Source organism: Impatiens glandulifera, chromosome 3 (genome assembly GCF_907164915.1).
Source record: "Impatiens glandulifera chromosome 3, dImpGla2.1, whole genome shotgun sequence".
Lineage (NCBI taxonomy): Eukaryota > Viridiplantae > Streptophyta > Magnoliopsida > Ericales > Balsaminaceae > Impatiens > Impatiens glandulifera.
In genome coordinates, this window is record NC_061864.1 from 65394607 (window position 1) to 65466695 (window position 72089).

The 72089-nt window shown below is 33.7% G+C and overlaps 5 protein-coding genes across 9 annotated transcripts; 2 read left to right on the forward strand and 3 right to left on the reverse strand.

Moving 5' to 3' along the window:
• Positions 1 to 1628: 1628 nt before the first annotated feature.
• Positions 1629 to 13519, reverse strand: LOC124932626 (O-fucosyltransferase 16-like). 2 transcript variants are annotated; one of them, XR_007098769.1, is made up of 11 exons: positions 13058 to 13519; positions 12936 to 12983; positions 12715 to 12811; positions 12557 to 12633; positions 12387 to 12475; positions 12101 to 12284; positions 4454 to 4635; positions 3463 to 3565; positions 2968 to 3299; positions 1907 to 2498; positions 1630 to 1801 (listed from the first exon to the last, which is right to left on the reverse strand). XR_007098769.1 is itself a non-coding variant. In XM_047473285.1 (10 exons), the coding sequence occupies exons 1-10, from the start codon at positions 13241 to 13243 to the stop codon at positions 2024 to 2026; spliced, it is 1773 nt and encodes a 590-aa protein (XP_047329241.1). In that variant the 5' UTR covers positions 13244 to 13519; the 3' UTR covers positions 1629 to 2023. The 2 variants fall into 2 exon arrangements, 1 of the variants encoding a protein (XP_047329241.1); XM_047473285.1 differs by having other exon boundaries at positions 1629 to 2498.
• Positions 13520 to 23153: 9634 nt separating this feature from the next.
• LOC124929251 (pentatricopeptide repeat-containing protein At5g42310, chloroplastic) lies at positions 23154 to 27089 on the forward strand. Of its 2 annotated transcripts, none has more exons than XM_047469559.1 (5): positions 23154 to 24975; positions 25734 to 25886; positions 25968 to 26039; positions 26464 to 26656; positions 26867 to 27089. In XM_047469559.1, the coding sequence occupies exons 1-4, from the start codon at positions 23209 to 23211 to the stop codon at positions 26569 to 26571; spliced, it is 2100 nt and encodes a 699-aa protein (XP_047325515.1). In that variant the 5' UTR covers positions 23154 to 23208; the 3' UTR covers positions 26572 to 26656; positions 26867 to 27089. The 2 variants fall into 2 exon arrangements, with proteins under 2 accessions (XP_047325515.1, XP_047325516.1); XM_047469560.1 differs by having other exon boundaries at positions 26872 to 27089.
• A 357-nt stretch (positions 27090 to 27446) lies between these two features.
• Positions 27447 to 33283, reverse strand: LOC124928724 (carboxypeptidase A6-like). The gene is made up of 11 exons (XM_047468972.1): positions 32944 to 33283; positions 32747 to 32804; positions 32553 to 32663; positions 32289 to 32426; positions 30864 to 30933; positions 30725 to 30780; positions 30410 to 30535; positions 28296 to 28435; positions 28142 to 28214; positions 27984 to 28058; positions 27447 to 27902 (listed from the first exon to the last, which is right to left on the reverse strand). Exons 1-11 carry the CDS (start codon positions 33069 to 33071, stop codon positions 27591 to 27593), a joined length of 1287 nt encoding a protein of 428 aa, XP_047324928.1. The 5' UTR covers positions 33072 to 33283; the 3' UTR covers positions 27447 to 27590.
• Positions 33284 to 54729: 21446 nt separating this feature from the next.
• On the reverse strand, positions 54730 to 56908 carry LOC124931960 (G2/mitotic-specific cyclin-2-like). Of its 2 annotated transcripts, none has more exons than XM_047472551.1 (7): positions 56696 to 56908; positions 56501 to 56584; positions 56271 to 56394; positions 56127 to 56175; positions 55935 to 56042; positions 55709 to 55843; positions 54730 to 55638 (listed from the first exon to the last, which is right to left on the reverse strand). In XM_047472551.1, the coding sequence occupies exons 2-7, from the start codon at positions 56559 to 56561 to the stop codon at positions 54880 to 54882; spliced, it is 1236 nt and encodes a 411-aa protein (XP_047328507.1). In that variant the 5' UTR covers positions 56562 to 56584; positions 56696 to 56908; the 3' UTR covers positions 54730 to 54879. The 2 variants fall into 2 exon arrangements, with proteins under 2 accessions (XP_047328507.1, XP_047328506.1); XM_047472550.1 differs by having other exon boundaries at positions 56501 to 56592.
• An 8715-nt stretch (positions 56909 to 65623) lies between these two features.
• LOC124931693 lies at positions 65624 to 71391 on the forward strand. Of its 2 annotated transcripts, none has more exons than XM_047472220.1 (4): positions 65624 to 65746; positions 69035 to 69695; positions 70634 to 70717; positions 71080 to 71391. In XM_047472220.1, exons 2-4 carry the CDS (start codon positions 69095 to 69097, stop codon positions 71127 to 71129), a joined length of 735 nt encoding a protein of 244 aa, XP_047328176.1. In that variant the 5' UTR covers positions 65624 to 65746; positions 69035 to 69094; the 3' UTR covers positions 71130 to 71391. The 2 variants fall into 2 exon arrangements, with proteins under 2 accessions (XP_047328176.1, XP_047328177.1); XM_047472221.1 differs by having other exon boundaries at positions 65630 to 65742.
• The last annotated feature ends 698 nt before the right edge of the window (positions 71392 to 72089 follow it).

The window sequence follows — 72089 nt, forward strand, 5'->3', positions numbered from 1 at the left end:
TATTTTTAATACCTTTTAATAAAGCAAATATATAGATATTTATTATATAAAGAAATAAGAGAAGAAATTATATACGCTATGATTGAAATTTAAAAGATTATTTTTCTCTTTGGAATTAGTAAATCATCAAGTAATAATAAGATGTGCATATTTCTTTTCCATTAGAGTCCAATTTGTTGATTCGGGGCCGAAAATTTGTAGGGTCACCCTAAAATTGATGTAAGTGAGAAGTTTCGTGTTAGATTTTTAAAAAATAAAAAATATATTTATTTTGAGAATAAATGTGAAAAAAGTTAACTAAAAATATTATTATTTTATCAAATAATTGTTTAGAACTAATAAACAAAAATATTAATATATAATGATAAAATAAACAATAATAAAATGAATTTTAGTATTTTAATCCGAGATAGTTTTGAAGTTCTAAAAGTAATAAAAAAAAAGTCATACAAAACTAATCTATAAGATAAGAAACCCTAATAATTTGTTGAAATTGGCTCTAAAACAATTCCGAGATGAGATTAAGGATTTCTTTGTATTCAGATTCTTCAAATAACCGATTTATTTAAAAACTAAAGATTGATGAGGTGGTAGATATTTTTTTTTATATATAAAGACTTAAAGTTATTAATATATAATGATAAAATAATTTTTATTTTATTTTTAAATATAGTGTATTTTAATATTTTAATTAATAAATTGAGTAATTTAATCGATGGATAGAGATGAGTTAAATAATTTAACATTTTGGTTTAATCATAATAAAAAAAGAAAAAAATTTAATTAATTTAAATGTGAATTATAAAATATTTTCTACTCTAAAAAAAAGTCGGTGATAGATAACACGATGGATTTTTGTGAGAAATAATAATAACAAAAAGTCTTCTTATTTCAAAATAAAAAAAAAATTACACCTAACATTGAAATAATTAATATTGACATGAATAAATAATGTTGCACAACATTCTCTAGATAGACTCAAACGGTCATTTCATGTATATTAAAAAATTGACAAATATAAGAAATTTCCTCTAGTACTAATAATAATAATGGGGGTAATAATGTGACAAAATTGACACAATGTTTTTGCCAGTATATAAGAAGTTTCTTTCCTAAATAAAATAAAAGGATATATAATTTGGCTACGTGTTGAATTGAACCTTCCTAATGATTACAATGAAAATAACAAATCAATTAAATGACAAATTGACAAATTTTGGTAATACAAAATTTGAAAAGAATGAATGAAATTGACAAACATAACTGATTTGTTCCAAGATTAATTGATTCATTCTTATTCATTGTCCCTTTAATAATTCTTTCAAGTTTTTTTTAATTAAAAAAAATACTTACAAGGAATAACACCAAAGATAAAGTCTATATAATTTATCTTGTTAATCATTAAACCATTACTATTATTATTTGTAAAAGATTTAAAAAACATCAACTTTAATAGGTAATAGTTTTGTCTAAACTTAAGATTGTAGATCTTTTTAAGGCCTCTTGATATGAGCTCTTTTTATGATTTTTTTTATAAATACTCTCAATCACATCATCAAACAATCAAAATAACTCCCTAAACATCAAAATACCAATTATCTCTTAAATTATTTGTTCAAAATAAATATATATAATAAGACTCCAAATAAGGTTTTTGAATTATTAATACATCTTTACATCATCCTCTCTAAGAAATTTACATATCTATCTATCTCATCACTAAAAGCTAATGTATGTGCTAGCAAGATGTCTTATTAAACCCAAAAACTGCCCCTATCCCCATCCATCATCCTGACTTTATCTGCAAAATTAATTCAAGGCAAATGGCATGATTGTCATTGGACAAATAGCATCAATTCCAAATGAACTGAAGAGCCATTGAAGTGAATTAAGAAAATGACCCCACCTTCAATCATGTTGTGTTTTCATTAGGGATCGAACTTAATATCTCGACCTTGGTTCGAGACTCTTACCACTCGAGCTACCCAAATCTTGAACGAATGAGGGACTTATTCTTTTTCACTTAATCAGAGAGCATTGTTTCCAACTCAGGTTCATCAGATGCAGAACCATCATAGTCCAAATTTGTGTTGTTGATTAATAATCTATCTGTATCTTGTAAAAAGTCGCCCTGGTGCTGCTCATCATCGTCATCATCATGATCTGACAACTCTGGCTCTTCAGTATCGTTCTGATCATCTACAACTGTTTTGACTTCTTCATCTTCTTTTCTTGTTACTGAATTTATTTTTCCTACTTTTCTCGAACCAGATTCTATTTCTTCATTGCTTTCAGAAACTTCGCATATACATGTAGCTGGGTTCTCGTGAAATTCACCCCTACCTGGCCTCACCTCACGCGGCTCCCCCATGAACCCTCTTTGGCGTTTACGAACACCAGATGTAAATTCTTCCCATGTCATGTTGCCTCTATTTAAGAACAATCGATATAGTTTCTTTGCATTTGGACGAATTGTAGGCTTGTGCCCATAATATCTCCTGAAATCATTTTTATTTAGACCAAAAATAAGACATATATGATCATCTAGTGAATGAGTGTTCAATTCATCACCCACAAAATATTGATAGGCTAAACAAATCCCAACCCAACATTGACTTCATAACCAGAAAACTAATATAATGCACAAAACTATCCTAGGTTTGGTTTTAGTAAAGCAAAACCCTTGTAACTTGACTCATATTTTATTTTCTTAGATTCCCTTTTCTGTTATTGTGTGACCTGGCAGAGTTTGTTAGAGCTAGGCTATTTAGGAGGACCAACTGCTACTCATTCTTCACAAAAGGAAGAGAATGGATATGTATCCTTCTCTTATAAGGTCATACCTACAAATTCTCTTTAAGTCCTCCCTCTCTCTCGGTTGTTCGTCTTCCTCGGTCTTACCAGAAAACTAATCACCCTCAGAAGAAGAACATAAAACGAAAGAAATGAGAAAATAATATATAATACCTTCGCCCGGCAAGGATTTTTGCCATGTTACCATTATTATTGGTAACAAATACGTCACTTTCATCACAGACTATAAAATCTAGTGCAGCCAAGCGAGAAGAGAATCCTGAGAATTTGTCAAGTTCTTCCTTGCTAGCTATGGTATCTTTTGAATGAAAGTTGGGAAAGAGAGCTTTTAGGGGGGCCAAAGTCTCCTCCCCTCCGTAAACTTCACCTGATGCTACATAAATATGAACATCTTTCCCATATCCTAGTGCACTCAACATCACACCTACTTCTTCAGGAGTAAGCGGGCATCTTCCTTGCTTCCTCCCTTTATCTGGGTTGCTCATCTGTAAATAAATTGGGAAGAATATCCAAATATGTGTTATGCATACCCATGAAGAAAAGAAAATACTGCAGTTATATGTATTTGTCCAATGCAAACATCTGTGACAACCCCGTTTGGAAACACTTGTAATTTTTGTTACAAAAACATGTTATCTTGCATCTTACATGTAAAGTCTTCCATCTCTTTCTTATTGCTCCAAGTTCCTGTCTTTCCTTGTCTCCTCCGCCGTAATAACATCCTGAGAATGCAAGCATATCAGGTTCAAACCTGTGATAACAAACATTTACTTGCATCAGAAAACTTTATATAGTTCATATAACATGTACATCTTTTTAAACAGGACAATAAGTTCAAACATGTCAAGTTTTAGGCAAAAATATGATAAAATATGACAAAAAAACACAATTGGGTTGTTTTCTTATCATGCTTTTTCACGTTGATCTTGTTGTGATCATCCAAAAATTAGACTGATCGTGAAAAAAAAATCCATACCAAATGACAGTAAAATTACACTACAATTTAAATCGTGATCTAAAAAACAATTGGTCTACCAAATGAAGCAACAAAAATGACACTATAATCTGAATTATGATCTAAAAATTAATTTGACTATCATCCTGGTAAAATCTTATATGATCTAAAAATTAATCTGATCTAGGAAAAATCTTATACCAAAAAAAAAAAACCACTTCCAATTTTAACATTGACATTTTTTCAATATATCAATTTCAACAGGCACACAAATTACAAACAATCACTTTCATTATATAATCTTCTCATAGTTAAAGTAGAAGTATTTAAGAAACATGTTCCCTGCACATACAGCTCCAATATCTTGGTTTTAAGTGCCCCTTAAAAATGGCTAACCTAGACCTTTTCTTGAGAAAATAAGGAAAATTGACAACAAATACCCCTGATTAAACCATTGAGTCACCACAGCCCAAGCTCAAAAGGTATCCATGAAGGTAGGCTTGTCTGAATATACATACACAACACCCCAAGATGACAATGTATTTCCTCTTCTATCTTTTTTTCCTAATATCGGGTGGAAAATTCATAGAATAGATGATTACAATGATCCTAGGGAGAAAAACAAGGAGCAATCAGTCACATAAACAAGAACCAGTAGACCCGAGGTTAAAGACAGAGAAATACCTTAGATGGAGAGCAATAAAATGTTTACTTCTCATCTTCATTTGATGGACCAAATATTTACCCATTTCAAGTATAGGATCAGTGAATTTAAGTGCATGATAGTTAACTCTGCATCTAAGCTTCTGTAGATCTGTGTCTAATCTATTAGCAAGTCTGTAGTCAAACTTGTTGAGCTGAACAGCCTGCCAATTATCAAATATATCATGTCTGGTAAGGAGGATGGTAAAGACATTCAAATGCATGTAGTAAAAACAGATAATGAAGTTACTCATGTAAAACAAGCATCGGGAAATTTGACAGTAATAAAGTGATGGGCTATGTAAAAACAATATTTGAAGCCAAAAAAAACTTAATGTCTTCCCTCTCTCCTCTTAAAGCACGTGATAAGGATGTATAACGTTGTAGCCAACAAACTTTTTCTTAACTCCCATGAGTACCAAATTTCCTTCCATTCTTTATGATATTTTGGCTGCCAAACTCACTTGTCGCGAGCCTACCTAGGTGATTCCCTTGTTCTGTTGGCTCACTCTCTCTAAAACATCTTTTTTTTTTTTTAGGGAAGATATTTTTTCCTAGAGTTCCTTGTATTCGGGAATTTGAAAGGTTAAACCTTGTGGTGATAAAGCCAAGGCATGAATGTATTCTTGCAACCTTAGCAATTGTTTCGGACCTGATATAAAGAATTCGGTTGGGATAGGCACAAGATCCCTAATTATCCCTATGGAGTCAAAGAATGAGAGTAAATGTACTTCTTTGTATACAACTAAGAACAATCTAGTGTACCACAATGACAGATTATGGGTGTTTTCGGTGGATTCCTTGAGACATGAATTAATGACTGAGGCACATACAGCTCCTTACTCTATTCATCCAGGAAGTACTAAAATGTTTAAGGACTGCAAATGCTATATTGGTGGTTAGGAATGAAGAAGGACATTATGAAATTTGTTAGTGAGTGCCTAACTTGGAAATGAGAGGATATCACAATGGACATTATCAAAGGCCCTCTGGACTTCTATGCCCACTACCCATACCTATTTGGAAATGAGAGGATATCACAATGGACTCTGTAAAGGGATTATCAGATTTGGAAAGAAAGAAAAACTGAATCCAGATACATTTGACCCTTTAAAATTTTGAAAGAAATAGAAGATGTTTCAGTTGGTATCAGAGCAATTGTCCAAATCCTTAGTACTTTCATGCTTCTGCAATTGCACCTGCAATAGCTCACCTTAAAGTCTGTAAGTTGTTTTAATAATGTCCAACATTAAACTGTTTTCATTATGACTATAACAGTCCTGCAAATACATTAATAATGAGATAATTATTAATACATTAATGAGATACATTTAGCAACTCAACTTATGTATCTTTATAAAATATTAAGCTAATATAGAATATATATTTTTATTCTAATGACACTAGAATCATGAGAAGAGGAACCATAGTCAATGCTAATACATGATGAGTTAGCCTGAGATAACTTCTCAACGGGGCAAGTAGAAACATTGCGGTCAAATAAAATACATAATGAGTCAGCAGTCTAGTGCTTAAATAGTGAAAATTACATATCAATAAAATAAAGATCAAATCAATTATAATTGATTTGTTACTGATAACATTTTATTCTTGGAATTTTTCATTCTTGAAATTGTTCCTTCCAAGATAATTCTACAAGCCTGAATGCTACTATCCGTCACAACATCTAATTAAGTAATTCCTCTACAATGCGAGAAACAATTGATAGGGCATTGATGACTGAGAAGAACAATCAGGAAATTGTAAAGAAGGCTTAGTCCAAAAGGGCTAGCTATCAAAAGAGAGATTCTCAATGGTCAATGATGAAAATGCTCTTTCAACAGACATATCATCAGAATGCTCCCCACAACAGTATATCCAGAACGCCCTCAACAACAACAACAAAGAAGGATGCAGCCTGCAAGATCAGCATCGTGTCACGGGCTAAAAATTAGATCTGTGTGGCACTAAGCTAGATCGAACAAATTCTAACTTAGTAATTCTTTTAAAAACAAGAAAAACTCAAATGTAAGAACATTTAGAGAGAGAAACAAAACTTTAGAGGGAGAAACAAAACTTGAGAATAAGATTGTATTAAATTGAATTAATACTAGGTGATTTGAATGTCTTTGAGTTATTTATAAGACTAATTACAACAACTATATTAATGATACTTCCCAACTACCATATTAATTATATAATGGATAGGTTGAGTGTGGTTTTGGTAATAGATGAAGTGTAAACAAAACATCTTGTTTGAATGTGGTTTTGGTTAAGTCTTGTTTGGTTGTTCCTCCACTCTTCTCTCTTTTGGAATTGGCCATGACTTTGATGGACATCTACTTCTCTTGATTAGACCCTCACACAAATAGGTCGTGACATAAACCCTAAACTCATCCGAGGTGATGAGGAGAATGGTGGGGGAAGAGACCGCCCACATGACAAAGAGAAAGGTGGGGGAGACCTCCCACCTAGAAAGGGCATACACACAACTTAGAGAGGCAAACCGACGATTCGGGTAAACCAAGAGTTTATCATATTTGTGGTGCTCACAATCACATAAATTTATGTGTCCGTTCAAGGGAGAAAAGTTGCAGCAGTTAAAAGAACCGAGTCTTCCGAGGAAGAGAAAGGGACTCGAGTGGGATCCTTGAGACTGTTCAATGCTGTAAAGACTAATGTTGCGGAGCCGGTTGAGAGAACAATAAAGGGCTCGATGTTCGTGGAAGCTTTGATCGAGGGAGGCGCATTAAGGCACTGGATACAGAGGCTACTCACAACTTCATGCGTGAATGAGTGATCAAAGCGTTGGGCATTCGCATCAACCCATTAAGGGGGACGGTCAAGTCATTTGATATAGCCAAATCGGTGGCCGGGGAGGCTAAGAAAGTGCACACCAGGATCGGAGAATGGTATGGGACAGTCTTGTTTACATTAGTCCCAATGGAAGACTACGATATAGTGTTGGGACTACAATGGTTCGATCAAGTACGCGCTTGTTTAATGCTTCATTCTGACTCCTTAATCATTTTGTATCACAGAAAGACTAGGGTGATACCAACAAGGAGAGAATCAGAGAGAATAGACATGTTCTCGGCAATGAGATTAAGCCGAGGTCGCAAACGTGGTAAAGGGACATTTGCCACTTTTGCTAGGAAGGATGATGAGGACTGTTCCAAGGGGAAAAAAGAAGTACCCAAGAAAGTCCAAAGAGGGTGCAAGGTCTTTGAGGGGCATTGAACAATCTCAAGGATCCTATTCGAGTACCTTCCTCTTCATCGGAAGACTCGGTTCTTTAACTGCTGCAACTTTTTTCCCCTTAACGGACACATAAACTTTATGTGATTGTGAGCACCACAAATATGACAAACTCTTGATTTACTCAAGTCGTCAGCTTACCTCCCTAAATTATTGTGTATGTCGTTTCCTGTGTGGGAGGTCTCCCCACCTTTCTCCTTGTCATGTGGGCGGTCTCTCCCACCATTCTCCTCATCACCTCGGATGAGCTTCGGCCTGTCCACCAAACCTTGAGCTCTATGTCACAGCCCATTTGTGTGAGGGTCAAATCAAGAGAAGTAGAGCCCATCAAAGTCATGACCCATTCTAAAAAAAGAGAAGAGCGGAGGAACAACCAAACAAGACTTAACCAAAACCACACTCAAGCAAGATATTTGTCCACACTCTATCTATTACCAAAATCACATTCAACCTATCCATCATTATATAATTAATATGGTAATTGAGAAGTATCATTAATATAGTTGTTGTAATATAGGTATTCCTTTGTAAATCACCAAGTATTCATTCAATTTAATCCAATCTTAATCTCAAACCTTGTTTCTCTCTCTAAGTGTTCTTATATTTGAGTTCTTCTTATTTTTAAAAGGGTTACTAAGTTAGAATCTTTTCGATCTAGCTTAGTGCCACACGGATCTAATTTTAGCCTGTGACAATTATCAGCAAACTCCGATAACATACCAGTCCCCACGTGTACTCTTTTGTGAGAATGCTATGTGAGAAATTGCTTGCAAGGTTCCAATGTCGGTTATATATGCAAGAAAGTAACACATTTTCAGGCCCGGAAATCGCGGCATTCAGGTCCTCCAGAAAATGGTCCAGCTCCTTTGTAGCATTTTTAGTGATCATGAGTGCAAAATATTTCTCCTTTTTAAACTTCTTTACATGTTCTGCTACACCGGCATCCCCTTGACGAATTTCCAAGAACTCTCGAGCCAATTTATTTTTGGTGCTTAAGGTGAAATACTTACCATAAAAGACTTTCTTAAATCATTCTTAGGTCACTGAGTTAAGGTTTAGAGTGGTCTTGTCTCATTGTCATCAGATGCGTGCATCATCTTTGAACATAAAAACGCACACCTAACCTTATCTGAGTTGTTACATTGAATGAAATCAAATATGGTCTACATTGATTTCATTCACTCCTCAACAACTATTGGGTCGGTACTTCCTCTGAATTATGATGGTTTGAAGTTCATAAATTGTTTATACACTGGTGGTTGGTCTTCTCCATTATGATTATTATTGTAGTTCACTCCCGCATCTGCTCATTTTATATGCGTTTCAGATCTCACAATGCTTCTACTAGCCCCGTTAAGAAGTTATCTCGGGCCGACTCATCAAAGGATGTAGCAGCATTGACTCTAGTTTCTCTTCTAATAATTCTAGTGTAATTAGAATAAAAGTATACATTTTATATCAACTTAATAATTTATAAAGATACATAACTGTATATCATTAATGTATGAATAATTATCTCATAATTATTCTCTCATTAAAAATATACATTTTATATCAACTTAATAATTTATAAAGATACATAAGCTGTATATCATTAATGTATGAATAATTATCTCATAATTATTCTCTCATTAATGTATTTGCAGTACAATAGTAATAATGAAAACAATTTAATGTTAAACATTATTAAAACAACTTATAGATTTGAAGATGATTTATTGGAGTTGCAATTGCAAAAGTATGAGTGCGAAAGTGTTAAGAATTTGGACCAGAAACATTCCTAATCCTAATTTTTAGACTATGATAAAGATGAGTGAAGCAAAACAATGTTTAAACATATATATATATATATAAATTATTTACATATGCGAAAGCTAAAGAGTGTTTTTTATCATTACTAGACAAGTTCTATACACATAATTCACTTGTTAGCCAAATGATGCTACAAAATTCGGTTGTTCACTACAAAATACGATCGTTCAGTCTTAGTTGATACAAATTACGGTTGTTCAGTCTTGGTCTCACAAAATACTCGGTCGTTCAGTATTGGTCCCTCCTTTCACACTCATCCCTGCACCTTGCCCCACTCTAATTCTCCTTCACATGTCATATAAAAACTATAGTTGTGTAAATACACCTAAGGATGACAATTTGAAACCGCCCCGCAAAAACCGAACTAAACTGCCCCGTTTGGGACGATTTTTCCCTGAAACCAAATGGGGATGGGGCGGGGATGGCATTTGTGTCCCCGAATGGGGATGGGGCGGGTTTTTAGATTAGTTTATCATAGTGATGGTAAAGTTACATTTTGAGCACATATTTTGACCATAAACTTTCAGAGCTGATCCTGAAGTGAGGAATCTCTGTTTTGAGTCGTATTTGGTTAAGTGATTTAGGAGTGTATCCCTAAAGTCTCAACCTACTTTTAAACCATATTACAGTTATTTTTAAAGCTAATCTTAGAATGTCAAGTCTCATAAAATTTAAATTAAGTATTTTGGAATTAGACTACCAAAACTCATCTTGGTTAGCCCTCCTCCTGTATTAATCCGTCAATTCATTCATCAGTATTCATTATGATCCCATAACTCTGAACATTAGAGTTTCGTAAAAATATATCATATTTTGGAAAACATGGTTTTCAACACTGTTCATCAATAAAAAATGAATATGCAATAAAATCATACTTTAAAAAAGTATGCATTATGTATAGTAAATATATAAATTATATAGCACGGTGGATTTTTAAAGATTATTTTAGAAAAAGTTTGCCTTAGATCATGAAATTACTAAGAATTGATCTTTGCTATGAAGGATAAGGATGATTGTTCTTCAATAGCTTCTAAGGGATGTATGACTTTTGTTTCTTAGTGAAGAGGGAAAATTGATATCATCTAATGGAATAAATCAATTGTGAAAAATATTTGAAAAATATATAGTTTCAGTCATGGTGGTTGGAGAGCCTGTTGGATGTCTAATGTAGAGGACATGTGGCATTCTTAAAACTTATTACTAATTAAGATAGCTGACTAAAGCATGAGTTTGGCAAAGTATGGGCAAAGCATAAGCTGGGCTAAGTATGGGCAAGGCATAGCATAGCATGAACTGGACTAAGTATGGACAAGGCATAGTATGAGCTGTACAAAGCAATAGAATGAGCAAGTAATAGCATGAATTGGGCTAATTATGGACTGGATAAAGCATGAGCTGTCTAAAACATGGTCAAATGGCTGCTAATTAAAGGGTCATGTTAATATAATATATAATATTCTAATTTTAAGAATGGACCCCTCCACATGCATGTTTCTCTCTTTATCCCTTAGCCTTTTAATACATATATATATATGTGCATACGATCCTCGATCTTATTTGAAATTCTCGATCCTAGGTTCGAATTTTTTTGGTCCTGGGTCTTTGCCAGGACCGAAGATGTTCGGTCAGAAAAATGATTTTGGGGCATTACATATGGGATATGGATTAAGAAGAAATAAACTTTGTTGGGAAAATAAATGGATGAAAAGAACAGGGAAAATGTAAAATTAGCAACCATTTGTCTTTCTGGCGACTTTGTGGTACACATATTACCTAGGAGTAACTAAATCCAGCCAAAAAATGTCTTTTTCCAATATAGTAAAGTAGGCTTAGAATACCAGATTTACACATCTCACCTTTCAACTAACAGAGAGTACCTAGGCACCAGGACAGAAAACTCTACGAAGAACTCCTCTATTTCATACAATAATCATTAGTTTCAACTTTGTTTTCTTGATGCAAGTGAAGAAGCATCTTTCATGCATTATTGGTAAGTCTCATAACTGATCTTTCTCATCCCGCTTCAGTTTCTATTATTAATCCAATTAATCAGATACTTGGTTGTTTAGTTATGAACTTCCATTTTTCAAGTTAATCATGATATGAAAAATCAACATTTGTTATGTTTTCAAGAAATAATCATCAACGAGACAAAAAAAAGATCTATACCAAACAAAGCAAAACATTATAATTTGAATCATCATCTAGAAATTAATTTTGTAAACAAAATGTAGCAACAAAAATCACACTATAAACTTGATCATGATAAAAAAATAATATGTTTGTTATCTTGAAAATATCTTATACAAAACAAGAAAAAAACACTTCTAATTTTATCTTTAACAATTTATCAAAGGATCGTGATTGTGACACAAATCTCACCCCTCTTCTTAGCAAGAGGGAAGAATGAAAAAGATCCCATGCATAGATACATAAGGTGACTTTTGTTAGTGCCTAGTATTAGAGAAAGAAATAATCAAGATTATGTAAAAATATTTGAATCCAGTTCTTCAATCCAACTTGTACATATCCAGTAAGAAGGGAACTGTGAAGACTTACATGCTTTTTCAAAAGATTAGGTAGTACTCGTGTTTGATAGCACCTAACACTGCACTTCCTTGGCACCCGCATTGTATATGGAGTCCAAATCTTTCCATCCCTTCTAGGAAGCTGTTTAATTATTTTCACATCTTTTGACAAACTTGAAATGAACCATTCAATACTAAAGATATCAGAGAAGATGCTACACATAGAAAAAGTAAGATGTCAACCAGATGATGCTATTGTGTCTTCTTCTCTCTAGAATATTTAAGAATATTATCACGAATTTACTTCCATTCCTAACCTCGCATCCTTCCAGAAGGATTTCTGATCCAACTTTGGTATAACAAGAGTAGCATTCAATATCCGCGCAGCAACAACACCATCTGTAATCTGCAATTCATGCATTTGATTCAATAAAACTGGCATGCATGTGCTTTTCAATTGTTTATTTCTTTTGGTTCAATAATTTACCCCTGTTCTTTGTTGATTTAGACCTCCACTAGTTGCAATCAACAAGTATCGATTTGGTTGAGTTATGACAGCAGCATCTGTTATTTAACAACAATGCCCAGATTACAAATGGGTTAAAGGAAACAATCAACATTGAGATGGGCTCGAATAATAAGCACCCGGAAACATTGTGCTTGCATTGCTGCAACCATAGTATAAGTTCGAAAGCTTTGAACTCCATAGATGGCGATCTAATTGGCCTTGGCCTCTTCTTTTCTGCATCACAATTCACAATCATCAATAGATATTATTAGGCAATATCTGATCTACACCAGACCTCAATTCAGATTATCCAATCCAAGAGTAAAATGATTTAAAACAGTTAATAGAAAAAACCCACCGGAACACCAGACGTTTGATTGCCATAATTTTCAATGCCCGGTTTCAACTGAAAAGAAAAGAACCAACAAGTATATAAATCATTTTGCCGAAGCATGAAGAGAGGCGGAGAGGTTTACATACCGATTCGCGCTGGAGAGGATGGTGTAGGTGTTCGTTTTCAGAGGGATAAGGGGTGGTAATTGAAATGAAAGCGATTAGAAGAAGAATAACGCCGGAGATGGCTGAGATCGCCTGAGCTAAGAATCGAAGACGGTGGCGATAATGATGATGATTGTGGCGTCGCCGTGGAAAAGCTGCGACGCCCATGAAAATGGTGTGATAGAAGAAGCGCCTGGACTCTCTTCTTCCTGCCCCTCTGTATTATGTTTCTTCTTCTTCCTTGGTAATGGTATTCGTCCTTGTACAAAACTATTATGTATGGGGAGGAGAAAGATGGGCCTTTTTTAGGGAGAGAAAAGGAGGGAACGAGATCTGCATACGAAACAAACAATTTTATGCATTTCTACTCTTTGATTGAGCTCTATACGATGACGACGACAACGATACTGGAAACTGTCTATAAACTCTCTCTCTCTCGTTCAACACTTTTCTTATGATTATGGATTAGGGTTTCATAAACTTAATTCAATAAATGCTCACAAATTTGTCCTATATTGTGAAGGGTTTGGTCGAACCTCAACATCTCTAGAGCTCGTTTGATATATTTTTTTTCAAAGAAATCACCTCTTGAGGACGTTGAATATTGTTCGTTCGAACCAGTGTAAAATTCTTGTGTCGTTATTTCGTTATTTTTTATTTTTACGATATTGTTCTACATTCTACTACGATTGTTATTATTCCTCTTTCATTTAGGGTGGATAGTTTTTCACCACAAACTAGTATTAAAGCCAAGTTGGGCTAATACAGTCGTGGTTTATTTTTTTGGTGAGTTTTTTTATTCGGTCAATTATTTTGAAGATTTGAGATGGAATCAACTTCTAAGATTGATATCGAGAAGTTCGATGGAACGAAAGACTTTGGATTGTGGAATATGAAGATGAGAGCACACTTAGGCAACATGAGAGTTGCTAAAACACTCGAGGAGGAATCGCAATTACCGGTCTCGATAGACGCATAAAAAAAGATGGAGGTGTTGGAAAGAGCATATAACACCTTGATTCTTAGTCTCATTGATAAGGTGTTGTGAGAGGTTTCTAGTGTCACGACATCACATAGATGTGGTTTCAGTTGGAGTCTTTATATATGACTAAGACATTGTCATCTCGGATCTACATCAAACAGTGACTCTTCAAGTTTAGAATGACTGAGGGGAAGGAGTTATAGACGCATCTCGACGATTATGTCAAAATTCTTTTTGATTTGGAAAACATCGGGGAGAAATACAAGGATCATCATAAGGCATTGATGATTTTGAATTATTTACCGAAGTCATATGAGACGTTCGTAGACATACTCGAGCATGGGAGGGAGGAGTTTATCCTCGATGATGTGATGAGTGTGTTGAGATCGATTTACCAAAAGAAAAAGAATGAAAAGAGCAATATAAGTGGAGATGGACTCTTAGTTCGAGAGAGAACCGAGATGAGAGACAATAAAAAAAAGAGACGTTCGAAGTCTCACGGAAAGAAATCTACTAAGTGCTACAATTGTGACAAGGAGGGTCACTTTAAGTGAGATTGTCCAAATTTGAGTAACGACGGGAAAAATAGCGGAGAAGCGGCAGTTGTTCAAGAGGTCGAGAATGTGTACGAAAATGCGAACGTTCTCGTTGTCTCCACTAATTAGTCCGACAAGCGTTGGATTATGGATTCCAGGTGTTGGTTCCATATGACACCTAAGGAAAGTTGGTTCGAGACCTATGAGAAGACTTTGATGGGCAATGGTTTGTTAGGTAACAACAAGTTTTGCAGGATGATGGGATGAGAATAATGTATTTGAAGACGCATGATGGAATCGAGAGGGTATTGACGGACGTACGACACGTTCCAGACCTTCGGAGGAATTTAATCTCTCTCGACTCACTAGAACAATTTGGTTTTACATTAAATGGTGAGAATAACGTATTGAGGGTCATAAAGGGGTCGTTAGTGGTAATGAGAGGCGTGTGAGAAAATAGTCTTTACATCTTTCAAGGAGCGCCTTGGTTGGTGATATGGCGGAGCCTCGAGATGTATTGCCCACGATGTTGGTTTCTTTGCCTAGAATATTATTTTTGGGTGTTTGTCCCACATAGGAAGTGAGCAAGAAATATGTTTTGACCTGGCCCTATAAATAAAGGTCTTGGGTGTTAGTTTTCTCTTGAACTATTTTGAGTATCTATAATCCGTGTTAACGATTATAGTGGAATATTTTTCAGTAGCTCTGCCCGTGGATTAGTCAGCACTTTTACTGGATACCACGTTAAATCGGGTGTCGCTTTCATTCTGTCTTTTACTACTATTATTATCATTGTTCTCGCATCTGTTATAACAAATTGGTATCAGAGTAGGGTTGTTCAGATCTGCTCAGGCAAGAACGATGGTTGAAGGTAAAAGTTTGAAAACGACAAGTTTACTGGGAAGAATAGTTTCAGTCTATGGCAGATCAAGGTCCGGGCATTGTTGAAACAACACGGCCTATGGGCTCCCTTGATGAAGCCTGCACCTGTCCCACCACCTGCTGATATGGAGTCTTTGGAAGAAAAGGCACATTCAACATTGCTCTTGGCTCTGGCAGACGATATCATTACTGAGGTGGCTGAGGAGGAAACCGCTGCTGGTTTGTGGTCTAAGCTTGAGACTTTATACATGAAGAAGAGCTTAACCAACAAATTGTTTTTGAAGCAACGTTTGTTCAGTCTGCATATGCAGGAAGGTACACCTCTTAGAGACCATCTAAATCAATTAAATGTAATATTATTAGATCTTCGTAATATTGATATTAAGATAGATGATGAGGATGCTGCCTTGATTCTGTTAGTTTCTTTAACAATATCATATGAAAACTTTAGGGAGTCTTTCATTAGTGGTAAAGATTCATTGGCTCTAGAAGAAGTTAGATCTGCCCTTCACAGTAGAGAATTGCGACATAGCTGTAGTGGCACTATTTCGGATAGTCAGGTTGTTGGGCTAGTTGCAAACAACCATCAGGGATATGGTAAACCGGGGAAAAAGAAGTTCCCCAAGAAACTAGTCAGTATGGGTTCGAAACCAACAGATGTGTGCAATTACTGTAAGGAAAAGGGAAATTGGAAGAATGAATGTCCAAAGAAGAGACAAAGTCAACATGAGAAGGCACCAGGTACTGTTGCAATTGCTGAAGATGGTACAAACTCCGAAGAGGATATTGCCTTAGTTGTTGATGGTCACACACATTACACTGATGTGTGGGTTCTGGATTTTGGAGCATCTTACCATATTTGTCCTAGGAGGGAATGGTTTTCAACCTATGAGCAGGTGGATGGTGGAAATATTTCTATGACCAATAGTTATACCTGCAAGGTGGTTGGGATGGGCTCGATCAATATTAGGACTCATGATGGAAAATTCCGTACACTGAACGAAGTTAGACATGTTCCACACATGACGAAGAATCTGATATCTCTAAGTCTTTTGGACAAAAAGGGGTTTAGTTTCAAAGGTGAAAGTGGAGCCTTACATGTTTACAAGGGTTCAGGTGTGAATGTGTGATTCTGAAAGGTGTGAAACAGGGCACTTTGTATTTTCTACAAGGTACTACGATATCTGATTTTGCTGTTGTTGCTTCCTCCGAGATTGACCAAGGAGACATGAAGAAGTTGTGGCACATGAGGCTTGGGCATATGAATGAGAGGGGGATGCAAATTCTGGCTAAAGATGATCTTTTGTGTGGGCATAAGATAAAGGATCTTGGGTTTTGTGAACATTGTGTTTTTGAGAAACTACATCGCAGCAAAAGGCACACTTGATTACATCCACTCTGATTGTTGGGGGCTGTCACGTGTAGAGTCTTTGGGGGTCACAGGTATTTTTTGTCGTTGATTGATGATTATTCAAGGATGACCTGAATATTCATAATGAAGCATAAGAGTGATGCTTTCAAGAACTTCAAGCAGTGGAAGGCATTAGTGGAGAATCAAACTGGGAAGAAGGTCAAGAGGTTACGAACTGATAATGGTTTAGAATTATGTTGGTCTGAGTTTAATGAGTTTTGCAAGACTGAGGGGATTGCCAGACATCATACAGTTAGGAATACACCTCAGCAGAATGGTGTAGCAGAACGTATGAATCAGACACTACCGGAGAGAGCTCGGTGTATGCTCTCAAATGCTAGGTTAACAAGAATGTTTTGGGCTGAAGTAGTTAACACAGCATGCTATCTGATTAATCGTGGACCTCACACAGGTATAAATCTGAAAACTCCTTATGAGCTGTGGTCTGGGAAGCTTGCTGATTACTCGATTTTGAGAACTTTTGGTTGCACGGTCTACTATCATGTCAATGAGGGGAAGTTGGAGCCAAGAGAAAAGAAGGAAGTATTTATAGGCTATGGGAATGGTGTGAAAGGATATAGGATCTGGTCCCCTTCTGAGAGGAGGGTTATTCTGAGTAGGAATGTTGTCTTTGATGAAAATTTCATGCTTAACCCAACTGTGAAGTTCACCATTCCGGTAGATTGTGGTATCGAGAACAGGTGGAACAGGAAAAGACTGAGGCTAGTTGTGAAGTAGAGGAGAGTGTTTCTCAACCACTTTCAGCGGCAGATTTTTCAGTTGCTCCATCATCATCTATAGAACATCAAAATCTAGATTTTAATCGCCCTAGAAGAGCTAATTTTGGTATACCTCCTATAATGTATGGCTATGAAGACATGGTTGCCTATGCTTTACAGGTTGTAGAGGAAGTGGATCCTCATGAGCCATCCACCTACAAGGAAGCTATTACGGGTATTGAGTCTGTCCAATGGCTTGCTGCCATAGGAGATGAGATGGCGTCACTTCAAAAGAATCAGACTTGGGAATTAGCTAGAAGACCACCAGGGAGAAAGGTTGTCACTTGTAAATGGTTGTTCAAGAAGAAGGAAGGGTTGTCACCAGCTGAGGGGGTCAAGTATAAAGCCAGGTTAGTTGCTATAGGGTTCAGTCAAAAAGAGGGAGTGGACTATAATGAGATATTCTCACCAGTAGTCAGACATACTTCCATCAGGGTGCTACTTGCTATAGTTGCACATCAGGACCTGGAACTCGAATAGCTAGACGTGAAGACAACTTTCTTACATGGAGAGTTGGAAGAAGAGATATACATGACTCAGCCAGATGGTTTTCAAGAACCTGGAAAAGAAGAATATGTTTGCAAGTTGAAGAAGTCCTTATATGGACTGAAACAGTCTCCGAGGCAGTGGTATAAGCGGTTTGATAGCTACATGTTTAAGATTGGCTATTCAAGGAGTCCGTATGACAATTGTGTCTACTACAATAAGCTCAAAGATGGTTCCTTCATCTATTCGGTATTGTATGTAGATGATATGTTGCTAGCTGCTGAGAAGAAGTCTGACATTCAAAATTTGAAGGGACTACTCAGTATAGAATTCGAAATGAAGGATTTAGGTGCTGCTAAGAAAATTCTGGGAATGGAGATCTATAGAGATATAAGTCATAAGAAGCTATTCTTGTCACAGAAGGGATATATTCAGAAAGTTCTATCGAGGTTTGGAATGGCTACTACTAAGCCCATTGATACTCCTAGTGCTTCAAATGCACATTTGTCTGTAGTATTTGCACCTAAATCATCTCAGGAGAAGGAATACATGTCACATGTTCCTTATGCTAGTGTAGTGGGAAGCTTGATGTATGCTATGGTCTGCACTAGACCGGATCTTGCACATGCTGTTAGTGTTGTCAGTAGGTTCATGAGAGACCCTAGTAAGGAACACTAGCAAGCAGTGAAGATGATTTTCCGCTACCTCAGGGGTACATTTGATATTGGTCTCAGTTATGGTGGTGATAGTTAGTGTCTAGTATCTGGTTACTCAGATTCTAACTATACTGGAGATGTAGACAGTAGAAGATCGATGACCGGTTATGTATTCACGCTTGGTGGTTCTGTTGTGAGTTGGAAGGCTACTCTGCAGCCGATAGTAACTTTGTCTACTATAGAGGCAGAATATATGGCTTTGACAGAAGCTGCTAAGGAGGGAATCTGGTTGAAAAGATTAGTTAGTGACTTGGGTCTACACCACGATTAGGCTTCAGTGTACTGCGACAGTTTGAGTGCAATATTCTTAACCAAGGATCAAGTTCACCATGAAAGAACAAAACACATTGATGTGAAGTACCATTTTCTGAGAAGTGAGAAGAGGATCAAGGTAAACAAAGTGGGGACTGCAGACAATCCAGCTGATATGTTTACCAAGCCGATTCCGCAGAGCAAGTTTCAACACTGTTTGAACTTGCTCAATGTTAGAAGTTGTTGATTGCCCTTGAAGGGGCAAGGCCTGAGGCAGAGCAGGTCACATCTGGGCATATAGTGTAATGCATCTGTTTTGTTTATCTGGGCATTCAGTATAATGCATCTAGCACATCTGGTATTTAAAGTACATCTGGTGCATCTGGCTATCTGGGAAAATATTCAAGTCAAGGTGGAGATTTGTTGGTTTCTTTGCCTAGAATATTCTTTTTGGGTGTTTGTCCCACATAGGAAGTGAGCAAGAAATATGTCTTGACCTGGTCCTATAAATAAAGGGCTTGGGTGTTAGTTTTCTCTTGAACTATTTTGAGTATCTGTAATCCGTGTTAACGATTATAGTGGAATATTTTTCAGTGATTCTGCCCGTGGATTAGTCAGCACTTTTGCTGGATACCACGTTAAATCAGGTGTCGCTTTCATTCTGTCTCTTACTACTATTATTATCATTGTTCTCGCATCCGTTATAACACACGAGTATATGGCATAAGAGATTGAGGCACGTGAGTGAGAGGGGTTTGAAGTAGTTGAGTAAGAGAGACTATTTTTGGCAATGAGAAACTTGATGATTTGGAGTTTTGCGAGAACTATATATACGGTAAAGCTATGAGGGTGAAGTTTGGGCGGTCGGTTGAGGTGACTCGAGAGACGATTAGTTATGTTTACTCAGACTTGTGGGGGTTGGCGAGGACTGCAACTCTAGGTGGAGGTTAGTACTTTATCACCTTCATTGATGATTATTCGAACAAAATTTGGGTATACATCTTGAAGCACAAGGACGAAACATTTGCTAAGTTAAAGGAGTGGAAGAAGATGGTAGAGACTCAGACCGGGAAGAAGGTTAAAAAGCTCCGGATAATAATGGTTTGGAGTACCTAGGCAAGGAGTTCAATCAGTTTATTAAGGAATAAGGGATGGTTCGTCACAAAACTGTCCAACATACACCGCAACAGAATGGTTTGACGGAGCGAATGAATAAGACGTTACTTGAGTGTGTTCGGTGTATGTTATTTGAGATCGGTCTACCGAAGCAGTTTTGGGGTGAGGCGGTTAACACTGTGCCTTATCTTATCAATCGTTGTACATCGACGACATTGAAATGCAAGACACCGAAAGAAATTTGGAATGACGCTCCTCCAAAACTTGACAACCTTAAGATATTTGGGTGCGTGGCTTACATGCACCAACAGGATGAAAAACTTGATTTGAAAACGATAAAAAGTGTATGTATGTTCGTTGGATACCATGGGGGGAGTAAGGGGTTGTAAACTATTTTACAAGGACGGAAAGACGACAAGTACATCATTAATAGTGACGTGGTCTTTAGGAGACGACCAAGTGTCATAGACTCAGGTGGTCTTAGTCGCTTTATGACGAACTCGGGAAAAGAACATTAGGAGGCGACGAAGTGGGTTCTCTATTACATTGGTGATGTCAGTCTTTGTATTAAACGGGCGGGTGTAGATGATGATAAGTTGAGATAATATGTTGATGTTGATTTTGCAAGTGGTTTGAACAAGAGAAGGTCCCTAACGAGATATGTGTTTACCCTATTTGGATGTTCGATAAGCTGGAAGGTAGAATTACAATATGTAGTTGGCCTTTCAACAACAGAGGCTGAGTATATTATTGTGATGAAGGGTGTCAAGGAGGCACTTGGGTTGAAGGGTCTCGTGGGTGAATTTGGGGTGAAGCACGATAAAGTGGAGCTGTTTTGCGATAACCAAAGCACCATACACTTTTCCAAGAACTCGATGTTTTACGAGCGCACAAAACACATTAACATTCGATTTCACTATATTCGAGATGTCATAGCAAGTAGAGCGGTAGTTGTGGAGAAGGTTCACATAGATGAAAATTCTGCAGATATGGCCACGATGATGGGAATCAAGTTTCAGAAATATTGTGACTTGATTCACGTCATAAAGGTTAAAACGTAATCGGAGAAGTAGGAGGATCGGTTCTAGGATGTTCTTGGTGATGATGCTCATTCGTTTGACGATAGACATAGAGACAATGTGGAGAATTTATAGAATTGAGCATAAGGTTTTGAAACTCAATTTAGTGTGCTTCAATGTTAGATACAAAATTGGAAGGAAAATATGTGTAATTATTTGTTGGATTAAAAAAAACATGAAATCACATAATGGTGAAGATGTCAATCAAATCGTATTATTATAGAAATGTCAACTAAATTACCACGAGATTATATTATGGTAGAGATGTCAGAGATACCACATGATCTTTACCATAATTATGAATTCTGAAAGTATATATATATATAGTAGGACGTAGGACATTGTTGGTCCGTACCTAGGTAAAATTCTTGTATTGTTATTTCATTATTTCTTATTTTTAAACTATTGTTCTGCATTCCACTACGGTTGTTATTACTCTACTTTCATTCTTAGGATGATAGTTTTTTACCACGTCTTTTTAGACCAAGACGGCGATTGGAAACAATATTTCCTTCGCAGTCATCTTTGACCTTCTCTAGTCTCAACATGAACCCCTTGGAGATATCTTAATTAATTGTATATAGAAAGAATTGCATTGTCCAAATTTTGTAAATTACAGTTAAATCTCGATAAATTAATACATTTGAAATCAAAAAAAAATTATTAATTAATTAAAATATTAATTAATTGATAAATTAATCAATAAATTAATAATTTATTAATTTATCGAGATATTCATAAATTTTAGTAAATTAAATAAATTCCTGAATGTAATTAAATTATAGATGAATAAACTTAAATAAATTAAATACATTCATGAATATTACTAAACCTAATTCATTCATGAATTTAAACTAAGTTATGAATATAAATAATAATTAAATAAACACATTCATGTATCTAAGTTATGAATATAAATAATAATTAAATAAACACATTCATGTATGTGTACATAGTTGTAGTATTGTATACTGTATATACTCTAATACAACTGCAATTTCAGAAGATGTAGACTAGTTGTATGAAGATGTCCAACATTTAAGTCTTCTCATTAAAGAATTGAATTATCGTGATGTAATGGATACTGAAAAGGTTATTAATTATCCTGGTGAAAATGAAACCGCTGTAGAATTTTTGATTGATGAACAAATCATTAGCAATGTTATGGAAAATGAAAAAGAAGATGAAGCAGAAGATGACAGTACAAAGTTGGAGGCAGTCTCACGAAAAATGTCCTTCAAGCAATAATTACATTGCGTAATTTTCTCTTGCAACATGAACATAGTACACCATAGTTCCATAATGCTTTAAGAAGAATTCAAGAAAAAGTATAAGAAGATATCAATTTCAAAAGGAAGCAAATTACATTAGAGTCTTATTATAAAAGTATATCTTAAAATAAATATCTATAATTTTAATGTAATCTAAAATTATTAATTTATATATTATATGAGACTTATATGCATTAATAAAAATATATTATCTTATAAATTTAACAAATTATTAATTTATTTTAATAGTCCCGATTTTGGACTATAAATATTTATTAATTAATCAATGTTATTAATTTATCAAAGTTTTACTATAGTATACTATACTGATAAATTAATTCCAGCCATTTACTATTACAAAATAACACCAAATCAAATAAACAAATGTATATATTTTTAATTTAATAATTTCAAATTTTATAAATCACTCACCCCGTTTTATAATATTTTTAAATCATAAAAAAAATAGGCCAACTTAATTCAATTGTTTTTTTTCCCTTAAAATGATAAAAATTCAAAAAAAAGAAAAAAGAAAAAAAAAGGAAAACCAGAGACAATCCATAAAATGCGCAGATTCTCTCCTTCATTCTCAATCCGAACCAACCAGTGGTTGCAAAAGGAACATGAACACACTCCTCCTTCCACCGCCATTTTCAACTCGCTTTCCTTCTTCTTCTTCTCTTCGATTCTCAGCTGTAACAACAACAACAACAACAACAATTCTTCATCACAACAATATCTTCCAAACCCGTCTTCTCGTTTCATCGTTTACTTCCCTCACCAACACCACACACCTAAACTTGAACGAATACGACGACGATGGCGACCCACAAAACGATATCGCTTCCCTTCCTAACCGCCGCTACGACTTCGCTCCTCTCCTTCAATTCCTCACAACCACCACCCCTGTCCTTGAAGAACCCAACTCGCCCACGACACTAGACCCCACTGAACTCCGCCTTGCCGAGACCTATCGAGTGGTTTCAGCTCCCCTCTGGCACTCACTTCTCAAATCTCTATCTTCCACCTCTTCCTCCATTTCAACGGCTTACAATCTTGTTATCTGGTTACAGAAGCATAACTTGTGTTTCTCATACGAATTGCTCTATTCGATTCTCATTCACGCTCTGGGACGTTCCGAGATGCTTTACGAAGCGTTTTTACTCTCGCAGCGGCAAAAGTTGACGCCTTTAACGTATAATGCCCTAATTGGAGCTTGCGCACGAAACAACGACCTTGAAAAAGCTCTGAATCTTATGTCTCGGATGCGAAGTGAAGGTTATCAATCGGATTTTGTTAATTACAGCTTGATTATTCAGTCCCTTACTCGTAGTAATAAGATTGATTCGGCAATGTTACAGAAGCTTCATGAGGAGATTGAGGAGGATAAGATAGAGCTTGATGGTCAGTTGTTGAATGATATAACAGTTGGGTTTGCTAAAGCTGGTGATGTTACTCGAGCTATGTATTTCCTCGCTATGATACAGGGAAACGGTTTGAGCGCAAAAACTACCACTGTTGTCGCCATCATATCGTCTTTGGGAAATTCGGGCAGGACAGAGGAGGCAGAGGCCATCTTTGAGGAGCTAAAGGAAGGTGGGCTTCAGCCAAGAACTAGGGCTTATAATGCACTTCTTAAAGGGTATGTGAAGACGGGTTCGCTAAGAGATGCAGAGTATATCGTGTCGGAGATGGAAGGAAACGGTGTGTCTCCTGATGAGCAGACGTACAGTCTTCTAATTGATGCTTATGGAAATGCAGGTAGATGGGAGAGTGCCAGAATTGTGCTTAAGGAAATGGAAGCTAACAAGGTGCTTCCTAATTCGTATGTGTTTAGTCGGATACTAGCTGGTTATCGCGATAGAGGGGAATGGCAGAAATCATTTCAAGTATTGAAAGAAATGAAGAGTTGTGGTGTTCAGCCTGATAGGCATTTTTATAACGTAATGATTGATGCTTTTGGAAAGTACAATTGTCTTGATCAAGCTATTGCAACTTTTGATCGGATGGTATCAGAAGGTATAAAGCCCGATACTGTTACTTGGAACAGTCTCATAGACTGTCATCGTAAGTTCGGGCACCATAGCAAAGCAGAGGAACTGTTCGAGAAGATGCAAGAGAGCGGATGCTCCCCTTGCACGACGACATATAACATAATGATCAACTCTTGTGGGGAGCAGGAGAGATGGGAAGATGTAAAGAAGCTGATGGGAAAGATGCAGGCTCAGGGTTTACTTCCCAATGCTGTTACATATACTACGATAGTCGACATTTATGGAAAGTCTGGGAGATTTAACGATGCAATTGAATGCCTGGAAGACATGAAGTCCAAAGGGTTAAAACCTTCCTCCACAATGTATAATGCTTTGATTAATGCGTATGCACAAAGGGTATGTTATGCCTAACACTATTTTCTCTTTTCCAACCAGAAGTTGATCCTGGTCTTTTAGATAAACTATTCAACTTTAGCTCGTATTAAACCAAGGAAAAATTTGGGTTGGGAAGACATATTCTGAAACCAAATAGTTGCAGGCTCCATATTTAAGCTAGTCTCGAGGTTGGTTAGATAAAAATAGTCTCCATAAGGTAATAGGTAGTTGATATCTGCCACTACATTATTCCAGAAACCGAACATCCCACTACTTAAGTTAGAGTTTATCCCATGGAGGAGGTTAACACAACATCCCACTGCCTATCTTGGGTGGTTAGTAATTTAGAGTTTGTTCCAGCCTTCTACATGGAAGATTTCTAATGCTATGTTTGGTTCGGGCATAATTGTAAACTAAATTGGAATTGGGTGTACAATTCCAATCTTTTGTTTGTTTGATGACATAAAAGTGTTAAAATAAAGAATTGGAATTATAATTGCAATTGTAATTCCAATTATGTTATATTCTAATTCCGTCTTTCAAGCCAATACTTAACATGAACTGTCTGATCTTGATCCTATATTATTCTGCCCATCCCATTATTAGACAAGATTACTTGGCTCTTTTCTGATGTTTTTATTTTTATAATTTATAAATGAGTCCCATTTACTGTTTCCGTTCCTTGAATTGGAAAACAAAGTCATCAGGCTAATCCTTTTTAGACATAAGTTCGAAGAAGATCTCAATTTATAATGATTTTCTTTTTCATTGTGTAATAGGGTTTGTCCGAGCTAGCAGTAAATGCATTCAGGGTTATGAGAGCTGATGGTCTTACACCTAGCACATTAGCTCTCAATTCATTAATAAATGCATTTGGCGAAGATAGAAGGGATACTGAAGCATTTGCTGTATTGGAGTTCATGGAAGAAAATGTGAGTGACATATTGCAATTTCTTCATTTACAACTGTTATCTTGTGTTTTTATACCATTTTTAACTCTTATCTGAATGCAGAACTTAAAACCAGATGTAGTTACTTATACTACCCTCATGAAAGCTTTGATTCGGGTGGAGAAGTTTGATAAGGTTTGTTGATTTCTAGCTAAATTGTTGTTCTCAAGTCATTTGTTTCTAATTGGTGAAGTCATTACAAAAAAAAAACGTAAACAAAATAGGACCTAAGTTCTGTTATATTAGTAAAACATAGAGTTGCCAATTTATTCGAGTTGGGTTAAACTCAAAGTTGGTCTTATGTTTAATTTTTTATATGCAATAATTACATGATTATCAAAACTTTGTTTAGGTCCTAAAGTTTTGAGAAACAACTAAAAGTGTTTTCAAATGGGAAGATTCAATTTTCCTTTAGTATTATTTATAAAGTTGAGGTGAATTCAACTTTTAATAATAAAAACAATTTTTATATTTCAATAGTCATGAACACATAATTATTAAAAGAATTAACTATGACTTGACAAAAAAAGAGCACTTAATGTTTCTTTATCCATCCCAGGTTCCTGCTGTATTCGAAGAGATGATTTCATCGGGTTGCACCCCAGACAGGAAAGCTAGGGCTATGTTAAGGTCGGCTCTTAGATACATGAAGCAAGCATTGAAATAATACTTTGACAAGAGAAATTCTTGCGGTTGCAGCATATAATTGATAAACTTATCCTCTGCTGATGGCTGTTATTATCCCACTGGAGGTATGTAATGTTGAATCTATTGCTACCTGTTTTAGAATTGGCAAGAACCTATTTGAAAACCTGATTTTTGGTCATAAATACAACCACGATATCATTTTAAAATCGTTAAAAGTGATATAAAATGACCAACCTATATTTAGTATTTAAGTAAGTTTATTGGTAGCGATTGGATGTGGTGATAACTAACTAATTGAAACAAGCTGAATTCAGGATAGGGTTGAGCATCCATTGCCATGAGGTTTCTGGGAAATGTGGAGAAGAAAGGCGATCGTTGAATTATCTGCTTCCCACAAAAATTCATCGTGTGTATTAATAGAAAATTCCAATGTATAATTCTTTGCCGAAAAAAAGAAAGCAAAAAGGGAACATTTTATGTATGCAATATAATACTGGTTATTGCAATAAAAGTATTCACTTCTTGTGTAGCTGGAAATTCTTCAATATTGGTGTTACTGTAATTTGTAAAATCTATACATACGCTTTGACGATCCAAAACCGGGGTTGATTTGGTCGGTTCATCACTGGATAAATGATATTTTTCGAAAAATCAGGACTTTAAGGTTCTTAATGATTTAGGGTTCCTCATTCAAGGGATATCCAGAGTAACTCAACAAAATATAATTATCTTGAAGAACCAATATCAACAACTTTTAACAAATCTTAAATAATTTTCCCATGAAATTCTTGACCACCAAGAATCTATCATAATTCATTTGAAGCAAGGTAACAATTAAATATGATGCAAACAAGGTAACAATATTTTATCACATTGTGATTTATGACAAAATTATAGTTTTGAAATAGAAAATCATATTCATAAATAAAAAATATAATGTAATCATTCTGAAGTTAACTTACAAGTAAAAATTTCTGCATATAAAATCTCTAATCTTCTCCTTTGAAATGAGAGAGAGATCTGAGTAAATAGAAATGGCTAAATTGGGATGTTGGGAACCATTTGTCTATTGTTGTTCTTTGAGATCCTAGAACAGAACATAAACATCAAGAGCACACATGACAACAAGAAGAGCCTGAAATATGTTCTTATTTCCTGCATACCAAGCTCCAAAACCTCGGTTTTCTTTCCATTCCTACTACTCCTTCTCCCCCCTACCAAATAACCATTTAGATAATCGTCCATTGACAACAACTCGTCCGACCCCTCAAAAGACCTATTATTCATTATCTGGTTTACGCTCAAGTTGAACATTGTCATGAATGCACCGGACCAATCATTCAGAACTCTCTGCAAAATTACACAATTCATGAAGTGATTGATGATGATGGGATAAGGGGCATTAAACAAGGTCCAACTCTTAAAACTTACATTAAAGGTTGGAAGATCCACAGGATTGAACATTTTGAAGCAATCCTTTGATGATGCTGTCATATCTCCATAGATCTGCCAATCGTAAAAAAACATATGGGACTTGTTAATTTTTTGTACGAGGAAATAATGTATTTATTATATATTACATGACAGACCTCGAAGGTGAAAGCCATTGGGACCTTTGCAATATCGTACATGTAATCTGTAGCAGTTCCATGAGCAAGATACCTATTTATGTATGTCATGGATTTGTGAATAAGAGTTCAAAAACTTATAAATTGTAAGTAAAACGATAGAGAGGTAACTGACCCAACTGAACCACCCCCCGATCCAACAATGCAACGGTTATTACAGTGTCGGTTATTCAAATAATCAAGCAACAATCTCATTCTACGAGAAGGCAATCCATCAGGAGTTGTATTTTTGTGATCATAGGGCATAAATAATGCCTAGATGACAAGCAACAAATATGGTTAGTCATAGTATTTGAAGAAATGCCTTGATTGAAAAGATAAATAAATACAAGACATTGAATAGATTTCAAAGACTATTAAACTATTTAAGATAATAATAACAAATTACAAAAATTCAGCTCTCAAATACTATAATTAATTATAACCTTTAAGATTCAGAAAAAGATAAAAAGTTAAAAAATGCATATATGAATCAGGACCATAAATAACTAATAAGAAAGAACTATTTATGGTTTCTCATATAAGAAATGACAAAGGCCAAAATGTCATATTTGATATTTGAATGGGATTTTATATTCCAAGTTATCCCTCCACTTAATTTGAAACGGCTATCCTGTTTAGGTCATCAAGTAGTATAGAAAGGGGTTAAGAACAGTTCTTTGATTATATAGATAAACGGAGTAGACAACTTTTTGTGAGGAAAGTAAAATTAAGAAGTAAATCTTAGAGTAGATTGCAAACATTAACACTGATAGCATGTGTGATATTCCTTTATCGGAGCAAGCGATAATTCATTTAACCCTAGTAATATGCAGATGCTTCGAACATACATATAAGTGTTTGTTAGGAGTTAACAAGTTTAATAAAGTGTCTGCACTGAGATACCGCATTAAATCTATTTCAGTGTTAGTGATGAGGCTAGATGTTATATCCTCAAACTTGAGGTGCTTGAGATATCCCACTTCTTGCAGTCTCAGATGATGGTTGGGTATATTGACTAGGAGAATATACATGAGACCTCTTGTCGAAATAATTACTAAACAGTATAGGACTAGAAATCTCACCAAGTAAAAAGTTTCAAAAATCGGAAAGGCTAGTTTAGCTCAGTGATCCGAGCATTCACGACCAATTTAAAAAAAAAATTGTAATTGATCCTCAAAGCATTAAGCAAATATTTGGATATGATGAGAATTATAGGTCCAACGTGAGTTGTCACTTTTAAGTACATGCTCTAAGCCAAATGGTATGCATATTGAAAATGAAACGAGCACAGACAGGTTAAAAATTAGACAGACTTACTTTCTCGTGAATTAGAGATCATGATGTGTTATTAGATGTCATTCATGATCATTCTATGGTTAAGAGTTAACTATAGCCGTCCAACATAACCAGGAAAATAATGGGTCACACGAAAAGTTAACTATCTTAATATTGTAAAACAAGATTTCATCCATTGATAATGATTGAAACAAAGGCTGTACAAATGATATATATTCCAGATTTCAATTCAGAGAGACCTAGTCAATCCTAAAAGATGGGACCGAAGTTGTTTAGAACCAAATTAAGAGCTTTTAAGGTTTTGGCATATGAGCTCTATAAATAGAGCTCACAAGACAAACCCTAGGAAAGCAATAAACACATCCCAAATGGAGGCAAAACGCTGCACAAATTTCAGCAGATGAGATCATCGTTGCCACAACTACATCTCAACCCCTATTCGCAACAACAGCAGTTGCAAATCGCAACCGTTGTATCCTCTCTCATCGCAGTGATCAAAGGTTGTTCCTTGTCGCCGTCAACGCAGAACAGAACGCTAGGCTTAAACACTATGTCTTTTGCGCGATCGTGATCCTCGTAATGCACGTCTCAGTCAGAAATGAAGAATTCAGTATTCTAGTTTTCGTGTTAGCTTTGACGGTTCTTCAAGATCTCAGATTGCCAATGTGATGCAAGTATGTTGCCAAAACTGCATCTCTTAGCTTAAAGTGTTTAAGTTGGTTGAAACGAGTTTCACGTGGATTACCATTAGAGGCAACACACTTGGGTGGTGTTTGTCTAAATCGAGGGAGGAGAACTGTGAGGCGTAGACATCTGAGGCGACGACAAAGTTAAGAGATACTTCACTGAAAGACTTGGTGACTCAGATGCGATTAATGGCATGTTCTAGGTTAAAAAATTTATATTCCACACATTGTAGATGCATATAACCTAAATTCCAACACATAATACCTCCATCCCTGAATGCACATTGACCCATATGTGTGGTTCAAATGACATGCTTAGTTTTTGCATTATTTGGGACTCAGGCTCACTAAATGGAGCAACGCCTGGATTTTCTTCGTATGGATCATAATCCTGTCAAGAGAAGAAGAAATAAATTACTAAAATGCTTCCATGAACCTAAAGGAGTATAACATAATAAATACCAGACAAACCTAAAGAAGAAGAAGAAGAAGAATATAACATAAATACAAGACAAACAACCAATAACATATGATTCAAATTGATAACCAAAACAGTAATGCTAGTAGAATGCTACCATACCTTCTCTTTTTTGCCCCAGTCCACAGCCCAATTTCGATTTAAATCAACCCCTCTTCCTGGCACAAAAAACATGGGCATTAGAATTATAGTGAAATAGAGAAGTGATTTGAGGTTAAAAGTTATATAGAGCCTCCCAAACCATTTCTTCTGTCACAAAGATCTCCTGCTTCAACAATTTTGCGACCATTAAAATTTTCCATTGGCACCACCTGAAAGATTAAAATGAGTTTTACACAATAGGAATTATTGAAATAATAATGTTAGGGAAGAGAAGCCTTTTTCCCTATATGAATTATAATGGTACAAAACAAATCCAACTAGCAAAGTAACTCAAAACTTTTTCACACACACAAAAATCATGATTTGTTTCAGTTAAATTTATCAGCTTATCGAGATGGAAAACTCATGTCGACAAGATCCATGATGTAGACTCTTGGTACTTTCACCGATGAGAATTAGACCGGCCGTCATGAGGTGTTCAAAAAAGTGGTGAGGAGCAATGATAAAAATCAACAAAATTCAAGCTTGAAAGAGAAACGCAGAAACTCCATAGGAGTGAATTTCAATGGACGAAAGGGAGCAGGGCCAACTCACGCTAGTGTCAAGAGAGCTCAAATTCACACTGATCTCAGCTCCTTTGACTTTCAGCAATGATTTGGCTGCCCTTTAGAATATATTGATATTTTATTGATGTTACAATGTTTTGTCTTTCCATTCTGATTGTTTCTATTAAATTATGACAAATGTTGTCATGACTTGGTTTGTAGTGGTTTGGTTTTCCCACAGTAAGAACAATATTCGTGTTTATCGTGGATTAATGAACAAGTCACTTTTTAAAAATATTTATATTATGAGCTAGCGCTTATGAGATAGTAACTGATTTTGTTTGTATTGTCAAGGGATTAACTCAAGGCATCATAGAAAATTCAATGTGCATTCATGGTTAGCTGGCCCAAAACTGAAAAAGTCAAATAAGGCCAACTATTCCATGTAATTAGGACCCAGTTTTCCCTTTGAACCAGGTTTGCGGGGTTGTTGGGTTGGCGTCATGAAGGGTATGTTTGGTGGAATGATTTTTGTATAGCTATTGAATTGAAACTATCATTAGGTACTTTGTTTTTCAGTTCGATTGGTTTGGGGTGCTTTAAGTTTAGTAGCTGTTATAGTATTGGTAAAATTTCTGTACCCTTTCTTCATCACCTCTTTAAATGTTGGTATGACAAGTTATAAACAATTTGGTTAATATTTTTTTCATCTGCATTATAATCCTGATATAACTAGATCAAAATACTTTAAATCACACTGTATGATTTATGCTATTTTAAGGAAACAAAATGTATCGGTATCACTAGAATTTGGGATTATAATCCAGCTACGATTTTATTTTGTCAAATGAACTGATCCCATTCTAAATGGAAGCAAAAAAAAAAATCTTTCAATTTATGTTTGGGAAATTATTTTAATGGATCATAATTGTGCCAAAATTGGTGAGAATTAGCACTTTTCAAATAGGCTAAATATAAATGATACATAGAGAAAAAGCAGAATATAGGAGGGGGAGTACCTTTACAACAATTCTGTCAAGGGTTTTGTTCAAAGAAGCAGGATCTATACTGGGTAGAAATTGCTCTTCACTTAAGATGGATAAGAGTCGAAATGCAACCTCTGAGGTAATAAGCTCCCTTCCATGCTGACCAAAACTCTGGAAGACAAGTAATCATCTGTCAAAAACACCAGAAATTACCAAACTGAGATGTTTTTTTTATTTATACTCCTCCTATCTCTCAACATCATATGAAACAACAACTCACAGAGAATAGAAACTTACAAGAAGAATCCTCAACTTTGACCTGTCATCAATCTCCGTTCTGTTCCGGCAATAAGTAACAACATTCATCTCTGCATGATATTCCCTACTTGTGCTACCAAAAGAGTCCAACTGTTCAAGTTTAACAGTATGTCATTCTATACAGTGAAAATCAATCATTTTTTCAATTTAATCCAGAAACTGCAAATACGTACATTGAGCTTGTCTGGATGACGTCTTACCAACGCTTTTATTTGCGCCATCAAGGCGTCACTTCAGAATTCGTAGAAAATCGAAAATTAATTAATCAAATGACAGAATTTGAATAACATTTATATAGCCTACGCATCAACATCATCATGATCATCGTGAATACACCTATTAATAATAAATAAATAAATGAATCGTTTACCTGGAATGGTAGAGATCGCGATTGATCGGAGTCAAAGGAGGTATCCTTAGATCAGTATCAGCGTTAACAAGAACGACGAGAGAAATGAGGAGGAAGAAGAAGGAGATCAAAGGAGGCGGAGTTCCCATTCGATCCTGCGGAAATTGAGAAGAATAACTGAAAAAAGTCGAATGATTCCGAGTTCAATCTCATTTTCGTTTCATTCTTTTAGCTGGCCAGATGTGATTAAGATCAAAATCTCTAGGGCACGGCCACGGAGAAGTAGTTGACGGCCAAATTCCTCCGGTGGATGGGTGAGAGAAAATTCAGGTTAAGAAGAGAGAGATGTTACGAGGAAGAAGAAGACGGAACCGACGGCCAGACGGGGAAAGGGATAATATATTAGACTAGCCCTTAAAGTATAGATTAATATATTAGATAAGTCCTATAATATTTACTTTGTTTCAAATCCACCCATTTAACCTTTACAAAATTGGGATAAAATTATAAAATGCTCTTTTATATTTAATTTTAAAATTTATAAAAAAACAAGTAAAAGGATTTAAGGTATGTTTGGTTCAAATAAGGGAATGAGATTGATAAAGGTAGAGAATAGGAATGTATATGATTAATTGAAGTATGCTGTTTGGTTGAAACTAATTGTTTGGTTAAAAAAACAAAAAAAAAACACAATTCTATAACTACTACCATTGACATAATAGAAGTACCAGCTCGAAGACAATCAGTTTCCACAATCTTTTCCTGATTGTGTTCTGCATATTTTGAGTAGTTAGTAAAATACTTTATGTTAGAAAAATTTAAAAATTGATACAAGACTAAAAAATTAAAGTCAACGATTAATTTTTCATCCAGAATTCCAGATATTGCCTGATCTTGACACAAACTCGTAATCAGAAAAGAGAAAGGGGAGCAATCTGGATGTTAACATATATGTTTTTATGCCGCTTTTATTGAACATCAGGTTGTTGTAGATTATTGTAGATGATGTTAATATATGTTTACTAAAATCACATGCAGCAGAACCGCTTCCAAATCAAGCATTGATGGTAGAATTATCATAATTTAATGTGTGAGAAATTAAAATTTGAATGGCGGAAGCGTACCTCAATTAAATGAATCATGAAATCTTCTCTTTCTTAGACTTTGAATGTATTGAATGATTCTTTAATCTCTTTCCTTGAACTTTCCTCATATGGAATGGTTCTTCCATTTGATGAGTACGTCAATAGATTTCTCTCTCTGTTGATGTTGATGGGGACGCAAAAGAGAATTGACCGTACTTCTAATGGGGACCATTATCGCCCTTCATAAAATAGTTAGGTTATTATAGTTAAGTTATTTCTAATTCAGCCATTCATAAAATTAGAAATGCCACTTAGATATCCTCACTTTATATTCATGACAAATACACCCATAAGTCATAAACTTAGTCACATTAGATCACATTATTTTGACTTATATTAAATATGATATTTGCACAATTATTTATTATACTAGTGACCTTAAAAATTCTAACAATTGATACTTCTATTTGGGATTATATCAAACATGCTCTCTTTTTATAGAAGTAAAGTGGTTTAAGGTTTGGTTAATGTGTAAAATAGGGAGAAATTAGATATGCATCTCCTTTGCCTCCAGGAGCTGCGCCGTATCAAGCGGCGACTCCCGTTGGGATTCAGATCAGATCTGACTCTCCCTCCGGCCAACTCTCATTCTCAGACCTCTGATTCCTACAACACCTCGGTTCTGGCGACATCGGCGCCGTTTACCACGCCGAAGTAAAATCCTCCACAGCTTCCAATGCGCCTCTGTTTGCGGCCAAAGTAATGGATAAGAAGGAAGTAGCGAGTCGTAATAAAGAAGGAAGAGCGAAGACAGAGAGAGAAATAATCGAAATGCTTGAACATCCATTTCTTCCCACGCTCACATTGGAATCGCCGAAATGATTGTGTTTATGGACAAATTTATGCCCAGCGACGATCTTCGTGTTCTTTGGCAGCATCAACCTTGCCGTCGATTTCACGAATTTGCAGTCAAGTGCTCATGTTAACCTACCAGTTAGGTTTAGGGTTTGTGTTATGCTAGTTTATTTCTAAAGAGGAAGTTGGAGGAGTTGAGAAAATGATTGATGAAAAGAAAGAAGAGGATGAGAGAAGAAGGCGAAGAGAGAAGTCAAGAAGATGAAATGGAAAGGAATGAAAGAATAAAAATTAGATAACCCCCAAATGAGAGAGGATTGAACGAATAATTGAAATAAGGGAATGATTATAAAATATGTAATATTTAAAATATCCATTTATATAATTATATATTGTAACGCCAAAAATCGACTTTCCCGAGAGGGGTTTTCGTTACTCAATAGTCGCGCCACATAACTTACTTTCCTCTCGAGTGAGATGATGAACCAAAATGGTAGGCTTGACTAGAGTGCATTTAAAAACGTCAATTTAGACTAACTTTGACTTTTGTAGAGTTGTCACCTAATTTATTACTTGAGAAATTTGGAAAGAAAAATATTTTGCATATTCAAACACATTTTAGAGATTCTATTATAGGTTCGGTGCTTAGTTACACGCGAGAAAAAGCTCACACGCTATGTCTCACATGTCTGTCATATTACAGTTTTTACTTTAAACATTTGGTCATTTTAAATAATATTATTTTATACCTTATTTATTTATTCAATCCTAGGGCATGTGTCATATTCCAAACTTAAACATGTGTCTAGTTTTATATCATTTTGTTCATAGAGCATGTGTCTATGTTATTGGTCATAAATCTAAAAATAAAATTTACTGGTACCTGTAAACAAGTAGTAAAGACTCTAGGAGTGGTACCTACAAAAAAAAATAGTTTAAAATGGAGGTAAAATCAAAACCAACCCTTATTTAAGTTATTTTTATTTATATATATTTTGTTTTTATTTGAAATGATTTTATTGTACTTTTATATTATATATATATAATGAAAAGTAAAAAAATGATAAACTTAACGAATGATCAGCGAAAACAAGACCACAAATCATACGTGTCCTACCACGTGAGTAGGAAAGAGAAATAAATTTGGTATAAATTCAAAATAAAACCCAAAACTCTTCATTTATTTCTCTCTCTGAAACTTTTTGACGAAAATTTTCTCCCAACCAAACCCTAACCCATGACATCGTTTTTACAAATCTAGTTATTTAACAATATTGTTCAATTCGTCTTTGTATAATAACAAATTGTTTTATCTTTTAGGAAACCAGCACTGAAGCACCAAACTTGAACAACATAGTAGATAAAGCACTAAACCTGAACAAATCCCCCATGTTGAACCTAAAAGGTACCTAATTGTTGGTATAGAAAATGTATGTTTTTGATGAGATTTTGGGACATTTCGACGTCCAGAAAATGGAATTTTGGGGGAAATGTACCAAAATGTCCCGAAACTATCATTTCGGGACCAGAAAATGGAATTTCGGGGGAAATATCCCAAAATGTCCTAAAACCATCATTTTTGGACCCCATAAATAGTATAATGTTGATTTTGGGTCCCGAAATGGTGGTTTTGGAATCCGAAATTGTGGTTTTTGTTATCAAAATGATGGTTTTGGAACATATTTCTTACAATTACAATTTTTTTCATAGTGAAATTCTCAATGTTGTTCTTCCGAAGAACAACTTTTTGAATTTTACACATCATATGCCCACTTAACTAGATTCGAAATTACCAAGTTAGGGAGCAAAAATGTAGGCGGTAAGAGGAAATACTTCAGCATTGGTTGTGCTAAGAGTTGTATGAAAGAATCGAAGACCAAAAATAAGTTTCATCAGCCTAGACCAATAATAAAGACAAATTGTAAAGCAAAAATTAATGTTGTTGTTCGGAATGAAGGGGAATATGTGATAACAAGTATTTGTCTTGAGCACAACTATACATTAAGCCTAAGAGGATACGACATGTTAGATCTTACAAAGTAATAGACAGAAATGTAAAGAAGTGATTTGATACAAACGATGAAGCTGGAATAACTGTGTTCAAAACATTTCAATCCCTTGTAGTGGAAGTTTGAGGGTATGAAAACATGTCTTTCGATGAGAGAACATGTAGAAATTACGTTATAGAAGCACGAAGGTTGAGGTTAGGGAGTGGGGATGCTGAAGCATTCACTAATTATTTTAAAAAATGCAAACTAGGAACTCAAACTTCTACTACCGTATTGATTTGGACGATGAATCCCGAATTAAAAAACGTGTTTTGGGCAGATGGTAGGTGCAGGGCTGCCTTTGACGATTTTCACGATGTTATCTTTTTCGATACAATCTATTTGACAAACTGTTATGACATGCCTTTTGCTCCTTTTATCGGGGTTAATTATCATGGTCAATCCATTTTACTTAGATATGGCTTATTGTCAAGTGAAGATTCATATTCTTTTACTTGATTGGAATGTATGGATGATCGACCTCCAAATGCCATAATCATAGACCAATGTCGATCCATGGCGATTGCAATTGAGAATGTATTTCCTAAAACTCATCGTTTTTGTTTTTGGCATATAATGAAGAAACTTCCTACAAAACTTGGAAGTCATACTACATACCATCTAATAAAAAAGAGGTTGAAAAACATAATACAATTCCATAAATATTCAGCAATCCGATGATGATTGGATTAGACTAATAGAAGATTATCAGCTAGAAAATAATGTCTGGTTGAATTCTTTATTTTTGGAAAGATCTAAATGAATACTTGTTTATGTGAAATGACAGTTTTGGGCAGGAATGTCCAAATCTCAACGGAGTAAATGTATAAACGCCTTCTTTGATGACTACGTGCAGTCCAAAACATCCTTAAAACAATTCGTCGAGCAATATGATAGGGCTTTGATGAGATATATCGAGAGAGAAAAGAAATTAGATTTTGAATCGGTTAATTCTTTGATACCAACTGTTAGTGGATTTGCCTTTGAAATGCAATATCAAACCTTCTACACTCCAAATATATTTAGGTTGGTTCAAGAATAAGTTTTAAATAAATTTGACACTTTTTGACAAATTAGTATATATAAATAGAATTTTGATACTTAATGAGTAAATTTGACAACTTCTTATAACTTAGTGTATAAAATTGGCATTCTTCCCTGTGGAGCAAATAACTGCGGTGAGAAGAGAGCCGCACTTTCATGAAGGCTTCAGTTTAGAAAAAGCAGTGTGCAACCATGACTTCTTTATGATGGCTCCAAACATATGGAACCCATCAAAGAAGACCCTAGGCCACCCTCTTCGTCTTCTATCTGATCCTTCTTCTTCGGTTTACGTTACCATCTCTCAACGTCGTCTCAGTCGTTACCTTATTATTGGCAAAAGTTTCACCATCAACAACATGATGGTTACTTTTCTCCTTGTTCGGTTTCATGACACTAATCATCTCTCTTCCTATGATCGTGACTATATCCTGAAACAAATTGTCAGGATGCTGAGGTTATCACCTCAAGATGAAAAGGATGTGATGGAGTTCCAAAAACTGCATCCACTTGCCAAAAGAATGGTTTCGGTCGTCTTTTTCGCTCTCCAACACCATTTGAAGACGTTATTAAGTCCATTCTCCTTTGCAATTGTAATTAGACCAGGTCATTGCAGATGGCTGAGGCTCTTTGTGGGCTTCAACTGGAACTTGGCACAAGAACAAGAAAAAAAACTCGGGAATTTCCCTAACCCGGAGGAGTTGGCTGATTTCTGTGAGAGTTTTTTGAAGCAGCGGTGCAACTTGGGTTACAGAGCACTTCATATGATCGAACTGGCTATGAAGATCACATATGAACATCTCAATCTAGAAGAAATGTTGGTTGTAGAAGAAGAAACAACTGCCTTTAACAAACTGATGGAGCTCAATGGTTTGGTTTTGGGCCCTTTGTTTGCGTTAATGTGCTCATGTGCATGGGATTCTATGCTCGGGTTCTTGTTGACACTAAAACCCGTTGCCATCTATCTGATTACCATTCGATTGATCGGAATGTTGAGCTCTTCAAAGCACCACTGAGCTTAACAAGTTCGACTGCCTCATCCTTGAATCTACTATTAAGCTATTCAATTTGAAAATCTATTGCAGCAACAAATACATCAAATTGATAGTGGTGCTTAACTGTAATCGAATCCTTTTGTTGACAATAACGACTTCTACTAGATTTGTAACGAGCTTCCATCTGAGGTATCTCAATGTCATACTTTTTAGAAACTTCTTCCACGCAACTGAGTAAAATATCAAATCATTGCTCTCTCAAAGCATGAAGCAAAGTTTTAGTAGTTGAAACATGCTCCATTGCATTTAAAGTATCTAGAGATCTCTCTTGCAATGCTCGACAAAGTAGATTTATTAATCCCATTATCTTTTTCATTAAGTGTAGAATGAATATGAAATCAAAAGACTTCATCGCAATCAACAAACCACTAGATTCACCACGAATGGAGTTAGAAGACCCTCATCCACCATATTTTCTAACACGGTGATCACAGAGCCATACATATCAACCATGCTACAAAGTGAGTCAAAATTAGAACTCCAAGGAGTCTTCCCTAGCCGTAATAAATTTCCAATCTAATTACAACCTCTACCGGTATCACGTTCACCAGTAGCTACCATATGTGCAATTTCATTTCTTTAAGCAGAATGTAACTCAGCATGACATTTAGGAGATGCATTAATAAGATTACATATGGAATTCGGTTTCGAAAAGAATAACCAAATAGATACCTCTTTTTCGGCAGCCGCAATTAATGCTAGTTGATGCCGATGAGCAAAACAATGTACATAATATGCACATGAACATTCTTTCAAAAAAAGAGCTTGTAATCCATTCCAAGAGCCACACATATTGCTAGCACCGTCGTATCCTTGTCCCCTCATGTTATGGATATGCAAGTCATAACGACCAAGAGCATCAGATATTTCTTTCTTAAGTGTTGCAGCAGTTGTATCAGCCACATTTACAATGGCAAATAACCGTTCTCGTAAAACCCCATAAATATCCACAAATCTTAACACAATAGCCATTTGCTCCTTGTTAGATGTATCTCTTGCTTCGTCAACTAAAATGCAGAATTTGACATCCCCGATTTCCTGGCAAATCTTTGTTCTCACTTGGTTGGCAATAACATGCAATACATCTTTCCAAATATCCGGAGAAGTATACTTTGCATTTTTTGGAGCTTTTTCTAAGATAGTGTTTCCAATACTCTCATTCAATTTTCCCATAAATTTTATCATCTCAATAAAATTTCCAAGATTATTAGAAGATGGAGACTCGTCATGCCCTCTCAATGCACACGCTTGCAAAGTGAGCCACCGAATGCTTTTAATAGTTACTGTAAGCCGTAATCTGTTCTTTTGTTTTTCATTTGAAGACTGTGCATTCAATACTTTGTCAATATGACAAGGGATATTCATTAGATTATCAAGATATTCAACTGCCCTATTATGTGGTGAAGTATTACATCCTATATGCATAACAAAAGAGCATTTATCCCCATCATTAACTCGCTTCCAATATTTGAATACATCTATTATAAATGTAGGTTTTTGGGGTTTCTTATGTTCAAATAAGAAACATGAGAAACAAAAAGCAGCATCTTTCAAAGGAGAGTATTCTAACCAAGAAAATTTCTTAAACCAATGACTTTGGAACCGTCGATTTTGATTTCTAAATTTGGTCGGCGGGTACTCATCCTTAATAGGTTGATATGGCCCCATCTTGATATAAACTCGTCTAATTTTATCCCTTTGATTAAAAGGATATTTCCACGTCGGAATATGTAATGTTGGATCAGGTTCAAGAGAACTTACATCAATTCTAGGAGATTTGTTAGGTTCTTGAGCAGGGATATTTGAGATATCGATAGTTGATTGATTACCCCCTTGACTTGGACATGACTGATCTTTTGGTTTAAAAAATGAGTTAATAGTTTTTCTTTTAGCTTCCATAGTTGATAGTTCCATTATAACCCTAACAAAATTTAAATAAAACACAAATAATATAATGGTTATTTTGTTGTTCTTTGAGGACTGTTAATGGATTTCAGACATAGTCACACACTCAAATAATGAAGAACAATTAAATTCTACAGAATTTGTTGCACAAGAAGTTGGACACATCAAATGAAATCAAAAGCGCTATGTGCTTTGATCAGTTTGCGATTGATTGTTGATCAGAATTTGAAATATAACAGAACAAATTACAGATAAAAGAGATTAAGAGAATGAAACCTATAATGGAGGAGGAGAGTTAATCCGATCTTGCAATGTGTAACATTAGTTCAACTTCCACTTCCTCCGATAACGATCATCGATCATTTGTGCTCGGAAGATTTGATGGATGAAAGAAGTTTAATCATTCGATCAAATGGATAAATGTTTAAAAAGGAAGAGAGAGATATTTGTTTATTCACTTTGCCCTGTTTTTTTTAATTTAATTGGGTCTGGAGCCCACCCTAATCCAAACATTATTTTAATTTAGGTGGGGATGGAGCCCACCCTAGCCCATGCGTGGCTCCGCCCCTGTCTGTCTTACTGTTTGAGTGGATGGACTATTATCAGAAGGAACTTGGACTGAAGTTGAGTGAACTGTCGCATTCCAAGTATGGATATGTGACAGGTAAGTTAATGGCTAAGAAGTTCACCTCCGAAGAATCGACCCCACCAACCAAGATGCAGAAGAAGAAGAAGCAACCCAAGAGATTAAACAAGAAATGAAAATTTATTTAACTACCTACCTATAATATTTCTCAATCTTTTCAACCGCTTTGTAACTTCCATGTACGACTCTTTATTATCACGTTGTTATCTTTCTAATCTTTTCGATAGTCTTGATCACAATCTTATTTACCTTAACATTACTTTTGTCATTGTCAAGATATTTCTAGACATAATAGATGATATAAATTCATCTTTTTGGTCAACCAAATGTTTACCACTTGAGTTCATCATTTTCCGAACATACTTCGTGTTTAAAGTCATACCAATTGTCGAGTTTGCAATTTCTCATATTGAATCCTCATTTACATCTACATCCCATCTCTCCCTAGTAATAATCTCAAAGGGATTCGTGATGCTCGGGTGGCACACTCTTAAATTTAGTTTGCATGCACAAGTCATGCCTTGAGAGGATATTGGTGTTGGGTTATTTTGATTGGGCTCTCAACTATGAAATAAAAAGCTCAGTACGTTTAAGAAGTCCAGAAGCTCAAGAGTCCTTTTGTATTAAATAGGGGCAGGGTTGTCTTATTGGAAAAAGACTTTTGAGTTGTCCATGTTCTACTATAAAAGGTTGAGGAAGTAGCTTATCAAAACATATTTGAAAGTCACCTAGCATTCATTTGTAGAGAGATAGTAAGATCTCTTCTTTGTTTAGCTCTTATCTTCATTTGTTTCGTGTTTAACATTTGATTATAGTGAAGATTCTTTTGGACAAAAGTCCCGTGGTTTTTACTCCTTAATTTGAGGAGGTTTTCCACGTTAAATTCTTGGTGTTCTTGTTTCATTTATATTTCCTTTTATGATTGTTGTTTCTCGCTCTTAAAGATCCAATCAAGTGGGAAATAGTTTATTATCACAAATTTGGTGATTATTCCGCTTTATTCCCAACAACTGGTTCCCTTTAAGACCCATTCTCATGAAAGTCTCTTTTCATGTAATACCCTTTTAAAAAATCACCTATCAAAAGAGTGTAGTCCATGAACATTAACTTTAAAGACATCTTGGAAAACCTCTTTCCTTCATTAGATCTTAGGTTCTAACTTATTTATAAGTGAATTTGTTGATGTTGCACCATAAAGTATGGAAAGTTCCAAACATTGGTGAAACAAGAACAACTTAAATGGAGAAATCGATTGTATTTCGCCATTTGTTACCCATAGCAATTGGGAATAAAAAGTATTATATGCGATGACTTATTAAGGGAAATACAAAGATCTTTTGGGGTTCCATTGTGTCATATTACTACATGTCGGTGTTAACTTTCACAATGGGTGGTCCTTTTTTAGCCAAAGCTTAATATCAAAATGAAGGATCCACTAAAAAAATTATTGTGCCACCCACCCATGTATATAACTTATTGTTGAAACAATATACCACAAAATTAAATTAAAGAAAATAAAAAGTCTTTTTTATATTATTAGTTTTCATATTTATTAAATTTTCTGTGTAAATTATTTCGCTTATATATTTATCCGGTGCATAACATGAATTCTCATATCTGGTTGAATTAATTAATTTGTAATCATATATGTTAAATTTTGGTAAAAGCCTAATTTTTCCAAACAAAATTCTTCAACCTATGTCAATTGAAGGTTTCTTTGATATCTTGACAATCATTTGATCACATACACACTCTTCAGAGATGAAATGATTCTTAATGGTTAAACTCTTAATATAACTTGCATAAAATTTGCATTTTTTTAACCTCATGTTAAAGTCACTTGAATAATTGTTTTTCCATTAAAAGAATTTAGGAAATTAACCAAATAAAAAATTTGAGTGAAGGCATTATTTACATTTAATAAGATTATCTACTATCTACCTAATTCCTAATTTTCGAAAACACTTCTATGAGGAGTGTCTTCAGAGTTTTAAGAGTCCGGTTTTATTATCTCGTGAGTTGGATTGTCCTAATAATCAAAGAAATAACGTAATAAACAAATGACTAAATGTTAGGTAATTATATGTGATAAATAGTTATAAGTAATTAATTTTTTTAGGAGAGAAAATAAAAATAGTCATTGTAAAATAATAAAAATAAATCAAAAACATGAAAATTAATAATGCATGAGACTGATGAATTCAAATTCTTCCAAGGGATTCTAAAATATTTGGTGGAACATAAGAGTAAGAATAATAATTGAACAATTAACACATAAAATGACCACTTAATCACCTAAATATCAAATCGTAAAACTCCCAAAGCATTCATAAATAATTTTAGAAATATTTCATAACTCATTACTCAAACCACGATAAAACTCGATGTTATAAATATGTGAATAACTAACTTGAACTAGAGTTAAACCAAAACACAATTTTAAACAAAATGGGAAATAAATGTCATTGTCATTTAGTCACTTTTTTTTGTAATGCAATATCATCAAATTCAATATTATAAAAACAATATAAATTGTTCATTCAAAGAATATATTTGTGACATAATTATGATCATTATGAAATTAAAATAACTCAGTAATAACACATAATTCTTATTAAATCGCATGAAATTTTTATCATGAAAGCATGATTGAAGTGTTTTAATAATCTTCTCAATGTGATAATCATGAATATGTGCCTTGATGAGAATATGCTTCCATTTGATTATCATGATGAGATGAATGACAATGGGTACCGTAAGCCTCATACGTGTGGATACTCGATAGTCGGGTTCATGTATTTTAAATTGGGTTCGGAATCGAGCATGGGGAGAGAGGAGAAAGTACCCGGTCGAGTACAGGGTCGGGGAATGGGATGAGGAGTGTGTGAAACTCAAATTCGATACCATACTATATTAATATTAAAATATTTTTTTTTATTAAAACTTAATGTGACATTTCAAAAGCTTCATTATTACAAATATCATCATAAATATATCATTTAAGTTTTTTTTATATATCATCATAAATACACTCCACTCCATCTTTAAATTTTTTATATTCCCCAAAATATATTTCTCTACATAAATCTAGATCTTCAATTTTACTTTAACATCAAAATATTATTTTCTCACATCATTCTTCTTATTCAATTTTTTAATTTTTTTAACTTTCATTATATATTTTTTTTCATTTTAGTTTCTACCAAATAAATATGTGGGTAAGTAATGTTATTATTATATATTTTTAATATTTTAATATTATTAATTTAAAATTATTTATTATAACTATGTTTCTTTCATTTTAATTTTTATAATTTTATAATTAGTTATTTAATCGGGTAATAGGGTATCTATCGGGAATCGAGTATCCGACGAATCAGAAATAGGGATGGAAGTAGAGATATCCGAGTTCAGATAGTAAAATATAAATTGAGTTCGGGAATAAATACTTCACTCCCCACAGATACCCGTTGTAATCCCTAATAGTATGCATGTCATGTCTTAAGTGTCTTTCTTCACTAATAGAAAAAGGGATACCAGTAAGGGCTAAAATCGATACTAAAAGCCACAAAAGTCGTTACTGATAATTTTCTATAACGGCGAATAAAACTATTAACATTCGTTACAGAAACGAGCGTTACTGATACTTCTTTAGTATTAGTAATGGATTTCTAAAACCGTTACTGAAACTCCCTCAATAAAAGTAACGATTTTAGCCGAGGTTAAACTGTTACAGATAAAGTTACATTAGTAACGGTTTTCTTATGTATAAAATCGTTACTGTTATTGAGGGAGTTTCAGTAACGATTTTCGAAAGTCGTTAGTGTTGTTTGGGGAGTTTCAGTAACGGTGTTCTTATTTGTTAAACCGTTATAGATAAAGTTATATTAGTAACAGTTTTCTTATGCATAAAACCATTACTAAAAAAATAATAGTTTTTTTTAATATTTCATATTTGTACCTATATAAACAATAATAATTATTATCCATTTTGTAAAACCATTAATAACCAAAAACTAGGGATGGCAATAGGTACCCGTATACCCGATACCCGTGGGTACCCGATGATCGGGTTCGGGTATTTTAGATCGGGTTGGGATCGGGGTCGGGGTCGGGGATGGGAAGTGAAAAATGGTACCCGATCGGGTTTGGGGTCGGGGATGGGGAGTGTTGGAAACCCGATACCCGAATATATTAAATATTAATATATATTAATAAAATTTAAGTGACTTATCAAATTCCAAGTACTAACTAATTAACTATCATTAAATAAATATATTAATTATTTTATCATTACTCTTAACATCATTTACTACCTACATCATGCACGCTTAACATAATTTCATTAATTTGTAATAAATGTTTCCCTCTCATATATCTCCATTCAACCTTACTTCAAGAGTTCAAGTCTTCTACTTCTATCTTCTTTAACTTCTTTTCTTCTTCAACATAAGTTACATAACTATCCAAGTAACTAATATTTTTAGTCTATTCTTCAAATTTTACAATCTTATATTTATTTATTTACTTAATCTTCAATATTTATTTTGTAGCTTCTTCTTTTGTTTTAACAGTAACAAAGTTGATTTTTTTTTGTAAGATCTACATGACTACAAGTCTACAACACAAGTAGGTAAGTAATACTTTCATTATTTATAGACTTTTTATTTAATGTGGAATCTCTTTAATACTAGACATAATTGATATATACGACAAGAGATTTAGGTATACTTTCATTATATATAATATGTTTATCAGTTATTTGACTCAGATTAAATAAACTACATCAAACATTATATAAATTTATCCCAAGTGTTAGATGGATTTTCACAACTAACAAGGTTCTAAATTATAATAGAATATTAATATTATTAAATATTTTTTATGAAATAATTTATAATTTAATAAAGTAATACAATAAATAAATTTATTTTTTATAAATGGAAAAATAAAGGGTTAAAAGAGTTTTTTTTAAGGAATATTAAAAGTTCTTTATATTTACTTCAATATATTAGTTTAAAAATAAAAGAGTGTTTTTTAAATATTATGTTTAACTATATTTAAAGAATAATAGTTCAACATATTAGTTATTTATTTTTATAAATATTTTTGGAAAAATATTAATATATAAGACGACCTAAAAGAATCATATTAATCCTTGTAATTAATTGTTTGTCAAAGATTTGAGATATGTTATTAGTCTATTTTGTATTTGTTAATGTTGTTTTTTTATTGATTTTGTAGGTTGTAATTAAATGTATTGAAGAAGTGTATTCAAGAAGGATGTTTTTTGTGAGAACTAATTTGATGATTTTTGAAGTTTTTATGTTTAATTAAGAATTATGTTCTATCACTTTTAAGTTTATTTGTATTTTTGTAGTATGGATGAATTTATATTATGTAGTATGAATGAATTTATATTTTATAGTGTGGATGATTTTCTGTTTAAGGATATAATATTTATTAATTGTTTTAGGTTAATTATATTTTGTAGTAACATATTATATTTAATTTATATAATTTTAGTTAATTAAAATATAATTTTTTAATATTTAATATCGGGTAATGGATACCCGTCGGGGATCGGGTACCCGATGAATCGGGAATGGAGATATAAATAGAGATACCCGTCGGGTTCGGGGTCGGGGTTGGGTAGTAATTTGAAAATCGAGTTCGGGGATGGATACTTCACTACCCGGCGGGTAGGGTACCCATTGCCATCCCTACCAAAAACCACAATCATCAATCCAAAACAACAATCATCCACAAACTACAATCATAAATCCACAATTCATCAATCCACAAAAATCATAAATTAACTTTCAAAAACTAACTAACTAAAAACTAACTAGACTTCAAAAACCACATAAACCTTAAACTAACCAGAATTCAAGTGGGAGGATCATCATCTCTAGTGGGAGGGACATCATCTCTAGTGGGAGGGGCAGGGGGATGTGGAGGGCGAGCGTTAATGGGAATCATGGATAATAAGAAGTTCATCTGCTCCCTCATCACAATCATCACATCCCGCATTTGATCACGCTCTTGAGTTGATTGTTGTCTCTCCCTTTGTGCTTCTTCATGCTCCATTTGACGCTCCATTAATGTTTCTTCGTGCTCTCTCCGTGAATGAAGTTTCTTAGCTTCACACTCCTCTCGCATTCTCTGCATTTCCTCAAGTAAAACTCGGTTTTCCTCATGGATTTGTTGTGTGTCATTGCACAGAGTGCTAGAACCACCACGAGCATCTGTTCTAAAAGATCTAGGTGTGACACCTGAGCCCATACCCACAACTCGCCCATGTCCTTGAGACCCAAACGCGTACTCAGCCAACTGCAGGTCATTCCTATTCGGGTCTTCTTCTATAGAAGTTCGCAAGGCAGTCTACAAACACAAATTACATTTGATTACAGACATAAAATAAATGAAACTAATAAACACGACTACCACTTTTTCTTGAATAATAGGGGGACCTCCGGATTTGGATCTTGCAGAGTTGGTTTCTTTATATGAGTGTGGAGAAATAATTCAGCAAAATTAGGCGAGGTACTGGTAGTCTTCTCCTGTACAAATTTAATAATTGATAAAAAAAAGTAATAACATTATAAACTTTGTATTCAATGATAAAACAAACCATTTGCCTCTCCACTTGCGAAAATGAGATGTTGCCCGCATGATTCTTGCACACAACACGCGACATATTTTGCGCATTGACATTACTTGTTTTCTGCAAATAAGAAAAGATTTGTGTTTAATGAATGATTAATGTAAGAGCTCTTTATAAAAAATTAACTTACCTTGAACTCCGGAGTGAGAAAGCGACGATCAAGAAGATAATGCCAATCACTTAGGGCAATCTCCGGATGGGGATTTGCCCTAATCGCTCTCTCGTTACCTTCACGAGCTTTAACGTACAAGGTGTTCCATTGATATCTCCATCTATCCCATAATTTGTTTGCTTAATGTAGACCTTGGCGGTGATAGTTGTTAATGTCCTCCCCCACAGCCTCGAAAGGATCCTAAAAAGTCAACATTAAAATACAATTATAGATTGTGATTAATACATCAAAACTAATAACTTACCGTGATAGCCATCCATATGTGATCTAGTTGTGTGGAGCTTAGGTCTGTCCAACGCAAGGTCCTGTGAGGTATTGTATTGGAGTCTCGAATGACACTCTCAATGTGCCTTGACCACGTTGTCCTATTCTCGCACATTGGCTTACCATCTATCGGGTTGAAATGAAGAGTCATCTTCTGCCCCGCTTGCAATCTACCAACTACTGTATTTTTGTTCTTACCCCGTCTCCTTCTCAAAATAAATCCTAAAATAAATCACAAAATTATATAGGATCTTAACAAAATATGTAATCAAACACCGGTACCTCCATTTTGCTCCTTAGATGGGAGTTGTGTCTCATCATCATCATCATCGAGGTTAGTGTTTGGTACACTATCAACGTTCATGTCATCCTCACTACCTATTATACTGCCCAACTCAAGGTCCCCGATAGAGTCAAGTAGTGTTAAAGGGTCCTCTAAACGCTCCTCGGTCCTCTGTACAAGATCTGTTAGCGCGCTGGTAAAACCCTTACCTACTACTCTTTTGGGTGTCATGATAGCTGCAAATATAGAATGTAATGTTTATAAGAAAATATACAAGTAACCCTTAATAGAAATAGTTCAACCTTAATTAGAGTAATGGGGATTTATTGGTGTCACAATTTTCCATCCAAACTTTGATGCCATATCTGTAGAGTAAAAGACTTGTTGTGCTTGACTTGCCATTATGAATGGTTCATTTAATTGAGTCTGTAGAGTCCTGTTGAAATTTATACTAACATAATCATACTTATCAACTTTAATGCCCCGATCTTTGTGATGAACATCAAACCATTTGCATTTGAAGAGAACCACTCGTCTTCCACAAAAGAATATCACTTATATGATATCATTGATCACTCCATAGTAGTTAATAGTCTCGGCTCCATTATTACCAACAACCAAAACCTCGCTATTTTGGGTGGTCAAGCTCTCGTCATGTTTTTCAGTGTTAAACGTGTACCCATTTATTTTGCACGAGTTATATTTCTTTGCATACAATGTAGGCCCACCTCCTAAAATCTTAAGATTCGTTGTTGTATCAGATTGATCGTTTAATTGCTCCACTTATTAATTAGAAATTGTTGTTAAACTGATTGTCATCTACTAAAAAGAAATTATTGAGACGATTACTTACTATTTCTTGGAAATATCTAACATATTGTTTATCCCGATCTTCATTGGAAATATTAGGTGGGCATGATTGAACGAAATCGCTGCGCAAAAGATAAATTAAATTATTACTTAAATCATACCTCGTAATGAAATTTATGGACTTACTTATAATATTCTTCAGATTCGCGATAATTTTTTAAGATATATCAATGAGCACGCTCACGATCACCCGGTTGGTATGTGTAGGCTATGTCATTAGATAAGTCTTCCATAGCGATAAATATGGAGAATGTTATACTAGTATGTATCAATGCATCTTCTGACTCATGATCGTCCAAATATCGGGCACACATGCTCATACTCTCATTCACAAGGTAGCTCTCGCTGATTGAACCTTCTAGAAAGTTCATGTTCCTAAGGTATTTCTTTAGTATGCTCATATATTGTTCAACTAGATACATCCATCGATACTGAACAGGCCCTCCAAGACAAGCCTCAAAAGCTAAATGAACTGGCAAGTGCACCATTATATTAAAAAAAGAAGGTGGAAAGATCTTCTCCAATTTGCATAGTGTCAAAACAATGTCGTCATGTAGTGTTTCCAACTACTCGCGTTGTAAATTTTTTTGACAAAGCAACCAAAAAAACCTTGAGAAATTCACCACAGCATCATACATATCATCGGGAAGTAGGTCACGTGTAGCTAGAGGAATGAGATATCGTAATAAAATGTGACAATCGTGACTCTTCAATCCTGAAATTTTTTTCTCCTCCATGTTTACACACGCCCCAATATTTGAACAAAAATTGTCTGGCATCTTAATATCTTTCAGAAATTGGCATAATCATTTCTTGTGTTCTGATGACAATGCATAGGGGGCTGTAGGACACCGAAAACACCATCTACTGCAACCAGATGTAAGGAATGTTTTATGTTCATTATGACCAAATCTTTCCTCGCTTTAATTCCATCTTTGGTCTTTTCTTTGAAATTCATTAAAGTTCCCAACAGACTATCATATATATTCTTCTCAATATACATTACATCCAAGTTATGTCTCAACATCAAAAATTTCCAATAAGGCAATTTGAAAAATATACTGAATTTATTCCAGTTATCACCCCGAGATTAATGAATAACTTTCGTTTTCTTGGACATATACTTTGTCAAACAAATTTCCTTTAGATCTCGTGCTTGCAATTGAATTTTGGAACCTGATAGTAAAATAGGAGGACCTCTATGCTCAGTATGCCCGTTAAACGTATCGGTCTTTTTGTGCCAACGATGATTAGGCGGGAGGAATCGTCGATAACTCATGTAACACTCCTTCTGGAAATCTGTTAACCTCGATGATGCAATGTTCTGATTACAAGACGGACATGCCAATCTCCCCTTTGTACTTCATCTAAACAAATTTGCATATGCCGGAAAATCATTAATAGTTCACATAAGAGATGCTCGCAACTTAAAATATTGTTTTCTTCTTGCATCGTATGTCTTCACACCGGTATGCCACAATTCCATCAACTCTTCAATAAGTGGCTCAAGAAATACGTCAATGCAATCTCTAGGACTTTTTGGTCTTTGAATTAGCATTGATAGAAGAAAATTGCTTTTGTCCATACATGTGGTGGGAGAGACGTTGTAAGGGATGAGAATAACTGGTCAAATGTTGTATGATGTTTTTCCGCTAGCAAAGGGTTAAAAATCATCACTTGCCAAATCAAGTCGCACATTTCGAGGTTCTGTTGAGAAATCTGGGTACAAGTTATCAAAGATCTTCCATGTCATTGAATTAGCAGGATGCCTCAACACATCATCTTCGGGATTGTTATCTTTATGCCAAGTCATGCGTTGAGCAGTTTTGGAACACATGTATAATCTTTGCAACCTCGGTTTTAATGGAAAATACTACAGCACCTTATTGGGGTATATACTTTCCATTCACCTTCGTTCGAATTGTACCACTAGATTTATTGACATTCCACCTAGAAAGCCCACAAACTTTACATTGCTGCAAATCATTATCCTCTTTACGAAAAAGCATGCAATCATTCTTACACGCGTCAATTTTTTCGTACGATAGACCCATGTCTGTAATGAACTTCTTGCACTCATAATACGAATTTGGTAGCTGATTATGAACTGACAGTTTTTCCTCCTTCAATAAACTCAACAACAAATTAAATGACGTGTTTGTCTACTGACCTACATTCTTTATGTGAAGAAGTTTAAGAAGAGATGAGGCTTTGTAAATGCGAAAACCTTCATACAAAGGTAGTTTCGAATCGTCCAACAATTTGTAAAACGTTTTAGCATCATCAATGGGATGCTCATTTTCACTCAGATGTTCATTATCATTGTTGACATCATGGTACAAATCAGCAATAATATCTTCCATTAGATGATCCTCACAAACGTCAACAGGTTCGTCTTCCATGATATTACTCTCGTAATTTGGTGGTACATTGATCGGTTCGTCTTCAAACTCATCATCTTCCTCCACATTCTCACTAGCAGCATTTACATTCTGACGTTCAATTCTCTTTTCACCGTAAAAATACCAAAAACCATAATTTTGTCTTATGCCGAATACAACCATATGAGATCTGACGACGGTTTTATTCTCATACACTCGATTTGCACACCTTACACAAGGACATGCAATCGATGATCTACCTGTAGACCTTTCAGCAAATTCTATGATTTTGTCAACCCCTCAATATATTTTGGATCGATACGAAATGAATGTATTCAAATGATTAAGTTGTTATCTAAAAGCAAAATCATTAATGTGAATGTGTTTATTTGATCTTGGTGTTTTGAGTTTTCTTTTGAATTTTTTAAAATAAAAAAAATGTTTTTGCTAAAAAGGTAGATTGAAATTTTAATTTGTTTAATTATTAAAAAATATATATTTAAATTAATAAAAATAAAGTAATAATATTTTAGTGTTTTAAATAATGATATAAATAATTTAATTATTATAATAATAGTGATAATAATTTTTTTTCACGCATAGAAAGTTTTAAGGAAATTCATTTAATAATTAATAAATTCAAGGTCTATGAAAATATTATAGCGAAAAAAATTAAAACCTCGCGTCGTCCTGACAAAATCGATTTAGCGGAATAGATCTTTTTATAAAAATGAAGGAAAAAAAAGTAATAAAACAGAACAAACAAACTCTTAAACATGTTTTGACATCATAGTTTGATAAGATGCTTTGGTGTTGTGAGTTAATAATCAAAGGGAATTATCTTTATTTGTTGTCTAAGAAGTATCATATTAGATTCATTGCTTGATTTGCATTTGATTGTCTTTATGTGCTTAATTTATAACATGTCTTTTTTTAGATAACCTTATGAGTTGATGATTTTCTGTGTGCTTCATTTGATTGAATATGCTTGAAATAGGATTCAGGATCTGCCCCAAAGTTGGATATTTATGAGGTCTATGTAATTTTTATTTTTCTTAATTTTTTAAATATTTTTAAAAGTGATATAGATATATATAATAGATTAATATAAAATTAGCCTAGTTTAATTAATTAGTTATCCGCTTTATAAAAATAGTGACTATAAATTTAATATTCAAACCTTATTAGAAACATATTTTAATTTTTTTTAAAGGCTTTAAGATGGGAGTTTTATGTAAATGCATCATTTTGTTATTTTAGTATAATATTGTTATTTATTTTAATAAAATGTTATTTTTGTCTTATATTTTACAATTATAATGGTAACGAAAAACTGATCAAATTTAAAATTCAATTTGATTTTTTTTATTTATATAAAAATTTTTTTTGAAGGATTTGTAATATCAGTTTCGTCACTATTATATTAAAATTAATAAAAAAAAGATATAGCGACAAAAATAGCATTGATTTACCATCACTAAAAATAACATAAATGATAGTTAACCTTCACTAATATTTGTTAGTTATTCGTTGTTGTTTTCGATACATTAATGAATATTTATTGAAATCATTTTTTTTTGTCGTATAGGGACTGAAAAATATTTATAATTCTGAAAAATATTTATAATTTCAATCGCTATTTCTTTTTTATACTAATGATTCTTGATATAATTTTTTTTTATCAAGATTGTGGATTTAACTTTATTATAACTTAAAGATAATTTTTTTAATTCTAACTAAATTATTTTTTACTTGTGATTTAATAAATATTTATTGAAATTCTTTTTCTTGTCGTATAGCGCCGAAAAATATTTATAATTTCAATAGCTATTACCTATTTTACACTAAAAATTCTTAATATAAAATTTTCTTTTTATCAAGATTGTGGATTTAAACTTTATATTAGAATAAAGATATTTTTTAATTCTAACTCAAATTATTTTTTACTAGTGATTTAAAAACTATCTTAGACATCAATTATAATGATGTTTATCATTGTTCTTTCATGCCTTACTTTTATTATGATAACAATTAAATAGTATATTTAGGATTTCACATGTATAACTTAGGGGGTTGATTAGGATTCAAGTTTTTTTTTTTAAATAACTTCAATTATTTTAAAAGTAATTATTTTGATTGAATTTTTTTTTAAAAAAAAGTAAAGGGTATTAATATATATATATGTGATAAAATAAATAAAAAATTTAAAATAATTTATATTTTATTTAATTAATGAATGGAGTGATATTTAGATGAGAATAAATGAAAATGATGTTAGATTATGTTTATTTAAATAACTCGACCAATAAGCCCTATGTTACAAGCTTAAAGATTGGTTGAACACCATCATGAAAAAGAACTTAGAGACCATGTAAAATGTTTGACAACAAATGATTGATCACATAGAAAAAAACACAACAAACAAAACAAAAACCACCTAAATTGAAATTGGGATATGATTGTAAATTCAAAAGAGAAAAAAAGGACAAACCCATAAATCAAATTTATCCCATGTATTGTTTCTCTTATCAACAGTTTAACAAACAAACATTAGTATTATATAAGAAACACAAAACATGGTTCAAAAAAACACCATTGAACCATACCATTATCATCATACACCCACCCCCTTTCTTCCCTAGGAGGCAACCTTAGTTGCTTCAACTACACATACATTCCCACCTTCTAAGCCATGAGCAAGAAATGAGCCGGTTCAACTTTAGTAGCAATATGACCAAACTTAGAGGTATTATACTTTCTATAAACCCCTGTCAGTTTCCCAGCTGCAGCCTTCTCATGTAACCCAACCATCATTCTAGAACATTCCAGAAGATCCTCCTTCGAATAACCTGTATACATCTCACAAGTCCTACTCCAATCAAGATTCTCCCCTTCAAGAGCACATTGAGCTGTGAACACAGCAGCAGCAGCCATCAGAGAACTCTTAAACCTCAGGGATTCATACTGAACCAAACACAGCTCTATCATGTAGAACGATAGAATCTCAAGTTCATTCTTCTTCTGGAATAATGATGATGATGCTGCTGCTGCTTTCAGAAATCTTGTCATGAACACGTACTGAGTTGGAACAGACATGTTAAAGTGGAGTTTGTTTAACATAAGTTTCTCCATTTCCAATATTTCTTCCCTGCTGAAAGCTTTATCAGAGATGAGGATTAAATCATCAACAATTGGGACTGAAACTTCTTCATATTTGCATGCTATGAGCAATGCTGTTACCCCGACTAACTGGAGTTTCTTTCTTGGAAGCTGGTGGTGGATTGCCAAGAATCGATCAATCAGACTCACAGTTAAGTATAGAGTCTCGTCCATCAACTCGAACTTGTAGTGAACCTCTATCAACCAGTCTATTAGAATTCCTCTCATCCTATCGTTAATGTCATACTGTTGATCCATGTAATTCGATGCCACCAAATTACTTCCCTACAAATCATTCCAATCAAAAGTTTAGTTCTGTTCTTTCTATATGGGTGATGATACAAATTGTTATTACCTCTGCTTTCTTGTAGTATGTGTACAGATCGTCTATGTAATCAACCACAGCAAGTGGGTTCTTCTCATCTTCTATGTCAATGTCGATAATGGGTTCTTCTTCTTCAACATCAATATCTTCCATCTCAACCTCAACCTACAAACAGACAAGGGTTTAGGGTTTATATGACAGAAATCATTAGAGACCTTGCTAATTGAATTGAATTGAATTGAATACTCGTAGTTACCATTCTATCAATTTCCTCAAGCATTTTCTCTGTGTGTTGCACAAACATTGGGGCGGAGAAGTCATCAGATTCCATATTAACATCCTCCTCCAATTCCATTGTATTATTCTATACAAGTAAATAAAGATTACCCACAATCCAAATTCAAGATTTTAGCAATTTAAAATTTGGATATATCATATCACTACTTACCTCCTTCTTGTAGATCGGTTTCTTACAAGCCATTTGTGCAGAAAATTTCCTAACAATGACAAATAATGTTTTGTTTTTTAAGTTGATGAAGACAAAAGAGACAAAGGCAAATTGAAAAACAAGGATAAAAGTTCATTTTATTACTCGGGCAAAGATCCTCTCTTGGTTCCAACACGTGGGTAAGGATGATCTCGATTGATGAGGATGTTCTGTACCGGTCTAAAAGGCATTCGGATGGTACCTACGGTGGGGACGACGAGTTTCCTCCCTAAAATCGACGGTTAACGGTCAAAGATAAAGTCAACTTACAACAGGAAAGAGATTATTTATTGTTCAACAGATCTATTGCAGAATCATCTTCTTCTTTAACATACCTTGAAGATTTGCAGGTCCGATCACACCGGGATGTTGGTTCTCCTTATTGATTCCAACCATTCTGACAGACAGTCTGAATGAAACTGAAAAACTGAAATGATCCGATATTAAAAACAGGCGAATCTGAAATCAAGATAGATATGGGCATAGAAGAATTTAGATCAAGACTCGTTCTTTATGTAAGAAAAACATACCTGATGCGATTCAGTAAAGTTCTTCCGCTGCGATCCTACGAAATTGAATGTCCTCCCAGAAATCCCCGATCTTGAAAACAGATGAATGTTTCTTTCTTCTTTCTCTCTATCTGGATAGATAATCAATCTCTCTCCTCAAGATAGAGAGAGAGAAGTACTGTCTGAGAGAGAAAGCAAAGAAACGGCGGATTTCCAGGACGACAAAGAATATGAGTCTTAAGGCGGTATATATGTGTCCGAATGTTGCCCTTCTTTGATTTTTGTAAACCTAACGGCTAGTAATCCTTAGCCGTGGGATGATCTTGATGAAAAAAAGTCCCATCTTTCAGTGTAAGGCTTTATAAACGGTTACTCCCTCTTTACATTATTTCAAACCTATTCATTTTCTTAATTCATTTCACTTTTTTTTTTTCATCAATTATAAATATAACACTCTTAATTATAAAAATTATTTTTTTTATTATTTTGTATAAGATTTTATTTTTTAAAATTTATTTCTTACTATATGGTGTTATAGTGTGTAATTCGGTTTCGAAATCATTTGATAACAAAATTTAAAATGATTTATTCATTTTTTAATTGAGATTAAAGATGACAATTGGTTAGATTGAATGTATTATAATTATGAAAGTATATACAAGATAAAATAATATCATATAATTTAATTTTTGTTTTTTTTGTAATATAGGTTTGTGGCGGGAATAGTGAGTGATCAATTTGATATGGAAATTGTTACTATCAACTTCGCGCCACCATCTATCTTCGCGCTGTTTATTTCGCGCCATTCTTGTCGTATTTGGATTTGACATATAGAGACAAATTGATACTAATGTATATCTAAATAAAGTATAACCGCGTTTATTGAAGTATAAGTGCATGATTCGACATGAATTGATAGTAATTTATTCATTTTCCATATGCGATCAAGCAACGAGATGGATTGAGCTCGAATCACATTTCACATGATATTGTTTGAAATTATTCATTATACATTTAATTAAATCATATTGTGCGTAAAGTCCTTACCTCCGTCTTTAGACGAGTTCTTCAACTTTATTATTAAACGACGACGTAGTTGTTCCATTCCATTTTTAGACAATGATATTACAAACTAAAAAGACGATTGACCATCTTTACCATCTTTAGACACACATGTTCTCCTCCATCTTCTTCGTATGCATCCATTTCAAAATAATTCAAAATCTTTTTTTTCGATAAAATTAAGATACTTTTCAACTCTTTTAGCATAACAAAATAGTGAAATAATATGATGAACCCCAAAATATGTTTTGAATCGATCGGTGGGACATGACCTAGGTTATCCCCATAGTGAGAATAAATCGGGAGTAAAAATGAATGTAATATGATTTAAAGATAAAATTATTTTTTTAGTCGAAGTAAACTTTATCCCAAATCTAAATCTAATAAACGAAACATAGTTAGAACCTTAGGCGATCAATGATTTTAAATTATTTATCAAGAGGGTTGAGATTTCGACTATAAAACTAGAGTTGTTCATACTTAAACTTAGGGTTTTCATTTTGTAAGGCTTAAAAGAGCCTAATTATTTTTTGAAACATGGGGAATTCTTTTTCCATTGATTGATTGAATAGAGACAAAGAAAGAATGAGAAATAGTATTGTTCTGAAAACGTTCCAGTCATTAGCTCAGTTTTTTGGGTGAACTTCGGTCTAACCTGTTACGCCCTAAATTCCTACTTTCATGCACCTAAATCAAGGCAAATTCGGACATAAATGCGAAAACGCTAGGGTGCCTATCTGACCCGATCATTGAAAAGGTTGATAGAAAATACGGTCCTACGGTCTCGGTCCCTCCTTCCACACACATCTCCAACACCACGCTTCCGCTCCAACTCTTCCTTCACCTGTCATAAAATCCGCTGGCTGGATTCCTACACCACACAAGCATAGTGAGTCTACGGACCCAGCAAACATTTATAAGAAAACCATTTAAGCCATTGCATCCATGAGGGTTTTTAAGGGTATCTCATCAATCAATCATGTATAGTTGCATACTGAGCACATATTCGGGTCCTTAGCCCGGAGAGCTGATCCTCCGGGGTGGGCATCCCTTCGTCAATTCCTCCAGCCATATTTGAGAGCATCGGACCACCAGAGCTCATCCTGCGTGGCCATCCTCTCGTATCCGTCAATTCCTCCATGATTATCTCTTAAATTTCATAGCCCTTAACTCAAAACCATCCTTCTTTAGAAAACCATGGACTTGCAATGAAAACATGCTTTGAAACCATATGCATCGTTTATATAAAATACATGATAAATAGCACTGTGTGGGTTTTAGAAAGCGTATAGAAAAGTACTTGCCTTAGAATTCCTTGTTTGCGGAATCTTCGGTCGGACCACTCGGCCCTGGGTGCCATCATCCACGGTCGTAGATCTCGGTCTGGACCGCAGATTCCTCGGTCAAGAAAAACGTGATTTTAGGGTGTGACAAACTACCACCCTTATAATGAATTTCGTCCCCAAAATTCGATCATAAAGGAAGTACAAATAGTGTGTTTGTGAAAAATGGTTTCATGAAAAACATTATTTCCAACCATTATGAAAAACGATTTCATGTCATGCAAAAACATCATTTAAAAACAATTTACAGACATGAAGGCCTTTGAGGTGCATCTGTAGGAGCATATGTGTGAAAGTACTAAGGTTCGGAACCGTTGCTCTGATACCAAGTTGTTACGCCCTAAATTCCTACTTTCATGCACCTAAATCAAGGCAATTTCGGACATAAATGCGGAAACGCTAGGGTGTCTATCTGACCCGATTATTGAAAAGGTTGATAGAAAATACGGTCCTACGGTCTCGGTCCCTCCTTCCACACACATCTCCAACACCACGCTTCCGCTCCAACTCTTCCTTCACCTGTCATAAAATCCGCTGGCTGGATTCCTACACCACACAAGCATAGTGAGTCTACGGACCCAGCAAGCATTTATAAGAAAACCATTTAAGCCATTGCATCTATGAGGGTTTTTAAGGGTATCTCATCAATCAATCATGTATAGTTGCATACTGAGCACATATTCGGGTCCTTAGCCCGGAGATCTGATCATCCGGGGTGGGCATTCCTTCGTCAATTCCTCCAGCCATATTTGAGAGCATCGGACCACCAGAGCTCATCTTGCGTGGCCATCCTCTCGTATCCGTCAATTCCTCCATGATTATCTCTTAGATTCCATAGCCCTTAACTCAAAACCATCCTTCTTTAGAAAACCATGGACTTGCAATGAAAACATGCTTTGAAACCATATGCATCGTTTATATAAAATACATGATAAATAGCACTGTGTGGGTTTTAGAAAGCGTATAGAAAAGTACTTGCCTTAGAATTCCTTGTTTGCGGAATCTTCGGTCGGACCACTCGGCCCTGGGTGCCATCATCCACGGTCGTAGATCTCGGTCTGGACCGCAGATTCCTCGGTCAAGAAAAACGTGATTTTAGGGTGTGACATAACCGGTCCAAACGGTTGAACCAATGGTAGGATTGAAATTTCAAGCCTCACCTCTCTCCCTCTGATCTATCTATTGCTCTGTTTTATTTTCTTGAAAATCATCATGAATAATGTGGGACTCAAAATGTAGTAGCGGGTGTAAATCCGACTGGACAGTTTACCTAGAACAATCATGTCTCTCTCCTTATCCTTCAAACATATCCAGGAGCAATCAGAAATTTGTTCGGCCTGGGAAAACATCAACTATAACTAGATCATGATGAAGATGAAGATATATCCATGGTTTTTGATGCCTCCTCATGACCACCCCATTTTCAACATTAAATTTCAAATGGGATCCATTATAGTCCTCCGATGCTTCATAGAAAAAAAAAATTCAAGCTACAACGAGATCACCAACTACATAATTTTTAGGCCTTAAACGGTAAGTTAGGGCTTACAAGCTAAAATGTCTTTCCGATCACACTAACTTTAAAAGGCAATTATTTAATCCAAGAGTTGAGGAAGAAATCATAAGTAAAAAACTTGCGATTTGAAGAAGAAACGAGAAACAAAGTCTCGATGCTTGTAGGTAGATGAAGATGTATATCTAGTATGGAGATATATGAGAAGATGTAGATCTAGTCTTTACTATTTAGAATAATGGCCTTTCGAACCGCATATTTTCGGTTCGGTTTTCCGATCGAACCGTTTGGTCGGACCGAATTTTGCTCGATTCGAAAGGTGACCGTATTAAATTCAAAAATCGGATCGTCCATTTAACCGTTTCGACCGCGTATTTTAAAATTATGAAAAATAGTGATGAATGAATATGTGAAAAATAAAATTATGTTAGTGAGAGAATTGAGAATTTAGGGGAGAAATTGAAAAAAAAAACTTTCGCGTATTTTAAAATTATGAAAAATAGTGATGAATGAATATGTGAAAAATAAAATTATGTTAGTGAGAGAATTGAGAATTTAGGGGAGAAATTGAAAAAAAAAAACTTATGAGAAGACTAAATTAAGTACAAAGTAGTAGGAAGTAGTAGGAACGAGAATCCAACAACTTTTTTTTAATGTGATAACTATAAAACTATCGGACATTTTCCTTTCTTTCAACCTTAATATTTTTATTATTATTTAGAGATGATTTTGGGGGCACAACACAAGTAAACAATATCTAAATATGGAGGAGACGAATTGACAACATCGTCGTCGTCTTAATTTGCAATATTGTTGTCAAAAAATGGAGCAAAGCAATTACGTCGTGTTTGAAAATTAAATTGAAGAAGTCATCTGAAGACGTATGTTATAGTTTTGCCCGTAATAGAGCTTAGAAAAATAAAAAAAAAATAGATATGCTCTGTATATGAGAAATCGATGTCTATTTTCAACTCAAATTAACTTTGTTATAACATTTTAAATATTTTTAGATGTAGAGAGTAAATTTAAACAAAATTAAATGTACAATGAACAATTTCAAACAAAATAATGTATATGAAGATATTTCAAATATAATTAAATGTAAAAAAAATGGGACAACGGATTAAGTATGTAACCCGCAAACACACTTAATCATTTAACCAGACGTAGAATTTGTGGTCTGACGGGCTTGAACCCAAGAACTTAGGGTTGATATCCACCTCTTATTACCGCTAAATTAGAAGAGTGGATTAAATGTATATCTAATATTATACTTATTACCCTTAAAAATAATATCAATTCTCTCTTTTTTTATTTTTCTCTCTTCCCACACATCACACAATTTTTAAGGCATCTAAATCGCATTCATTAGTTTGGGACGTATATTTCTAAAAATATACTTAATTTAAAAAACAATTACGTTTAAATTGATAAATCAAAACGTACCCAAAGTTATATCGTTTCAAAGTTTTGTGAAAAATAAATATTAAATTTTGAATTTTTTAAATCACACATTTTTTAATAATTCAAACTAAATTAAGTAGAGATTTTAAAAAATAATGTCTAAGACGTCTATTATGAAAATTTTATTTAAAAATTTGACAAATTAGTTAAAAAAAAAAAAAATAGAATAATAATAGACGATTTGTTTATTTTGTAAAGTTTTGAATAATTAAATTTATTATATTTCATCATCCTAGGATGAAATTCAAAGTTCAAGTTACTTTTGATCAAAATGATCTAAGTTGGATCCTAAATGAAAATTGGGTCATTCTAGTGAATAATTTAGAGAATTTAACTATATTTTAAATATACTAATAAATTAATATATATATATATATATATTATTTAAACCATAATACGATTATTAACATTGACAACATTATTTTTTATATTGAAAGTAAATGGAAAAATATGAAATATATTATAATATACAAAATTAAAATGTGTTTATTTTTGTATTGTATATTGTAAGTATCATTTTTGCCTTTTTCATAAAGAGGAAAATTTATGCAATTTACACTACAATCTAGACAATATATTCAAAATATTGGATTTAATGAATTGTATAGATTATGTTTTAAAATATAATAAAAAGGTCAAACAAATAAATAAACATCCACCATTTTGGTCAAAATATAAATAAATAAGTCACCGATGTTTAAAAAATTATACAAAATAGTAAAAAAAATATTTTCATTACTGTCACCATCTGTAAATTATATATTTGTAATTAATATTAAATTGGTGTAATCTCAACTACAAATTCTAATATATATATATATAGCAACATAATAATATATTAATTTAAATCCCAAATATGTTATAACTCAAAATGAAATTATATTTGAATTATTAAATTAAATACCTTAATCATCGATTATGAATTGATTTTAAGCTGAGGTTGCAGCTGTCTAATTTTTAAGGAAAATAATATATATATTTTTTGATACATTTTCAAAGATTTAATAAATAAAATATTTTTTAATCCTAAAATTAATATTCAAGTCTCATGTGTAAATTGTTACATTTACAGGTTTTTTATAAGACATTCTTGATTAAATTAAAAGTAATAAAAGATCTACTCAAAGTGTAGTTTCCAAATATACAATTGATTATCAAAATTAAGCCTGACATTTATTATTATTATATATATTCTGAATAGTGAATCCCATTTCAAAATTTAAAATTACATTTATTTTGGATTGATTTCTTAAAATTAAAATTATTGCAATAATCATTTTCAAATTCAAATTTAAACTGAAATACTTGATGTTTTTCAAATAATATTTGAAAACAATATTTAATATAATTAATGGGGTATTATTGATTTAAATAAATGATAGATTTCTTTCTAGATTCGTTTGATACGGTGTAATTTAAAGGAAAAAAATTAATTATGAAATCACATAAAATGGTTCAAATAAAATATAAAAAAATAAAAGTTAAGCTTAATGGGCTGAGATCCTTCATTTTAAAATAAATCTGGCCCAATCTTTTTTCACCATCCGGCCCATATAATTAGAAATGTCCAATCCCTTTCATTTTTTAATATATGATAAGTCATAATTAAAATAAAATAAAATGCATGTGAAAATTTTGTAGCGTCTTTGTCCTAGAATATGAGAAAATATTAAAATATCTTAGTATACATTCTTATATATTTTGTTTTTGTTTAAAACTATTTCTCTTATATATATATATATATTTTTAAATTGTTATTTACACATTTATTTTTGTTCAAATTATACCATAAATATCTAAACCATTTAAAATTGTAATAAATCGTTATTTTGTGTTGGAAATTATGCACAAATTTATTTTATATTTGGTATTTCAATTTTTTTTATAAGTTTTACCATATGTAAAGTTTTCACTTTCGTGTTGAGATAATTTTTTAACTATATTCTTAAATGACGTCGTAGCTGTTTTGTTTTATTTCCAAAACAACAATGTTGTAGACTAAGGCGACAATAATGTTGTTACTCATTCGTCTCCTACATATTTAGATATTGTATTTGTGTTAGAACTCACACAATCATTAATTGTATAATCAATAAAATAATATCAATTTTGAAAGAGATAAATATGTAGTTAAATATAAAATATGATATTATAATGCAAAATTCGTAATATTCTTGAATCGATTATATAAGACTTACACTAAAAAGACGACTATTCCTTAGTGAGAATGAATGTAATTTGATTTGACGACGAAATAAAGTTATTAGTTAAAATAAGTTTTAATCCAAATATAAGAAATACAATCTAGTTAGAATTTCGAACATTTAATAATTTAAAAAATATTTGAGTAAAAAATAAAATATATTATCGATATATATATATATATTATGATGCTTAATTTTTAAAGTGTCCGGATTGCTGGGTCGAGTGTTGTGGTTAATTTGGATATATATGTGAGAGTAAATGGATATTTTGGTCGGATTGTGGGTTGACCCGTCCATAAACTTAAAACGGTTAAAAATAAAATTAAAAATGCTATAAATATGGTTCGAATTTGTAACATAACAAAAACAAGTACAACCCTTTAACTAACTAAGTTAATAACACTTTATATTTTAAATTCAACATCAAATTTGATAAACGCGGGACATTTAACAATATAAGTTCAACTTTTTAACTAATTAATCTCTATATATATAATGATGCTTAATTTTTAAAGTGTCTGGATTGTCGGGTCGAGAGCTGTGGTTAATTTGGATATATATGTGAGAGTAAATAGATATTTGGGTTAGATTGTGGGTTGATCCGTCCATAAATTTAAAACGGTTAAAAATAAAATTAAAAATGCTATGGATATGGTTTGAATTTGCTACCCAACAATACAAGTACAAATCTTAGATCAACTAGGATAATAACACTTTATATTTTAAATTCAACACCAAATTTGATGAACGCGGTGGTTCATCAATAGTTTTTAATCAACCATAATTTTCTTTTGACTCCGCACTATAGATTTCACTATTATTAGTGAGCAATAATGAAAGAATTCCGTCACATTTATAGAGATAGGGGACATAATTAATATGAATATAGTAAGTCTCGTCTATGCTACTTTAACGATAGTCTTTACATTTCCCTTTCATTTGTAGGATAGAAAAAAGTGGACTCTAGAGGTCAAACTAAATGAGTTGAGGAATCAAACTATATCAATTATTTTAGAGATTGTTTTGGAATGTGAGAGTAAATAGACATTTGAGTCGGATTGTGGGTTGATCCACCCATAAACTTAAAATAGTTAAAAATAAAATTAAAGATATTATAACATTTTTACCGTAATATTTTTTTCACGGTTTTTTATATTATTATCCGTCCATTTGCATGGATACATGCTAGTAATTTTTAAAGGTAGATCATTTATATTTGTTTGAATAACTTTAAAAACGAATTATGTAATTGCTTTGTAGAAAATTCATAAAAAAAAACATAAATGTTTTATTTTTATTATTTTTTTATTTTTTTTTGTTGATAAGAAATTATTTATATATATAATATATATATAAGTTCAATGTGTTTGGGCGTCTCTTTATTTGGAGCCAAAGCTTCGTCTTTTCAAAAACCTCTCTCGCTCGCGCCGACCGCCGGCCGCCATTCGCCGTCCATCCGTCATTCTAATGAGAGCACAAAAGGCTGGTAATTCTGTCACTTTGTTCTCTATTGAATTATCTCACTGTTTTAATTCTAGATCTGTTTCAATAGACTCCACTTATTGCATTTGCAACTGTAAGTATCTCTCCCTAGCTTCATCAGTCAAATGTTGGAAAGAAATCGATGGATTTCGATTTGGGTTAATAATATAGACTGAGGACTTATCTATTTCAGTTATTTTGCACAAGGAACTTATTTTACTTGATTTCTTTGCTGCTGTTTGTTTGTAGTCTCTGTCTTTTCTATTTTCTGGAATCACGCATTCAATTCAATTGGTACTCAATTTGATTCTTAAGCCGCTATTCTGAGTCTTTGAAAGCTTTGATTTGTACTTTTTCTGGTGTATGAGATATTAAGATTTTTATGTAAGAATATTATGAGAGCTTTAGGGTTTGGTATTATCTATTCTTAATGGAAACCCACAACACATCAGAAAAGATTTGTGTTTAGGTTGTACAATTTGAGACCCTTTTGACCATTACTATGTCATAGAGAAATACATCTAAGAGCCCTTGAATCAGTTTTTCAGTTGTGATGTTTTGTATTAGCCCTAAAACATAGTCAACCAAATCTGGTTGTTTGATTTAACGTATGTGAAATGGAGATTTCCTACCAAGTATTGATGTTGGCAATCTATCTATTTATAAGGTGTATTTGGCATGGACGATGCAAAATTTCCAAATGGATTTTGGAAGATTGACTTGGAATATCAAAGCTTCCAAAGATAGATAGTCCTTACACTTTCTTTCAACTGTACCATTTTGTTGAGGAGAAGGGGTACAATTTGAGGCTCTTTTGACCATGACTATGTCCTATAGTTTAATACATCTAAAAGCCCTGAATCAATTTTTATCTTTGTGAGGCTTTTTAATAGCACTAGAACATAGGCAACTAAAGATCTTGAATTGACTGAAAAATCTGTCTGTTTGTATAACGTATGCGAAATAGAGATTTCCATCCAAGTATGGATGCAATCTATCTATTTATAAGGATTTTGGAGGATTGACTTGGAGCATTTAGGTATGGAAGCTATAATTGTAAGCCACGATCGAATCTAGGGATAAAAGATAAACATATAGAGTACCAAATTACTGTTTTGGAGGATTGACTTGGAGCATTTATAAAGGATTACTGTTTATATGAACCTCATGTGTGTACAAGAATATGCTGAAAATTATGTGAAATGTAAGAAGAGCTAACAATTAAAAATGGGGTTCTTGAATGTTTTGCCTTGGGGACATATTTCGTAACACTTTATTGAATCATTCAACTGTAAATCTGTCTTTTTATAATTAGAATATTTTGTAAGACTTGAAACGATGAATGGCCAAGCTTCTTGCGCCAAATACAAGAGATATCATTTATTGTTTTATGTGAACTAGACTTCATATGTTCTGCCTTGACATCTAAACAATTTAGCAAATATAAACTCCCATATTGTCTTCCAACAACCAGTGTCCTGAAATGAAAACATATGCAACATTGATTAGTTTTAGCTTCTGGTTAAGTGACACAGAACCAACATGTGTAACCTATTTTACAGTTCCGTCAAGCAAATGAACAAGCATTTGTTCATTTGATGGTTTAATTTCATCATATCTCGATTGCAACTTGCTCTGATGTCTATCATTTTGCTCATTTCATCATTGAAACACAAGTGGGAGACCTATCGGCCTATAGTTCCATCAACTTAATCCCCATTACTGACGGACAAACCTTTTTGTTGTTACACTAAATATATTTTAATGGGAAGGCATACCTGCACAATTGTTGAACCCTGTGAAGTTTGTTGAATTTCCACTGCCACCTAGCAGTTTGCCTTTAAACAAATTCATTATCTTGTGTAGAAATCATGTTAGGTTTGAGAGTTCTCCATCTCAAGACCATTTTGGACAGCAATGTATTTTGAACATATCATCTTGGGTATCTCATTCAGTGTTACAATGAACACAATATAGAGAATGTTTTTCAATCTTCCTTCCAGTATTTCTTGTGTTCAAAGATAACCTTCCTCTTTTAGAAGGCATGACGTCAAAGTCCTTCATGATGGATTGAGCTTCCTTTGAAAACATAATTGGATTTCTAATGTGATCGAATTAGTCATTCAATTCCATGAGAAATTGGACCAATTAATTGGAGTTTCGTAATTATGCCATCTCCTTTGAAGCTTTGTTGGTACATTATTGTACGTGCAAAAAAGTGGGTATTAGACATTGATATTGGTAAAGTACATAGATTTCAATTAATTAGATTTATTGGGATTATCCTAATTTTAATTAGGTAGATAAATGTTAAGAATAATTATCCTTATTAATCTAAATGCAGATATGTTAAAAGGATAATTATCTTAGAAGCAATTTAAAGGGGACCCATGAATAATTGCTCACATTTAAAACCTTCTCTTACTGTTGCATTGTAGCAGAGTCTCAATTGTGATAAACACCTAAAAGATCTTGGAAATTTTACTCCAACAACTTTACAAACCCTAATTTCACCATTATACTTTAAACCATGGCTGAAAAGACTGCACTTCAAGCTTCATCATCTAAAGCTTGTTCACCTTTATCCTCTTGATGGGACCAACTATCTACAGTTGTTCTATCAATTCAAATGGATGTGTTTATAAAAGGCAAAGATGAGTATGTGCTGGAAGAGATGAACATCCCTACAAAAGGAGAGACCCAACTTACAAAGAATTCAAAGATGTTGAGTGTTTCAAGAATATGTGTAGTAGAACAAATATTGCCTTGAAGGGAGATAGGAGCTTGGTTTAAAAGGTGCATGCAAATTTAGTTTTCTCTTGAATTGGAGAAAAGGCCTTGAGAAAAGATGGAAGATAAAAACAAAACTTGAGAAAGAACAATTTAGGTTCCAATGCAATATGAAAGTGAAGTCTAAATAAGGTTAAACGCGGAAATAAAATTAAACTTGCGATTCTTAAAGTTGAAGTAGAGGAATTGGCGAAAGAATGTCTCTTTTTGTAAATGATGCTCGAGACATGATGATTTTGGTTGAAATTGTTTTTTGACCTGTACTGATAAAGTGATTATTTAGATATTGATCTTATATGATTATAACCTCTACCCTCTGGCCTATTGTTGAAAAGCTTTTTCATTTTCCTTCTTTCATTTCGTTTACCTCGTTCCTTTTACTTGATCTTTTGTATTGTAAAAATTCATTTTCGCGGCATATCACACAATTCAAGTTGTTAATCCAGATTAAATCTATGCTTTATCCATTTTTGATTTGTTTTCTCTTTTTTTCTTTTGTTAGGAAATTGTTAAACCTAGGGAGACCCTCTTCCAATTCAGCTATCTTTGAGTCTTTTTCACAATGATCAACCCGGACATGAAAAACATTCCTTTGTACCATAATAAGTCAGCGGCAGTTAAAAAGGCCTCTCTGAATGATGTGCAGAATGACAACAGGAGTTTTGTAGACAGGAAACCTAATGGAGATGCAGTTAAGGTTTCTGGATCAAAGCGACTTCCACCTCACCAACAAACACTGATCAATAGTGACTTAATTCTTGCGAATGTAAGAAGAAGATTTGAAGCAGAACTAGGAACATCTAGAATACGTGATAACTGGGACAAGAGTACTACATATTTACAGTCAAGACCAAATGTTTACAATAATAAGGAGGATTTGCCCCAAGAAACTAAAATTAAAGACACTAATCCTGCACTTTCTTCAAATAGTAAGGCTTCAGGGTTGGTATCTCCTAAAGTTGTCCCTTCAGATCCTGTAGCTCTTTGTAAGCCTGGGAACAATGGATTTCCAGCAGTTGAATCAAATGGGATTAAGGTTGAAATGGAATTTTGTCCAGTAAACACTGAGGTGACTGCTAACAAATGGCAAGAACGGTTTGCTGGTTTACAGAAATTCCTAAATTCGTGCGATGATGCATCTGGTCAAAGGGATTACGCCCGAAGTAAGCTATTCTATCCATCTTTTCATAAATGCACTGTGCAGATATATTTCCAATATTTTGATGTGTAAAATATCATAAACTAGATATATTTCCAATATTTTGATGTGTAAAATATTGTATCATTTTTCACGACAAAGTGGTGGTACTTGGTAGTTATAAAAAAATGTGACTTTTCAATACAATTTCGAACATGAGAAACACAAAGTTGACAATCAAAATCCATCACACCTGTACCTAGAGCTTCTTCCTCTCAATCTTAAGACATGGACAAAAATCAGGTGAGATAATTTCCAAAGATGAATATTATAATCATGTAAGGACTTCCTTCCAATGATATACAAAAACATTGACAATCAAAATCCACCACACCTGTACCTAGAGCTTCTTCCTCTCAATCAGCTTCATCATTGAGACGCCTTCCCATTGTATTTATCCTCCTGTATTCAGCTTCATATTAATTAGTTATTGAATATGTTAAATAGATGTATTTGGAATATTATACGAAGTTTAGCATGCTGAGCCAATTTGGAAACTGTTATTTTGTTACAATGCACAATCACATTTCCACAGGAAAATAGCCAAAGTTAATATGAAAGTGATAAATTTCTTTGTTTGGTAAAAAAGTGTTTTCTAGACCACAATCCATCTTATGTTGTGATTTTTTGTTTCATTTGGCTTAAGATTATCTTCTCGATCATGATGTAGTTTGATTTTTGGCTTTTATCTGGTAAATATATTATTGTTATGGACCCCATGAGCCAATTATTTTTTTAAATCATTTTTGACAAACATAACAAATGTTGATTTTTCCGCATGATATCCCAATCATAAAATGTGATAACAAATATACCAGTTATATGTACTATTTTGCAGATATTTCTTTTGTCCCCATAATCTTTAGATTCAATCTTACTCATCTGCCTTTGTGAACCAATCAGGAATGAAGCAGCTGCCACCAGCTGAACTTAGTAAACATGCTGTTGAATTGGAAAACAGAGCAATTCAGCTGATCATAGACGAAGGTAATAAATCATTTATGTGAATTCTATTGAATTGCATATAACAAAATATGTAGATAATGGGTTCACAATCCAAATTGCATCTTAAAGCTTCTATTATAAATTTAAATTTGGGAAAACAGTTATTTTGTCACAATCACAATACTAGTGGAAAGAAAATCACTGAAGTTAAAATTAGAATAATAAGATTATTTTTTGGTTCAATATGAATTTCGACAAACATAATAAATGTAGATGTTTTTGAATCATGTTTGGGATCTTATAACAAAACAAGCTAGTTCTCTTCTTCTTTGATGATTGTTGTCGTCTCATTTTCCTTTTCGTCTATTTACAATCTTAAAACATTTTGTATATCTTCTTTACAGGTAAAGAGGTGCAGCGTATGAAGGACCTGAATATACTTGGGAAAGAGTGAGCAACAAAATATTATACATAAAACTTGTTTTGTTTTCCCATAATCGGATTCTCAATTCATACTTCTCGAGGATCATAATCTAATGATCTCTTCATTGCACAATTAATATCAGTGTTTAGCTCTAATGTAAGTAGATTCAGTGTTATCTGTTTGGATATGAGTTTAGACTATATTTGCTTAAAATTCATCTAGATTTCAGTTCTTAATTATTGGATTAGACTCAGAATTATTGTTGGGTGATTTATTTCTTCTTTTTGTTGTTCCTCTTATGCTTCACTAATTGTAGGAACGAAAAGCAAGTTAGTTGTAGGCAAGCCTGGAATGGCAAAGTTGGTATATAGTATATTCATATTAGGTTGCTTGTGTGGTACATTAGATGCAGGTTGGGGTGTTCACTAGAGAATATTCATCAACATTAAAAGGAAATGACTATTTCTTAGTTTTTCAAAACAAAATTACACAATTGGGATTTGATTATGGTGTTCATATATTTTTGTCAAAGATTGTTGAATCACTTATACCTTGGGATATTTATTTATAATTAAGATGGAAAAATTATTGATAATTTCGGTATGAGACTTGATAGCAAGGCAACGAATTTGGAAACGAAATCAAGACCACTAATTTGACGTGGTATACTACTTGTGTAGGAGAGATAAATAAATATAAAAAATCTCTAGAATATGACCAATTTTTCTAAACAATTTTTTTTTTTTTCTATCTTTCCTCCATGTGGCCACAAAAATCTTCCGAACATAACTATCTATGTGACGAAATATTTAAGGACAAAAATCTCTTGAACATTATTATTTTCCAAAAAAATTCTCTTGCCTATGTTCACAAAAATCTTCAAAACATGATAATTTTCTAAAAAAAATTAAATAACTTTTTTTTCTCTTTCTACTGCACATAAGCATAAAATTTTTCAAAAAATTATTATGTTTGAGAAAAAAATTTCTT

What these genes read in the sequence shown, in the direction of transcription:
- LOC124931693 (XM_047472220.1), top strand. Translation starts at nt 69,095, where the DNA reads ATGATCAACCCGGACATGAAAAACATTCCTTTGTACCATAATAAGTCA. An exon ending in TCAAAGGGATTACGCCCGAA is followed by an intron (nt 69,696 to 70,633) that starts GTAAGCTATTCT and finishes TGAACCAATCAG; the next exon opens with GAATGAAGCAGCTGCCACCA. An exon ending in TCAGCTGATCATAGACGAAG is followed by an intron (nt 70,718 to 71,079) that starts GTAATAAATCAT and finishes TCTTCTTTACAG; the next exon opens with GTAAAGAGGTGCAGCGTATG.
- LOC124932626 (XM_047473285.1), bottom strand. Translation starts at nt 13,243, where the DNA reads ATGGGCGTCGCAGCTTTTCCACGGCGACGCCACAATCATCATCATTAT. An exon ending in ATCAAACGTCTGGTGTTCCG is followed by an intron (nt 12,812 to 12,935) that starts GTGGGTTTTTTC and finishes ATTGTGATGCAG; the next exon opens with AAAAGAAGAGGCCAAGGCCA. An exon ending in TAAATCAACAAAGAACAGGG is followed by an intron (nt 12,476 to 12,556) that starts GTAAATTATTGA and finishes CATGAATTGCAG; the next exon opens with ATTACAGATGGTGTTGTTGC.
- LOC124928724 (XM_047468972.1), bottom strand. Translation starts at nt 33,071, where the DNA reads ATGGGAACTCCGCCTCCTTTGATCTCCTTCTTCTTCCTCCTCATTTCT. An exon ending in TTGACAGAATTGTTGTAAAG is followed by an intron (nt 30,934 to 32,288) that starts GTACTCCCCCTC and finishes TTAATCTTTCAG; the next exon opens with GTGGTGCCAATGGAAAATTT. An exon ending in ACTGGGGCAAAAAAGAGAAG is followed by an intron (nt 30,536 to 30,724) that starts GTATGGTAGCAT and finishes TTCTCTTGACAG; the next exon opens with GATTATGATCCATACGAAGA.
- LOC124929251 (XM_047469559.1), top strand. Translation starts at nt 23,209, where the DNA reads ATGAACACACTCCTCCTTCCACCGCCATTTTCAACTCGCTTTCCTTCT. An exon ending in TTAATGCGTATGCACAAAGG is followed by an intron (nt 24,976 to 25,733) that starts GTATGTTATGCC and finishes ATTGTGTAATAG; the next exon opens with GGTTTGTCCGAGCTAGCAGT. An exon ending in GGGTGGAGAAGTTTGATAAG is followed by an intron (nt 26,040 to 26,463) that starts GTTTGTTGATTT and finishes TATCCATCCCAG; the next exon opens with GTTCCTGCTGTATTCGAAGA.
- LOC124931960 (XM_047472551.1), bottom strand. Translation starts at nt 56,561, where the DNA reads ATGGTTGGAATCAATAAGGAGAACCAACATCCCGGTGTGATCGGACCT. An exon ending in CGGACCTGCAAATCTTCAAG is followed by an intron (nt 56,395 to 56,500) that starts GTATGTTAAAGA and finishes CGTCGATTTTAG; the next exon opens with GGAGGAAACTCGTCGTCCCC. An exon ending in AAGAGAGGATCTTTGCCCGA is followed by an intron (nt 56,176 to 56,270) that starts GTAATAAAATGA and finishes TGTCATTGTTAG; the next exon opens with GAAATTTTCTGCACAAATGG.